At 36.5% G+C, this 71,443-nt stretch overlaps 2 protein-coding genes and 2 long non-coding RNA genes across 5 annotated transcripts; 1 reads left to right on the top strand and 3 right to left on the bottom strand.

Annotated features, from left to right (window-relative positions):
* The first annotated feature begins 29,392 nt into the window (after positions 1-29,392).
* LOC140855856 (uncharacterized) lies at positions 29,393-33,442 on the top strand. The gene is made up of 2 exons (XR_012139247.1): positions 29,393-29,476; positions 31,147-33,442. It is a non-coding gene; the product is annotated as an uncharacterized lncRNA (long non-coding RNA).
* A 1,725-nt stretch (positions 33,443-35,167) lies between these two features.
* LOC105039806 (uncharacterized) lies at positions 35,168-38,901 on the bottom strand. 2 transcript variants are annotated; one of them, XR_003800528.2, is made up of 4 exons: positions 38,660-38,901; positions 37,381-37,489; positions 35,721-35,990; positions 35,168-35,520 (listed from the first exon to the last, which is right to left on the bottom strand). It is a non-coding gene; the product is annotated as an uncharacterized lncRNA (long non-coding RNA). The 2 variants fall into 2 exon arrangements; XR_002164549.3 differs by having other exon boundaries at positions 35,168-35,990; positions 38,660-38,899.
* Positions 38,902-40,923: 2,022 nt separating this feature from the next.
* Positions 40,924-44,568, bottom strand: LOC105039812 (uncharacterized protein At5g41620). The gene is made up of 3 exons (XM_010916095.4): positions 44,077-44,568; positions 42,862-42,993; positions 40,924-42,676 (listed from the first exon to the last, which is right to left on the bottom strand). Exons 1-3 carry the CDS (start codon positions 44,440-44,442, stop codon positions 41,066-41,068), a joined length of 2,109 nt encoding a protein of 702 aa, XP_010914397.1. The 5' UTR covers positions 44,443-44,568; the 3' UTR covers positions 40,924-41,065.
* Positions 44,569-50,709: 6,141 nt separating this feature from the next.
* On the bottom strand, positions 50,710-53,837 carry LOC105039820 (F-box/kelch-repeat protein At3g61590). Its single transcript, XM_029263843.2, has 2 exons — positions 53,182-53,837; positions 50,710-52,254 (listed from the first exon to the last, which is right to left on the bottom strand). Exon 2 carries the CDS (start codon positions 52,212-52,214, stop codon positions 51,006-51,008), a length of 1,209 nt encoding a protein of 402 aa, XP_029119676.1. The 5' UTR covers positions 52,215-52,254; positions 53,182-53,837; the 3' UTR covers positions 50,710-51,005.
* Positions 53,838-71,443: the final 17,606 nt, after the last annotated feature.

The raw sequence follows: 71,443 nt of genomic DNA, 5'->3' as shown, positions 1-71,443 counted from the left end.
TAGTTGACGGGCTCCCTTCACCCCAAGCAGGGAAGAAAGTAATCTATCATCCTCTTCCATTCCCCACATGGGGAGAAGTGAAGCCCGGTAATCCTTTCTTGTACGTAAAATGAGAGAGAGAGGGGAGATATATAGAGAGAGATCTATGCGAGAAAGAGTAGTTGATGGGGCTCCCTTCACTCCAAGCAGCGAAGGAAGCGGCCTGTCCTCCTCTTCCATTCCCCACGTGGAGAGAAGTGAGCCCCAGTAATCCTCTCTCACATAGAATAATGGGATGGAGAGAGTGTGCATGTGTGTTCTATGCGAGGAATTGTAGTTGATGGAGCTTCCTTCACTCCAAGCAGAACAGGAAGAGGGTCATCATGTCCTCTTTAAGGGCATAAACATACGTACTCATCAAGGGGAGAGGATTGGTATGGGAGAGGAGAGGGCAATGGGATTGTCCATATGTAGCCCAAAACGAGTAAATGGAATGAAGGATACCTTTGGTAACAATAATGAATAAAAGATATGCTCGAAGATTTCTTTTTTTATGGGAACTGATCGGTTTTGGAATGTGAGGAGGCCCTGGAATCAAAATATTTCCATTCCGAAAGGCTACCTCGTTGCTCAGTGCCAGCAATTCTGGATTCACCCACTGTTCCTACTTTTCATTGGATATTTCTATCTTTATTAACGAAATCTCATGTAGATCTAATATTCATTACACGAAGATAGTTAAAATTTAGTCCCTCTAAGGTGCTCTTATCTTGTGCTGTCTTCATTTTCTAGAAAGAAAATTTTGAATTTTGATGCAAATGAATAATTTTAATTAATAAATAATTTGGTGGAAATTAAATTTCTCGGCAAATGGTGGGAGCCTTGAGATGATCCATAAAGTAACTTGGGGTTGCCTTGTTCCATTTTGCATGTTATAGGCATATAGAAAATGAGACTCCCGTGATGGCCATGGTAAACATATTACATCAAAGGAATTATGATGTTAGATATAAAAGTTCAATAATGCTGTTATTGGAGCTGTCGGGACTTGGACTTAATGACATCAAAGGAATTATGATGTTAGATATAAAAGTATGATAATGTTGTTATTGAATTTGTTGGGACTTGCGAACTACAACGAACCTACTTGTTTGAATAGTCGAATACTGACGATGTATATTTCTAATGTTTAATCATTGAAAAAATATGTGGAATTCTAATGAAAGAAAAGAGGCATTATTCAGTTATGATCCCAGCAATCCAGAACTTTGGGAGGCACAAACTAAGGATAAATCCAATCTCTGGCCTCTTCTATTATTATTATTTTTTTGTTGGCAAAATGTGGCCAATGCGCATGGAATTCTAATAATGGATGAAAAGAGTTTGACATTACTGCACGAAGTTGTCAGGGTTCGAGAAAAAATATTGTAAACATTTATTGGATACATTCATAATTAGAACATCAAATTAACTTAGCATTTTGATTTAAAGCTTAGTATGACATTGCAAGTTGAATTTTAATAATAGATGAAAATGTTTGATGATGTTCAGATTCTATGATTATATTGTACTTGATGTTGGATATTCAATAATGATGACAAATTCATCAAATTGTAAATTTAAATTAACTTTCAATTAATCTATAATTATAAAGCTGCATGGAATTCTATTTAGAGGTTAAAAAGATTGTGAGAAGTTAGATCTAGCCCTTAGATTGACGAAGATTTTACACTTAGCCCTCATCATAAACATTTTATTTAGGGGAGCTGGCTTTGATAGCCATTTTATTTAACATATATCCATGTTTCATGTGTAAAATACGTAGAACTATATATAGAATTCTATAATATGCCTAACAGGAAATAGTTTTGCATTTTGGTCATGCTTAGCAAAATATCTGCAGTATCTCCTAAAAGTCAATAAAAAACTTATGCTCTTTTTATTATATAGACAAATAATTAATTAGCTTACATAAAAAAATTAGACATATGGCTCAATACTAGCTCAATTGTAATTATTAACACATGAATTAGTTATCCTCCTATTCTCCAAGCTTGGCTGAATGGTAGATTTAACCAACTCTCATCCAATGAACTTTTACCCCCTACAAAAACTGATGAGTTGCTATTGTCTCCATTACATCCTTCTTAATAAGAAAATTTAAATTGTTGGTGGTAATTAAGATTGACTTAACCATAATTTAATTTTTTGGCAAAAGTTAAATTATCAAACATTAGTAGTTTCCAAGAGTCCTCCACATGCATGGCATGTGCACATTACTGATGGATATAATAACTTATATAAATAGATCAAAAAAATATATATAACAAGTTGTAAAATTCCTGTCATCAATTATTGAGGATTAATTGTTAAATAGCTGTCCAGGCCAGCTGTTAAGTTTATCGAAATACATTTGATAATAGCACGTGCACAAACTAATTAATAGAGACTAACATTTACTATGGAAGAAAACACCCAAAAAAAAATAAATATTTTAATTGGAGGTTCATTGGATCCATGCCGAGATAATGGCAAACGCATTGCCTGCCATAAATAGGGTGAATTCGGACGTGAACTCGTCTTCGAACCGGTGTTTTAACGTATCTGGACCGTCTGGAGGTCCAGTTAAAGCATCTCGTCTCGATGGGCGGCAGCAATTTGTAAATGCTAAATTGGGCCGAGATGCAGCCCAAGTCTCGTCCAAATCCGTTGCAGGACGAGACCCTGCGACAACTGGAGACAGCGTGCGTCCGGAGCGCCCGTGGGTACCCACGATCCGACTCCCCCACCAGCCGGCCCGCCCTCCCTCCCTCCCTCGACCGCATTCTCCTCTTTTCCCATTATCGCAGGCCGTCAATTCGATGCCCTCCAATCGCGCCATCAGCTTCTTCTTTTCCTCCGACCGCGTGGTCCTCCACCGCCGACCACCGCACGTTCTCCCCCGCCATCAAGGCGTTTTTTTTTTTTCGGTTTTTTGACCTCCAACAAGACCGACAGATCCATGCCCATGCTCTCAAATATGATTGTTGGTACAACTTTATTGCCTGCAACATGTGCCTGAGAATTATTTGATAAGATGTCCAAGAAGGACCCAGATGCGGTGATTGATTGGTATGCACCGAATGAGTTACCTATGAAGTTCTGGACCTAATCCATAAGCTCTAGCTTGCCGATTCATAACGTACGAGATTCCGATGGCCCACATCCTCCCCCATATTCTCATCCACAACATGCGCGTGGAAAATGTTCGATAAAGTGCCCCAGAAAAATACAATTACTCCTATGGGATGGTCAAACTCCTCTAGTTGATTCAGAACTTGTCTCTTATACTTGCAGCTAAAAAAAAAAAAAAAAGGCCACAACTATTCACTTGTCTGAGACTCCTATTGCAATGTATCCTTTGTTTACATTGGAGACATCTTGGGTCGTTCACTTGTTCTCGGGTGCAGAAGCGATGAAAAATAAGAGATTTGCCTCCGGACTCTGAGAGATATTTTATATTCTGATTTTTTGGATTGTGCTTGAACTGTGCTTGCACTAAAATGGTATGATCGTCTGTTTATACCAATTTTTTTAAAAAAAAAAGAAAAAAAAAAAGGAAAAAAAGGGTGGGGGGTGTCCCGTTTGTTCCATGTTGATCCATTTCTTGAAAGGTTCGGCCTTGATGTATTGATGTATTGGGCTTTTAAGGTAAACCATTTCCCCGGATAGTAGAAAGCCCATCTCGCAAGCCTACCTACAAGTTCAACGTGGGCCTTCTGGGCTCTGCCCCTCTTCGGAAACAGCACAAATAGCACAAATGGGCAGCGGTCTCCGTTAGAAATGGAACATCTAAGCAATATCCAGTTTGAAAGTTATTTTCATTCATGGTAACTTTAATATTCAAAATTGCACTTTTTTCTTTGTGAGAATTCAAATGTAACTAGTAAGAGAAGCAGCAGCAAAACAAATCTGTTATTAGAACTTATTTTCCATGCTTCTATTTGGTTGTTCGTAGGGCGGAAAGTGGTTTGGATTGATTTGCTCCCATTCTGAAATTGATTCAAAACTAATTTCGTCCAATCTGATCCGAAAGTTTGGATTAGGCTCGGATATGAAAGCACGAGAAGTTTTGAATATGAATTGGATTTGAATTCTTAAATTTGCAATTCAAATTTGAACTGTCTCGAATCGGTTCCAAACTAGTTTATTTTGCGTTTCAAAACTTTCTTGAATATAAGAAATTATCCTCACCCCAGTATGTAATTTATCAAAAATTTATGTTGCTGATTATAATTGTGTAGTTTTTAATTAATTCCAATGTAGAATATGTCTTGATAATGTTTATATGTGGCATATTTTTATTTTTTTTGTATAATTATTCATAATATGGTCAGGTAATCGATTTATAAAGTTCTATTATGATTTATATTTGGATTTTATTTTTTTGACTTGATGTGATCTAAAAAAAAATCTGTGGATTGATAAACTAATATAATCACTATAAGAAAAACATAGCTTTAGAGATGGTTCGCTTGAGACGGCTAAAAAATAATCTCAAAAATTCACTTTCAGAGAAATTGGCATTCTCCTATGACGGTCAATTAAGACGACCTAGGGACAGAGATTAATTTTTTTTTTATTTTAATTAAATACTAGAGATGGCGTAAAGATGAATTGAAAACGACGGGACTTCCAGAGACAACATAGCAGCGGGAGATTTTAAAAATATAAATAAACTTTCAGATACAGTACCGTGATGGCTAATTAAAAAATTATATAATATTCTTCTGTGATGATTTTTTCTGTCGCTATTTCTCTTCTACATCATCACACACGATAATAATTAAATTAAAAATTAATTAATATCTTTCAGAGACAAATTAATCATCTTCGATAGAAAATCTGTACAGCCATCCTCAATAGCCATGGCGAATCGAAACCAATAACTAGCAAGTGGTAGTTTTATCCAAAAAAAAAAAAAAGGGCGATAGTCCAACCCCACTATATCTTCCCTGCAAAGCTTTTGGAGGCGTGGTGAGAAGGTAGACGCGGTGGAGCCATGCGATTCTCTTCGGCGGATGCCCGCTGCACGTGAAAGCCCGACGATTGAGGGCCATTGTCGACACCAGCCGGCCAAGGAAGGGTTCGACGCCGGTGATGTCGGGGAGGATAAGATTGATGCTGATCGGGCATTGGCGGCCGTGGCGAGGAGGTGGATGTGGTGGAGCTGTGTGATCCTCTTCGACAGATGCCCGCTCCACTTAAAGGCCTGGCAATCGAGGGCCACCGTCGACACCAGTTGGCCAAGGAAAGATTCAACGCCGGTGATGTTAGGGACGATGAGACCGATGCTGATTGGGCACTAGTGGCCATGGAGAGAAGCAGACATGGTGGAGCCACATGATCCTCTCTAACAGTTGTTCGCTCCGCTTGAAGGCCCGGCAATCGAGGGCTGCCGTCGATCAAGATGGCCAAGGAAGGATTCGATACCGGCGATGTCGGAGAGAATGAGAGCAACACCGACCGTTAGATCTATTCCTCGAAGCTTCTGGAGGCTTGATGTCTCCACCTATCGTCACCGGCCACACCGTCAAGGACACGGGTCGTTCGGGAGGTATCGAATCGGGCATTGGCGACCGCAGCGAGGGGTGGATATGGTGGAGCCGCGCAATCCTCTCCAACGACTACCCGCTCCATCTGAAATTCCGGCAATCGAGGGTCACCGTTGACACTAGTATCTATAGGAGGGCGAGGGTTCTCGACCGACTGGTCTCGCATAGTCGAAAAGCATCTTTCTGATGCTTCTAGAAAACACCCTAATTTCTTTGAAATTAAAAAAATTATATAATTAATTAGTAATTCAAAAATAATTTTTATTTAATAGTAGTTAATAATTAGTTCATCTATACAAAATTAGATTTAGTTATAATTAATATAAGTATAATATGAATGGTATTATTTAAATTAATTAAATAATTTTAAGATTATAAATGAAATAGAGATGAAATAGAGATGGCATCAACAGTGATGGTTTCGAGATGGCAATCATTGGAGATGGCTTGACGACAATGATTGAAAAACTCAAAACATAATCATATTAAAGACGGCTATCTTTAGAGACGACGTGATAGTGGGACAGCTATCTTTAAAAAAATTATCTTGATAGGCCCATCTCCGATTCTTTTAGCGATATGATTTGTAGAGACAGCTATCAAAGATGAAACTTTCCATCTCAGATATTTTTTAGAGATGGATTCTCTCATTTTAGAGATGGATTTTGCTGTCTCTATTAGCTTATTTTTTCCTAATGAATTCCGTTCCAATCAAATCCAATTGGTATTGAATTGGATTTCAATTCAATTTTTTGATCCAATTTAAATAAGGATTGGATTTGGGTACGCTCATCTCTAATCTAGCTTGACCTCTTTGCAGTCCTAGTTCTTGGATTATTTTATCCGAACTGCTTAAATTATTTTGCTCAACAAAAAAATTAGTCCTCGTAACTCAGATAAAACTCGTGGATTCCTTGCCCCTTGAATAGTTAACCCTAATTGAAGTCCGGTGAGCGTCAAAAAGGAAAAAAAAAAAAAATACTTATCAATTTCTATGTAGCCTGAGAAACACTCCTGGTTGTCAGGATTTTGATATTTTGTTTATATATAAAAGAAGTTTTTTTTGACTAATTAAACTTGAAAGAAAGTTAAACATAAGATTTATTTAATTTTGTTTAAGACCTAAATAAGTAAAGAAGTGGTATAGGATGTACGGCATTATAATAGTGAGCTTACATTTATGAACCTCTTGAGTACATAGATAATTTTGAACTCATCTACAGTTTGTTTTCCCCCAAGAAACAAAGGTACCCTTCCTTCACCTTAAAAATTTCAAGGTCGATACCTCAACAATTTCATTGGGTGGTCGTTGAAACAAGATGCCGGTTTTTCTTGGCTAAAATGGAGGATCCGAGGGATGTTAGAACTAATAATATACATAACATTTTTTTTACTTTTATAAAAATGTCCAAGATAACAAATAAACACAGATAACAAAAATTAAGTTGCCCACTGTAAATATCCATCTTTTGAATACTAATAGCAGAGAAGAATGATACAAGTAGAGATAAAAGATTAACAAATATAGTATCTAAATGGAATATTAATTGAATACTTAACATCTCACCAAAAAAAAAAAAAAGAATACTCAACAAATGTAGTATTTAAATGAAATACTAATTGAATATTAAGATAATTGATTTAGCGAAGGTTGTCATTTAGTATACATGAACTATCCAATTTAACGGGTATAATTTGCTTGCTTAGCAGCTAATTTGGAACTAGTAATTGCATGATGGAGACGTACGTAGAACTTACGAACCAAACATAAGCTAACACGGAGTTAAAAGCCAGTGCATGATTCATGGAACTGCATTATCCATGCATCGTGGGAACCAAAAAAGGTGGCAAATTTATCCACCCGGGTACAGAGTTAAGAACGATGGGCTCTTGCTAGAAAAGAGAAGCAAACAAAAGGTGATAGGAAAAGTCTGGTGAGGAACAAGGTTGCACTGGGAGGAGATGGGACCTTTGAGGTGACCATGGAATGCCAACCTCCCAACCCTACTGAAGATACCCAGCCATTAGGGGTGCCATAGGGTTTTGATTGGGAGTGAGACGCCCTGCTCCAGGCACTGGGGATGTCCGAGTGAAACGCAAACCTACCACCAGTGTTCCAGGGCCTAACCTCATACCAAAGGGAGATAAGATAAAAGACGTTGTTAAGGATTATTTATTGTATATAAAAAAACAGTCTTTTATAACGCAAACAATAATTTATCTTTTCTATATATAGTTTTAAAAATGTTCCATAAAATTTGTAGCTGGCAGAAAACATTTTATCAAGTACATAGTGATTTGGCCAACGATTCTATTATTTTTGCACTACATTATTATAACAGTTACTTTTATTTTTGATATTTTAATATATTTTAAATAACCCGAAATCAAAAAGATAACGGTTGTTGTAACTGTTATAATGGCAAAAACTAATGTTGAGAAGGATTCTTTGTAATGGAATAATACTATCATTAAAACTATATTTTTGATTATTACATTTCTTTTGGGTACTCTTCACTAAGTAAAAGTTAAATTAATTAAATTATTTATGGCGAAAAGGGGATATCTGCAAAACTATGACAAACTAGTAGGACATGAGATAATATTATTATATAGATGGTTGCTCGAATGCGTTCCAAGTTAGGAGCTTTGCAACATAATAAGAAAAGTAGTACTTGCAGTGGAATTGATTAGGCTTGCTCTGATCTTTCTCAAAAAATAGATATGAAAGTGCTGCTCGGTGCTCTATTGTTGATTGGCCTTGTGACAAGTAGATTGGTACGATTTAGAAGATAATTATGTTTTATGCAATTGACTTGAGATCCAAAGCATCTATACTCTAATGTGAATCAAGAATCTAGATCTGGCTGCTACTTGATGGGTAGAGAGGTATGATCAAGTGGATAAAAGTCCTTGCTCATGTCACTTTGACAAATAGCCATTCAAATTGAGACATTGCGATCTAAAGTCCAAAATAATGCAACTTAAACTGTTCTCATGCAAAGATATTAATTTGTTAATTTATCTATTATTTAACTTTAATCATGACGTACGTACAGACCACATAGCGAATACAGCTAACAGCAACAAAATTTATTTTAGACCATGTAGGCTCCACAAGTTAGGCCTCTGAATCCCACTCGTGTATCATAAGCAAGTTTATGTAAGATATTTTTGAGAATATTAAAACCAAACAATGGTCCTTTGGATGCAAGGTCTCGCTCTTTCCTACCTAGTCCATTCAAATGAACATATTTCTCATTAGGTGCCGACATCCCCCGCTTATCCCTTCCAACCCCACCAAAGAAAAAAAGGACCAACCTTTGAAAAGGAAAGCAGAAAAGAAAAAAAAGGAAGAAAAAAAGGGGGCTGAAGTCCCAAATGGAAACAATTAATCGAGAGATTGGACTGTCGAGAGAATTGCCCCTCCGTTTTCGGTGCATGTCATGTTGCTCAGATATATGATAAAATTTGTGAGAAGAGTTCGGGCAGCTTTTGACCTTTTTGAAAAAGATAAATAAAAAATTATCATATAAATTTTATGACTATATATATATATATATATTAAATCATTTCAATAAATAATCAATATATGACTAAATATATTCTCACTTAAATTATAATGCCCTTCATCTAAACTTTAGTATCATTACTAAGATAAGAGCTCAGATTCTACCATTAGCAACCAATCAACCTGTACTTAACCCTAAAAAATAGATCGTGTCTCTTAGTTTATATGTACTATGGATTGAAAGATCTTCAACATTATTTGTAATGGTCATAATATCATCTAAAAAAAAAATTAGCTACAAATTATTATTTGAGTTTTTTGGCTCATATCTAAAATCTATTAGTGTATAATTGTTGTGGGACTAACACATATTTGGATAGGGTCTTCATAAGAGCCTAAAATGTCAAGTAGACATGGATAGTAAGTGTTGCTACAGAATTTGAAATCTGAAGTAGGGTAGATCGATTTGGATGAGATTAGACTGAAGCGATCCTTGCGACCTGATGAGAACTCCTCCAATCTGCAAAATTAGTCAAAAAATTGAGTAGAAATCCTCCGATTCTTGACCCTCCGATACTTAAGTCAATTCGAGCATTGAGAGCAGAGGTGGAAAAGAGTGGAATAGTAAGAGAGATTGAGTGAAACTGAAAGACAACTAGGTGAAAGCCAAGAGTCTGGTCTACATTCCTATCGGCAGAGTCTCTCCTAATTTCAGAGAGCAAAACTTACTGATGGAGGATCTCCGATCCTCTATTTATAAAGAAGTTGAGGAGCCATTTCAGAGTTTGTTAGACCATCAGAGGTGTCTGTTAGGCGGTTAGAGAGCCATCTATAAGTGAACTGGCGTACAGCTGTGCATATGAGCTGGACATAAGATCGTGGATAGCTGTAGCTTGGTTGAGGAAACTACCACGAGCGTTTGTAGAATGATTAAGTTCGTTGGTATAATAGTTCACCTCAGTAGATGATCGGGATGAAATAGAGATGTTTTAACATTCCTCCCAAATAAGGAGATATCGGGGTTCAGATTGATAAATATCCTATCTGAATATTTTTCTGTTAGCTGAGACATAATTCGATCGGAACACAAGAGTGTTCTTTATTCAGGTTGGTGAAATACCGAGCTGAATCTGTTTATCGATAAATTAGTTTGCTGAGATCTGACCCCTTCAAATTGACATCTTTTTGATCTCATATGATGATTCCACGTATCTTGAGACTGGTTTAATGTACCAATACTTTATCCCTCACTTTCTATGTCCGAGGTGATAATCCACTGATTGGACTAGGAAGTAAAAGTGTCTTCATAAGGTTGGATTTTTATCAATTTAGGAGGCGTTTGCAATAGAGACCGAATTTTACCGATCAAGATATCTTATTTTTGAATTAAAATTTTTGATCCGATTTTTTATCGATCAGGAGATCCTATCTCCGTACTTAAATTTTTGATCTAATTTTTATTGATTAGGAGATCTTATCTCTACACTTGAATTTTGGTTTGATCGTCCATTGATTAGGAGATTTTATCTCTATGCTTGAATTTTCGATCCGATTTTCACCGATCAAGATATCTTATCTTCACACTTAAATTTTAATTTGATCGCTCACCTCTCGAGAGATCTTATCTCCGTACTTGAATTTTTTATCCGATTTTTATCGATCAAGAGATCTTATCTCCACACTTGATTTTGATTCAATTGTCGACCGATCGAAAGATCTTATCTCCATATTTGAATTTTTGATTCGATTTTCATCGATCAAAAAATCTTATCTCCACACTTGAATTTTGGCTCGATCATTCACTAACTAGAAGATTTTATCTTCATATTTGAATTTTCAATTCAATTTTCATCGATCAGAAGATCTTATCTCCATACTTGAATTTTGGCTCGATCGTTCACCGATTAAGAGATCTTATCTCCATATTTTATCTCAAAATTTTTCAGACTGGTATTGCCATCGTCTAGAATAAATGCACCATGCCTCAAGAGTATAAAAATTAATTATTTGATCAAAAATGAAAAGACTTGATCTTTCAGAAAATGATCCGTCAGATCTTCTACTATCATTATTTGGACGAACGGTTTGAAAATATTAACTAAGAGTGCGTCATTTATCAACATCTGATTAGCTTATCAGTTTGGATACGGATCGATCTGTCATGACTAAATTTGAGGGGAGGTGTGTCTAACCACTGTCTGATCGAGCGTCAAATTAACGTCAGATGTCACAAATTGACAAGAAGATCAGTTAATCTAGATCGTCGATCTGTCTATAAAAAGTTTTTGCCCCTCGATCACTATTCATTTATATTGTTATCGTGTGAAGGTACTATCAAATTATTTTCTGAAGCTTTTCTTCATTAAACAGTCGTCGGAGACAGCGAGAAGCTTTGCCAGAGCGGGAGGAGAAAGAGTTTATTGTCTATCTTTTGAGAAGATTTCATCTGTCTTTTAGGTATCGATCCTCTCTTATTGGTTCTCTTTCAGCCGTAGGATAGCCCATTTTTTTTTTCGATTCTTTTCACTTTTTTCTCATATTTTTTTTCAAAAAATATGTCCAAGAGAGGTAGAGAGGGAAAAGAGACTATAGGTGACTCACAGATTAGGTCGATCCAGCCTTTACTGGCCACTGAGATAGAAAATTCACCTTGAAAGGACCCTGAAACTGGTTCTATAGGTGAGAAGAGTTTGGATCATAGTGTAGAATTTTCTATGCATGGTCTCATGGACTACCTCGGTCTAGAGATAAAAGGATCTATTTTGACCAAGGAGAACCTCCTAACCTTTAAGGAAAATATAATAAATCCGACGAGTATAAAATGGTAGTGCTGGATCTGAAAGGTTGGATATCTGAGCCTTCCGAAGGTTGTATAGCTTTCTATGACGAGTCCTTTCAGTCTAGCCTTCGGTTTTTACTACACCTCTTTTTCAACAATGTCTTTAATTTTTATAGGGTCCATCCCACTCAGATAACTTCGAACGTAATTAGGATGATTATAGTATTCATAATCATATGTAATTTTCTTCACATAGATCTTAGGATCTCTCTATTTAGGTCTTTGATTTTTTTGAAAGGCATCAAAATGAGAAGAGTTGGTGGTACTTCTCACCTTGGAAAAACTATAAATTTAGATCTAATCTTTTTTCTTCAATTCACAACTAGAAAGGTCATTTTTTCTTCATCCGGACTCCTATTCCATAGGGTTTTAGGACTTCCTGGGGATGTCCGGACACCAAACATAACTCCAATGATGAAATTCTTTCTAGAGATGAGGTGGCTCATTCAACCCTGATTACCACCAAAACATATAAGTTATCTTCTCTAGTAAATAATTAGGCATTGTATGATGCCAGTATCAGCTTGTACTCCTCTCGGGATAAGATTGAAGTATTTTACTCTTCAACTTTATCATTCTTTTCTATCTTCATTATTCTGAAATGCTTGTCTGATGCAAAAATGAAGTTCAATCTAACGAAGGTGGAGAAGAGGAAGAGAAAAGATCAACCAAAGTCATCTACTACCGATCCCGCACCAAAGAGAGTCAAAGGTGTGTTACCTCCTCCTATCCAGGCGGCATCTCGATCTTCTTCAGTGATCCCTTCTCCAGCTAACTTGAGGAGAAGTGAAGCCTCTCGAGGATCACAAAATTCTCCCCGGGCTTTATCACTAGAACCCCCACCTCGCCAACCCGCGATGGTGAGGATCAAATAAAACATTGCCCAACCTGCACTGCCTTCCAAAGAGATCGGACGCAAACCAACTACAACTTCTACGGCCCTATCGAGTTCGTCCGAGGGAGATACCATGACTAGGATGTCACTTTCGGAGTGGCCCCGATTGGGCCGCGATCTTCTTGAGTTAGTAATACTGACCGTCGATCTAGATGCACATCGGAAGAATAAGCTAGAGGAGATAGCCAACCACAGATTCGAACAGCTCATGTATGTGAGTTCTTCTTTCTTTCTTTTTTCTTTCTTTTTTTTCACTTCGGTGAATGACCGACCTGAATCTGAACCTTTGTCTTGTAGGTCACTGTCGACTTCAAGATTATGTATAAGAACATGGCCTATTTGTTGAAGAATAAAGAAGCAATGGATGCTAATCTGATCATTCTCCAAGAGGAAAAGAAAAAATAGTCCGAACTCGCTGCGGGACTCAAACATCAATTTGAGGAAAAACTGAAGGCACTGAAGGAGGAGAATCAAAACCTACTGGATCTTCAGCGAAAGGTCAATGAATAGGAGAAAAAGATTTTTGATCTGTATACTATTGTCAACAAAAATAAAAAATTGAATTCAAGGCTTAGAGAGGCAAAAAAGATCAATGAGGCTCATGAGAAGGCCATAGAGGCCTTGAAAAGGTAAATCAAGAAGGAGCAAGACAAGGCAGCTAAGGCGATGGAGCTATACAAAGCCTCCAAGGAGTTCGAGGATGAAGTATCTGAGAGCTTTGAGGACGCATATGATTACGCCTTCAGTCAGTGCTATAATCTGATCAAAACATTGTATCCCAAGATAGATATCTCCAAGGTCACTCCAAAGGTGGCCGTCGAGGTGGGCATAAAGGAGGATTTTGAGTTGCCTCCTAAAACATTAGAGGAGCCAGTGAAGGAATCAGGTTGGTCTCCTATCAGGGTGAACACAAATGAAGCCATCACCGTGGAGACTATATCTGTGGTGCCTCCAGTAGAGATCGAAGTCTTCGAGGCCGGCAAGAAGCCAGAGTCCACCCTACCCGCAGAGCCTGCTACCATCGATACTATTGGGAAGCCGGAGCAAGCCAAAAAAGAACCAACCAAGGAGAGCTCCAATGTGTAGGTGATCATCCAGTAAAAATTTTTCTTTCTTCTCAGAATATACGGACCTGATACATGCCTTCTTCTTTTTTTTTTCTCTTCCATTTTGAAACATGTAAACCTGATGTGGGTTTCCGCTTCTGTACTTTCTTTTCATATCAATGCAAAAAATATATTTCAAACATCATGATTTAATTCATGTGTTCTAATAAATTTTATTGCTTGCCAGAATAAAGTAACCATACATATCTTTATAATTCGACAGAATCAAAATTGATAACTTTAAATTCATCCATCATTAATTAATTGAAAATCAAGGTTCTGACGTACCTTTATTTGTACGATCTTGAATGGATCAAGTTTAAGATTCGATTCGGAGATCGGTATTTTTAAGAGAATCCAAAGACAGTCTCACTCTGGAGATCAATAGAATATCACATCAGTTCAAAACTGACGTAAGATCCTCTCGATCTTGTATTCAGAATAAGACTTGTCGGTTGATGGGCGAATCAAGCCCTTCGAGGATTTATCGGATCAAGATTCGGATTTACATATATACCCTTTGGAGCTTTATCGGATTGAAATCTAAATTAATATGTATACCCTTCGAAGCTTTACCGGACTGAAATTCAGATTAACCTATATGCCTTCGGGGTTTTATCGGACTAAAATCTGGATTAACATGTATGCTCTTCGGAGCTTTACTGGACTGAAATTCGGATTAACATTTATGCCTTTTAGAGCTTTATCAAACCAAAATCCAGATTAATATATATGCCCTTCGGGATTTTATCGGACCGAAATTTAGATTAATATGTATGTCCTTCGAAGCTTTATCAGATTGAAATCTGAATTAACATGTATACCCTTCGGGGCTTCACCAGATTGAAATCTAGATTTCGACAAAAAAAAATGATATATGAGAAAGGGCTCATCAGAGCATTTTTATTGATAATATATTCTAAGATTTTTAAAATTTTAAATACAAAAACTAAAAGATCTGTCTAAATTCTCAATTCTATAAGCCCCTAGATGAACTACATCAGTGATCTGATAGGATCTTTCCCAATTGAGAGCTAGTTTATCTTATTCAGTAGGCTTTGAGACTTTAACTCATCTCAGGATGAGGTCATCCTTCTGAAATGACTTTGATTTTACATGGACATTGTAATATTTGATAATTTTCTGCTTATAGATTGTCATTCTGATATGGACTTGTTCTCTCACTTTATCAAGAAGATCCAGATCGATCCTCAATCGATCAGAATTGATGATCTTATGTAAATTTCTGATTCTATCAGATAATAAGTCAATCTCAATTGGAATCACCGCTTTAGTCCCATAGGTGAGCCTAAAAGGAGTCTCTCCTATCAGAATCCTATACGTGATTTAGTATGCCCACAATACACTTTACAGCTCTTCAGCCTACAATCCTTTTGCATCAGTGAGTCTTATTTTCAAACCTTGAAGGATAGTTCTATTGGTTCCTTCAGCCTCACTATTTAATTGTAGATGTCTAACAGAAATGAATTGATGATCAATATAAAACTTGAAGCAGAATTCATTGAACTTAGAATTATCAAACTATCGATCATTATCAGTGATGATGATTCGAGATAAACCAAATCAACATATTATATATTTTTAAATAAAATCTTGCATCATTTTTCTTTGATCTGAGCTAAAGGTCCTGCCTCTACCTATTTTATAAAATAATCAATGGTTATAATCAAAAAAATTTTTTGGCCTGCCACTATTGAGAAAGGTTCTAATATATCCATCTTCCAAATTACAAAGGGCCAAGGTGTGGTAATGGAAATAAGCTTGGTAGCAGATTGATGTTGGATATTAACGTACCTCTGGTATTGATCGTACTTGTTGATGAGATTAGCTGCATCTTTTTGAATAGTTGGTCAGTAGTAACATTGTCAGATTACTTTATAAGCAAGTGACCTGCTCCCCAGATAGTTTTCACATATTCCCTCATGTATTTCTCAAAGTGCGTAGTCAGTTTCATATGGTGTCAAGCATCGAAGTAGAGGAAGAGAATAAGACTTTTTATATAAATTGCTTTCTTGAAGAATATACTATGGAGCTTGTCTTCTAATACTTCTAGCTTTGGTTGGATCATGGGGCAGAACTCTTTTAGATATGTAATCTACGAGGGGATCAATCTAACTCGGCTCATTACCGACCTGAAATACAGAAAGCACCTCAATACTGGGCCTATCCAACTATTCAATCAGTACTTTCTGATTCAGTTCGAAAAAATCTGAAATAATGAGGTGGGATAGAGCGTGAGCCCGAATATTTTTTGATCTAAGAATCTGGAGTACTTCAAGCTCTTCAAAATTTTTGGATAGCTTTTTAATATTTTGTAAATAACAGGCTATCGTGGAATCTTTGACTTCAAATTGACCTCAAATTTGGTCAACGATAAGTTGTGAATCTGTAAAAATTTTTACTTTTCTGACTTCAAAATCTTTTATCATTCTGAGATCCATCATTAAGGCTTCATATTCAGTACCATTATTGAAAATATTGAAATTGAACCTCAGGGCCTATTCAGTCACGAACTTGTCAGGATTAGCCAAAATCAAATCGGTGCCACTTTTTTGAAAATTTGAAGCTCCATCCACATGTAGAATTCAGAATGAATCATCACTTTTGGGATTTGCCAGGATTGACCCATCATTTGGATAGTACATTCTATAACAAAATCAGCTAGTATCTGACCTTTAACTGCAGTTCGAAGTCGGTAGTAGATATCAAATTTACTGAATTCAATAGGTCATTTAACGATCTGATCTGAAGTATCAACTCTTTGTAATATCGATCTGAGCTGCTGGTCCTTCAATACTGTAATAGTATGAGCTTGAAAGTAAGATTTGAATCTCCGGACTGTCATGATCAAAGCATATATCATTTTTCAGCTTTTTTATATCAGATTTTTGCGTCTCACAACAATTTGCTGGTCTAGTAGATAGATCTTTGAATATCTATTTTTTTTCGAATAAAAATTGAGCAAACTGCATAAGGTAAAATGAAAATATAGATATATAGTTCTTCATCGTCGACTGACTTAGAAAGAAGAGGCAGAGAGCTAAGATATATAGTTATGACATTCTTCTGTCCAGCTGAAATTTTTGATATTTTTTAATATTTTGAAAAAAAAAAGCATCTTTCAGCTGATTTGAAAATGAATCGATCGAGGGCTGCCACTCGTCCAGTAAGCTGCTGGATTTTTTTGATAGATGCTAGGCACTTCATTTCCAATAATACTCTAATCTTTTCAAAATTAGTTTCTGTTCTTCTTTGATTAATAAGAAAGCTAAAAAATTTATCTGAGTCAACTCCGAAGGCACAATTGTTAATATTGAGCTTCATCTAGTGCTTTCTAAGTTCTCCAAATATTTTTTTCAAATTGATAATGTGCCGATCTTTTTTGATGCTCTTTACTATCATGTCATTAACATAGACCTCCATATTTCGACTAATTTATTGCTTGAAAACTTTGTTAACGAGATGTTGGAATGTAGCACCTGCATTTTTAAGATCAAAAGACATCATTTTGTAACAATACAAATCTCTTTCAGTGATAAAGATAATATTTTTTAATCTTCTGGAGCCATTTGGATTTGATTATGGGCTGAGAAAGCATCCATAAAGCTAAAAAACTTGTGACCGGAGGTAGCATCTACGAGCTGATCAATTTTTGATAGAGAAAAATAAATTTTTAGATAAATTTTATTAAGCTTTATAGTCGATGTATATCCTCCATCTGCCATTGGCCTTCTTGACCATAATAATATTAGTTATTTATTTTGGATAATGAGCTTTTCTGATAAATTTTGTTTTTAAAAGCTTATTAATTTTCTCATCGATGGCTTTTTGCCTTTTTGGGATGAAACTTCTTTTCTTCTACTGAATCAGCTTAAAATTTGGATCCATATTTAGTTTACAAATAATCACATTGATAGAAATGTCAGGTATATCAGAAGTTGATCAAGCAAAAATATCAACATTTGCTCGTAAAAACTTGATCATTCTCTCTCTTAAATCAGGCTTAAGGTTTACACCAATCTATGTCATTTTTCTTGGATCATCTCTTAAAAGAATGGCTTCAAGTTTTTCTACCAATTTACTTTGGATTCTTTCGACCTCATCTAATGCGTTCGATATGTCAACTGGTATAATTTTTATCGATTGATTTATTTTAGTAGAAATCATAAAATACTATCGAGCCATCGTCTGATTGTCATGTATTTCACCAACTTCTTTCTTAATCAAAAAATACACCAGCAGATGATAAGTAGAGACAATGACCTTGAGAGCACTGAGATCAGATTGATCGAGGATAGCATTATAAGTAGTTGAAACTCTAACTATCAAAAAAGTTAGCTGCACCGTTAACTATCTTGGTTCCTATCCTACTGTAACTGATAAAGTAATTTCTCCCTCAGCTGCCATCGAATTTTTTGAGAATCTGACAAGGGGAGTACCGATCCACCTGAATTGTTCGGTCTAGTTTATTTTTGAGAAAGCATCATAGAACAATACATCAGCAGAGCTTTCATTATCAATAAGAACTCTTTTTATATTATATTTTGCTATCGTCATGGAAACAACGATAGCATTGTTATAAGGGGTTTGGATCTTTTTTATATTATTTTGAGAAAAAAAAATATTATCAGTTCTCTATCTCTTGAAAGATGGGTCATCAGTGCCAGATAAGATGTCGAATATCACATTAATAAAATCAGCAATTGGTTGGTTGTGATCATCAGAAGTTTCTTTTGTTGGAGATCTGTATTCTTCGATTTTGGCCAGTCTAACATATTTATCGAGATAACCCTGACGCATCAAGATTTCTATCACATCCCACTGCTGCCTGCATTCCTCGATGTAATGGCATGATCTCTGTGGAAGCAACAATACTTTCACTTATCTCTCTTATCTGGAGGGGCTTTCAAGGGATTAGGCCTTTGAAGATATCTCCTTCCTTCAATTTTCATCAGAATCTGAGCTTGGAAAGTAGATAGAGGGGCATAAGAATTAAAGCGCTGAGATCGGCTTCTTGATCTCAAATGTTTTTGGGATCGATTTAAATTTTCAGTCTGCTCATCATTCTCTCTCTATCATTTTTTTTCGTTTTTATCCTTTTTTGCCTGCCTTAAGATAGCCTTCTCTTCCTTGGTTTGGATGTACTTACGCATCCGATCAAGCATCTCCTCATAGATATTTGAGAAATTCTTATTCAAAAAAAAAATCAGATGGTTGCTTCGGAGTCTCTTTTTCAAAGCAGATATGGCAATTGATTCATTAAAATTTTTTATTTTCAGGATGGCCACGTTGAAACAAGTCACGTACTTTTGAAGATTTTCTCCTTCTTGCTGCTAAACAAAGAAAAAATTATCCACATGTCTCAAATGAGGTCTGTTAGTATCAAAATAAGTGACAAACAGTCTCTCAAGCTGCTCAAAAGAAGAGATGGATCCTTGTGAGAGTCCAAAAAATCAAACTCTCACCACCTTCTTGAGGATTGCAGAAAAAGCAATGCACAATAGGACATCAAAAGTCTCTTGTAAAGCCATGAGGGCTCTATAATCCTCGATATGATCCATCAGATTAGTATGACCATCAAAAGATTCGATGGTGGACATCTTGAACTGGTTCAAAACTGGTTCACTCAAAATCTTATGAGAAAATAAAAATCGAAGATTGAAACTATCTTTATTCTGAGATCGACCTCCCACCTGGAGCTCCATCAGATACCTTTTAAGATCCAGGACCTTGTGCTTTAGGTCACCCTCTCTTTGAACTTTCAAAGTACTGAGGGTAAATTCATTGTCAGCCTCATCAATATAGTATTCATCTTGATGGGCTAGTTGAGGGCTTTGCTGGGAGGAAGCATTTGGAGGAGGAGCTTCTTTCGACGGTTCCTCCTCCTTCTTTTGAAGCTGTTGAATAGTTATTATCAGGGCTTGAATTTACTGAACAAAAAGACTAAATTATTGAGAATCAATAGCAATTGATTGCTGTTGTGAGACCTCAGCATGCTCCTTCTTCTGGAGCAGAGGGAGAGAGATGCTGAGCTCGTAGTTTAATTATCTTTTCTACAAAAGAGATCAAAAAATCTTTCTTCTAGTATCAATTTATTGCTAAGGATTCAAATCTGGAGTAGAGTGGATCGATTTGGATGAGATTGAGCTAGAGCGATTCTTGCGATCTGACGAGAACTCTTTCAATTTGCAAAATCAGTCAAAAAATCAAATGGAGATCCTTCGATTCTTAACCCTCCGATGCTTAAGTCAATTTGAGCCTCGAGAATCGGGGTGGAAAAGAGTGAAAAAGCAAGAGAGATTGAGTGGAACTGAAGAAAAATTGAGTGGAAGCTAAGAGTCTGACCTAACTTCCTACCGACATAGTCTCTTTTAGTTTCGAGAGCAAAACCTACCGATAGAAGATCTTTGATCTTTTATTTATAAAGAGATTGAGAAGATCGTTGCATAATTTGTTAGATCGTTAGAGGAGTCTGTTAGGCAGTTAGAGAATTATCTATAAGTGAGCTGACGTACAGCTGTGTATATGAGTTGGACATGAGATTGTAGCCAGCTATGGCTTGGTTGAGAAAACCATCACGAGCGTTCGTAGAATGATTAAGTCCGTCAGTATAATAATTCATCTCGATAGATAACCGGGGTGAAATAAAGATGTCCTAACATTTCTCTCAGATAAAGAGGCATCAGAATTCATGTCGGTAAATATCCGATCTGAATATTTCTCTGTTTGCTGGGACGTCATCCGATCAGAATACAAGAGTATTCTTTATTCAGATTGATAAAATATCGAACTAAATCTGCTAATCGATAAATTGATCTGCTGGGATCTGGCACCTCCAGATTGATATCTTTTTGATCTCGTATGATGATGCACGTATCTTGAGGCTGGTTTAATACACCAATAGTAAGTAAACAAAATCAACATTTATATCAGTTGTTATTGAATCTTATCCACTATCAAAGTATGAGCTTTTTGAGCCATTGGTTAGAGAAATTATTAGTTAGAACAATTCTACCGTATATATTTTGAACCATCCAATAAGAAGTCATCACATCATCCACAAAAGTAAATTTTTTTTGATTGAAAATAGCAAAAATTATCAGCTGATCAATCATAGTTGACAATGAAACTTTTTTCATTCAAAATTTTCAATCAAGTTTGGATAACAATGTATCTTTTTTCAATAATACATGTGATGATTTTTTATTGGATGATTCGAGATATACATGATTAAATGGTTCTAATCAATAATTTTTTCATTGGTTGGATCTCTAAAACTAGTATCTTGCTTTACTATGGGCAAATATTTATGTATCATTTTGAGGCAAAAAATCTTAATAAATAGTCCTAATTTTAGCTACTATCTTACATTTAGCCCTACAATTATTTTGTATGTTTAACTATCATATATGATTAAATTGGTTTTACATAATCAGATTTAATTTATACATAAAGTAGTGTAAATATTGTATAATATTATACACATCTGGAAATTAAACATAAAACAAACGGCCATCAAAATAAAGAACCAGACATAAAAATTTCAATCCATGCAAACTAATATCAAATGGCAATCACTCCTATATATAAATTTTAATTCCCTTCCAAACATCAGAAAAAAAAAATCAATTTAAATTTATCAAACAAAACAGTAAAACATCAATTATTCCCCTAACATCTATTAACGCAGTATGGCCAGCAGCGTTGTTCCCTGAAGAAAACGGCTTCCATGTAGAGTCCGATAGCCATCACCGTGTTCTCCGTTTTTAAATATATTTTGCAGCAAAAGATGGCATGTGAACGTACATGGAGGGAATTCTGGGAAAACTTGACGTGATGTGACAGTAATTGTTATTTAAATGTTCGGAGAGGGAAGGAGACCAGACCAGCTGTAGTTTTGTGACCCGATAATGCTCTTTCTACGGGACGACCAACTTGCCATGCAACTCAGCTGCCCTGGAACTGAACATAGCTTGCATCGGTACTTGTATCTGCCCCCACCTTTGATTCTCCTCCTCCCTCCTCTTTTTTTTTTTTTAACTTTTGCTTGCTATATTTCTAAGTGAAAACTATTTCCAACACCCTCGTATCTTGTATTTTGGATTAAATTATACACCAAAAAAGTAGATAGTATTAATATGTGTATATACATTACTATACATGTATACTATAAAATCCTTACCACAGGTGCCTTCGAAAAGTTGGTTTGGTCGGTGAGGTTCGAGGGTGGGCACATGCATCATGTCACATTCTAAAAATTTCAAATAATATAATTAAATATTATATATAATTATTATAATATTTTATAAAATATATAAAAAATTAGGTGAGTGCAAGATCATATGAAAGCTATTAACATCTGATATCTGATATGGTGGAATTAATTTTATGCAATCGATTGGTTAGCATATTCTAAATGAAATTATAATTTATTTTGATTTTTTTTTTATAGCATGTACTTCTCTTATATGTTATAGTATAAGCTACGTGTCTTTAAGGTGAATATATTATACCTTTTATTTCATCAAAAATGGATATATATAATAACTGGTATTTGCTCAAAAAGTATATTATATCAGTAGGCCGTATTAAATTGGTACCAAGATGAATCCACCGTATGTATCTAAATTTAATACTCACAGTTGGTTCCGTACAGTAGACCAAGTAATACCATTCGTACACCCAGTCCTTCTTGGCACCATTCATCCAAAAACTTGAGAACAGTAGCCGGGAGAATCTAAATAAAGAAGCAATTCTTTTACAAGGAAGCAGGGTTCAAACTGTAACAAAGCCATTATTTACCCCCTCAAAAGCCGGATCGAATGCATCAGTAGAAGAAATTTAAAAAACAAAAAAAACGCCGGACCGAATTTAGTGGCAATTAACACGAGAGTTGAGAGAAGCCATTCATGATCGCACTGCTGCTCCTCTAATGATAGATGCACTCTCCTTGCTCAGAGAGAGGCCTCAGGCAGGGGTGCAACGATCTAAAAAGGGGAGCCTACGTATCAATCCCCTTTTAGACTTGGGACTCGAAAGATAAGGATGCGGTGGCCTTTGAGATTTCAAAAGGCGACGTTGATAAAAAGAGTCGATTTGACGTGGGGGGTGGGCTAACAGAGCCTTTTGCACTTGAAAAGACCGTTTGCAGGAGGGCAGAGGGAATCCAATCTCACATCTCACGTATAAACGACGGGAAGACTTCGGCAATGAAATCTAAACAAAAAAAAAAAAATAAAAAGTCCCCATGGACATCATTATTTGATTTGAAATTGCCTGCCAACCTCTGTCCCTTGTACCTAGAAAGATTATTTAGCATGGGCTAATACCATCATTAGTGGTTCTCTACCAATTTCATTTTTTGGGAAAGTAATTACAGCATTAGCCAAATATAAGTACATCAACCAAAGTTTCTGGGGGTTAGAAACTTAGAAACCAAAAAAAAATATATGGGAAAAAGGATCTGAGTAATTGAGTACTGAATCCATTTCGAGACGAGGGCCCCAGGCTTTTTTTTGAGTTGGAAGCAGCGAGATAGGGACTCAGGTGATGAGAATATTTGGCTGCTACCAAGTAAATCAAAAAGAGAGCCAGGGAGTTGTCAAGTCCGTGTCCTCCGGTGGGAACGCTACAGAGAGGTTTGGGCCGTTCCGGTGGACCCAACAACGCGGACGTACCCGATCTACATGGATGGAACGTGGTTGTATCTTCCTGGCAAAAGATGGATTCACCTTCCCTGGCCCGAATCTACCGTTGGATCATCCATCGCACCAATCGCATGGCGCTAGAATCACGTTATTGACCGCCGGCACAGATCCAAAGCCAGATGGATGATCCAACGATGGATTCGTGCGAAGGAAGGTGAATCCTTGTTTGGCGCGAAAGATACAACCCCGACCCCTTGTATGCTTTCCTTTATTCCCGCGTCCTTCGTGGAAGCGTGGACAATAACCCAACCGGCCAAGTGGAAAGGGTCGCATGATGCGCTGCTCGGAAATTTTGATTTTTGAAGCTGACTTATAATATTCCAATTTGTTGGAGATAATTATCAACTATTTTGTTTAAGAAATATGATTAGGGTGTCATTAACCAAGTCTGAATCCAGGGTAAGAGACCTAGCTTGTAGGTTGTGGTAGACCCTGTGCTATTTTTATGAGGTTGTTAAGCGCCTATATTGCACTGGACTTATATAATTATGGTAGGACTGATAAAATATAATTTAATTTATTAATTTAATTTAAATTTAATTTATTATAAATAAATTTAAATTTAAATTAAATAAAATTAAATTATAAATGAGTCAATCTATTTAATCTATTTAATAATTAAATTAAATTTGAATTTTAGATATTTGATCTATTTAATCCATTTAATATTCGATTGAATTGAGTTAGATAATTCATTTAGTTTGTTTAATCTATTTCTGATTCATTTAATCTGATCTATTTCATCTATTTAATCCATTTAAGATCTATTTAACTTATTTAAATTTTTTTTAATCTGTTTCTGATCTATTTAATTCGATTTATTTAATCCATTTAACCTATTTAATTCGTTTAATCTAATTTGATCTTTTTAATAAATAGATTAAATGGATCGAATTATCTGTTTAATAAATAAATTGGGTTCAGATTTAAATTTTTGACTTGTTTAATAAACAGATCAAATTTAGATTGATGATTTTCTGATCCAATCTATTTATGATCCGATCCGATCTGATTGTCACTCTTAAATTATGAGCATATTCAATACACAAATATTTTTAATTGATGATTCAGACTTCACCGATTTAATATTGGATTGAAGAGGATCTTGATTCAAATAGAGAGATGCCGGCGTAAAGATTGATGAGCGAAATTGTTATCAAAGTATTGATAAGATGAATAAATTTTCATTAGGTTGCTGCTCCGAATGTAATTGTTTAGTGAAGGTAGTTTAAAAAGGATCTCCAGCATAAACGGAGAGGGAGCCTAAAAGGCTAAAAATTCCATCGCAGAATTTGGCACGTGCAATGCTACGTATTTTAGATGATTCCAATCTCTCGAACCAATTTATACTTTATATTTTTTATATAATTCATAAAAAAATATTTTCTTGTTTCTCTACCTCAAAATGGGCTAAAGAATGTATTTGTAAAATAAAATACCACAGCCATAGGGAGTTTAGTGCTTTGACCGGCTAATGGTAGGCTAGATGAGTTGCAGTGGTGTGAATGCTATTTTGATACTTTGATGCTCCATTGCCCCAAGCCATTTGAACAATCTATTGAAAAAGGGAAAAGAAAAGGCAAATCCAAGGACTCATGATCGCTTCCGTTTGCTTAGAAATGAACCTTTTTGGCTTTCCCTTGGTGGTCCCATAAATGGCTCACATCTTTTAAGATTCTCCAAATCATCCATAAAGAAAGGTGCCGCTTACCAGAAAAACAAAAGAAAGTTGCTGAACGAAAGTTTTGGCAAACTATTTATATTGTACTTCTCTTGCCAGGTAAAATAATTGAACTTATTTTCAAGTTAGGTGATCTCAGTTTTGGGATAAATAGCCAATGGCACAGTAACTCCACGAGCATCCACACTATTTTTAGTGCGTTATGTACGGTGATTTCACTGTATTCTTTTTAAACTAGCTTCAGTGAAGGTGGCTCACACGAGGAGTTCCAGTGCAAAAAGGTTTATAATGGTCAAGTGCCGACAATGGTATTGCTCGATGAAAGGGTGTTCGAATGGTTTATTACCAATTTGAACTCAGAAAACGTGTTCACGTTCGAGAAAATGATGTTTGGAGCACTTATTCTCTAACCGGATAGAAAGTAACATGGTAAACTTAAAAATGTATACTGCTATCATGTCCTATTATAGCGATGGTAAAGGTTATCTTGGTTGTTTCTCAAATTAAAAAAAAAAAAGGGAGATAAAAGTCATCTTTCTCAAAACAAAATCGTAGTCATTTTCTTCCCTGAATCATGATTATTTGTTAGCTACAGGATATTTAAATATAGAGCACAGTATTTCTATTTTTTTTATAAAGTTTGGATAAATATTAGGGAAGAAGTTTGGAAATGATCTTTGAAGCACGAAGCTATAAAAAAAGAAAAAGGTAGGCTAGATTTAAGTTACACTTAATGTAATTTTTATGTAGTTACATATATTTTTTTGAGTACTACTTGTTGAGGATGTCTGATCAGGACATCATCTTCATAAGATCTTTTCGATACCACACGCCATAGCAGGAAAAAAAATAAAATAGAAACACAATCAAATACGTGAATCAGTCAAAAAGCTCGTCTCCATGGACATGCAAGCTTTACTATAAAAAAAAAAATTATAAAAGAAGATCATCCTCAACTCTCGTACACCCAATCTCTCTCTCATAAGAAGCTCTCTCTCTAGAAAGATCCTTTGAATCTTTGAAGTGGTATCAGAACAAGACAGTACTAGGATGCAGATGTGGTGCGGTTCGATAGAGGTCCTGAGATGCAGACAGAGCAGAGGCAGTGAGAAAGATCTTATGATTTGAATTATTAGATGTGATCTATTATTTTTAAATTATTTATATATTAAAAATCACATGATCTTAGGGACTTATGGTCTATATATCAAATTTTTAGTATTAATGGATTGGTGGCTTGGATTAGCCAAAAGTAAATATAATATAAATTACTTTATATATATATATATATATATGCTAAACAAAAATTTTTTATCTGTCGAAAGAATATATAGCTCCATATAATAAACAATCAGTCTTTGATATAGAAATATGATAATTTCTTTGCAAGAAAAAAAGCACATCCATTCCACTATAATTATCTAAGTCCCAATTTAGGGATGCATTATCCAAAATTAAAGTTAAAAATAAAATTACCAAACAAAGATATTTGACCATATAGGAATGTAATAAAAAAAATATTTGAAAAGATAGAAGACGTGGATTTAGTCTCCTTAATAGAATAAAACATCAATAGCAACTTTGACCGGGTTCTATATTGTTTCTCCAATGGCATCATGACATGGTTGGGATCTTCATTGTAGATTGTAAGGTATGATAACGATAAATATATTTTGATATAAATGAAATAGAGATAGAAGAGATGCCGACAACAAGTCGGGCATGAATCAGATAAGCCTCCCTAACTTGTCTTGAGTGGAGTATGATGGGATAAGTATAATAAGATAAGATAAGTTAAATGGATTAGATTGAATAAAATTATAAAAATTATTTTATTTTTATATAAAATATATTTTTTAAAATGTTATATATATAAAGAGACACGTTAGAATTAGGTTGATCAAATTTAGACTCAGATCCGATTAGATCAAAACTATATAATAAGATCCTATATTAATAATCTAAGTCATTGAACATGATTTATTACATTAAACTGCTTGTACGTAAAAAATTATATGATTTGATGATCCATAATCTATACATCAAGAAGTCAAAAATTGAACAGTGTAACTAAAATTGAATTAAATATATTTTTTTGATCACTTGATGTATATACTAGAGATTTTCAAATCATATGATTTTTTGTATACCAACAGTTTTGAAGTAGTAGATTGCATCTAATGGTTTGAATTGTCGATATAAGATCTTCATTATCCAGTTTTGACTTGATCGAATCTGAGCCCTAATCTATTCGATTTTATCCAAATCTATCCCTCTCTCTCTCTCTATATATATGTGTATGTATGTATGCATACACATACACATGAGTCAGATGGGTTTTATCATTACCTATGTATATATTTTTTTTTCTTTGATAAGATTATCCACATCTATCCTATTAGAGTCCAATATGACCAGATCCGATACTTGATTGGATAAAATAAATTACTATCCCTAGATTGATGTTATACCAGTATGCTAGTGCTCAAACTATTTTTTTCTTACGCACACAAAACAAAAAGGCGAAATATGGCTACCATTTTCCTGGTCAGTGCTTTCTGTACTTATCCAAGTTTATAATTTTTGTCATTTCCCATTACTTAAAAATAATTTTAAGCCCACATAAACTTATGTGAAATTCAATTATAAATGTCACCATGAACGTGTGAGTTCTCCTCACATTTATGGAGGTTCAATATTTGTTCAAAATATTTTATTTTCGCTGAAAAATATCATTTGTTCAATATTCATGTATATCATCATATTGTCATAAAGGGGGTCAACCTGGATAAGAGTGTGACAGAGACCTGCGTATTCATATTTGTTTAGATCCGAGCATCTGTTTGATGCTTCTTATCATGTGATATATTAATAAATAGTTTTGAGCTACTTGGTTTTGTTATCCACTCTTCACAAAGCGTCACTAGAAGATTTGATTGTCGAAACAATCAACGGCATATTTTACGTAGCTGCGAATAAAGTTAGAAGTATAGCTTCCTTTAACCAACCTAATAAATTACTAAAGCAACGTTCATTTCTTTGGAACTTGTTGCAAACTTGATGACCACTGCATTAGGCATTTAAAAAACAGCCAATAACCTTGTTCTCTAATACGTGATCATTCAAACCACTTCAAACTTAAAATGGATGCTCCAAGGATATTCTTAGTCCTGAAGCCATTGGTTCAATTACTCTCTGTAACCGTTCTACCAAAAAAAAAAAAAAAAAGAGGAAAAAAAACTCCCTGTAACCCCCAAAGTAGAATATGGCCAACTTGCTACAACTTGGACTATGCCTTCCTTCGATCAGATGATAACAGTGTAATTTGTGGAAGCATGGCTTGTGAGATCATTTAGCAAAATTAATGAAGCTTGCTCATTATGTCATTATCCATTAAAAATTATATAAACAGTTGAAAAATTTGAAAATTATCTTTACAAAGACGACATCAATCATAAAGTCTTTAAAACATCAAATCCTTGCACCCTGGGTTTTAATTCTACTTAAGGTTCCCCAAATCTTTTATGGTGTTCCTATTCGACGATGTGATTTGGTGATGTGATGATAACTCTCTTGGTTCACCATGGATGCAAGTAGTCTTATTTCGTACCGTTCATGGTTGAGAACAATACAGTATACTTGCGACATAAATACAAACACGTAGGTTTCGAGCCAAACTAATACTCGCGAGTTCTTCCATACGACCGATGCCCATTTGAACAAAGTAGACGATTGTACTTCAAGTGAAAGCGATGCACAGTCTATCTTCATCTTACTATAGTATTATTAGGGTTTTGGGGCACAGCAAGTGTATGTAAAGTCAAAAAATTTCACAAGGCTAAAGGGTGCTGACAGGAGGATGGAGAGGTACGAAGTGTTGCCTGGAAGAAAGAGAGAAAATGATCAATAGTTGCGTGATTGTTTATTTTTCTAAAGAAAACCCCATTTCCACTTGTTCAATTCTGGTCCAACTATAATATTTTATTATATACTGGGTACTCCATGATGTGATGTCAGCCCCTCTCTTAGTTATTTAAGGGCATTCTGCCAAGCTTAGATCCATGGCTTACTCGGTGGTTTGGAAGTGCTCGATGGAATCACCTCCTTACCTTTCCACTCCCTCTTTCTTAGATCTTATTCCCGGTAAATGCATGGTTGCTTTATCTTGGTTAATGAAAGCGATTCCTTGTTTCTCTTCTTCTTAGTCTCATCACTTATAAGGCGTCAGGCCTTTTCCCTCTTCTCCTCTCTTCTTTCCCTTCCTCTCCTCTTCACCAGCCATGATATGTTGGTTTTTAGATCATATGATCATTGGTCTAAAGCCAATATATACAACAAGATTGCTTAGTTTATTTGTTGATTCTATAATTTTTTAGAAGCTAAAAACACTTCTTCTTTTTTTTGTGTAGATCTTCCTTTGCATGGTTGGTTTCTTTTCTTTTCTTTTTTTAAATATAGATGATTAAGATTTTTATCTTCTTATTTTGAACAATTTTTGCTCAGTTTCTTTGATTCATGATGTGAGATGGGTTAGGCTAAAGAGAGCTTTCTTCAGTCCACTCATGGGTGGCTGTAGGGTTGAATTAGCTGCCGACTCATTCATCCAACTACTAAGAAGGTGTTTGCTTGGTAATTGAGTGAATGATGCGGGAGATAAAATCAGATCCTATGCTGCCTATGCTTGGACTGAAGGGAGCTCCCTTCCCTACAAACCCATGCATGCTATGAACCTTGTCTAGATGCTTTTTTTTTTCCTTTTTTTTTTTTCTTCAGAAAAAGAGTACTTAGTCTATTTTTGATTAGTTTCTCTCGTTTTTATTCTGGCTTCCCAACAGGAATAAACCAGGTTAGTTAAATCTTCTTTTGCATATGCAACATGATGTCTTAATTTAATCGTGCCTATTAGTCTATGTGAATATTTTCCCTATGCACACCATATATACGACATTCCCATTGAAAGCCAAAAAAAAAAAAATGTAAAGTGGTTTTATTGTTGTTGGCTCTTAGCATATGCTTATCGTAACAAAAATGGTGTTAGATAAATGTTTCATTTCCTCTACGAGTCTAATCACACGTTAGTGCTGCATTTGGATTCTTTAAAGGGTCGTATGGGTACCTAATATAAAACCATGACAAGCTTTATGCTAAGACTTGTTTGAGTGCTATTCGGGTAAGCCATTCCATCTTGTTTGTGATATAGTTGTGTTTATGTGTTCGGAAACGGTGTAGTATTAACTCGTAAGCTGTCCTATTGTGATTCTTTTCTTCCTCGTGAATCTTCACCAGTCCAACTGTAGATTTTCGGTTGAAGCCTTTGTTTCAATTTAATGCACCCAAGGTTATACAAACGGATCAAAGAAAAGCTTTATTCTGGAATTCTATTTTATATATCCATGGTATGCTTTGTGACCTATCTGCCTCTTTCGCCCATTACAAGTATACAATACAGACATGCAGAAATTTCTGTTTCTAATTTACTAGTAGCCTGTTTATCTTCTATTATCTCGTCAAAATCTAGTTGGTGAATACTAATAAGCAGGTGGCTTTGTGGATGCCATGCAAATGGGTGCCTGTTCCGTGACCTATTTTACTTTGTAACATCGTATGCTGGCTTTTATAGATGCAGTTTTAAATTTAGATATGTGTAGTAAATACTACTGCTTTTGTTCTTTTGCAGTAAAGCTCTGATGAGGTTTTCCAACCCAATCTTTGCCCCCTTTTTTTTGAGGAAAAAAATTCAATCTTCTTTTTAAAATAGGAGAGATTGGGGAGGAAATGCTTGCCCTCTGAAGTTTTTTTTCTTTGGTTGCCAGATAGTTTTGCACCTTTTGAAACAATGAACAAATGGTTTTATTGCCTGAGACTGGTGCCCGGCTTTGTAATTTCTGAGTCTTGAACAGTATGGTGATTATGGTCTTTGGAGGAGTCTCCAGTGGAGCTGCAAGTTCTAAAGACATGTCAGCTCACAACTACAGGACTGCACTTGATACTTCGGAGGTGGTGAAGTTTATGATACTCATTTTCTCACCAAAAAAAAAGTTCATAATACTCATTTTTTTCACCAAAAAAAGCTTCATAATACTTGTGCCTAAAATATTCTATTTTTATTGCTTCGTGTACTATCATTACTCGTATCATTCTCCAGTCTTATGAGAGGGCTGGCGCCTTGTTAGTACAATTTTCTGCTTTATTGCTACCACTTCCTCGTAGAAAAATTTCTTTAGGAGAAAAGATATGATTACTTCGTAACAATTTCTCTTCTCGTTAATATCAATCTAGTTAAGTGTCCGATTGAAATGCTTGTATGTTATTCTTCTTTGTTATCTATTTATTATCTTGAGAAAACCATCCATTGTGGATGAGGGATCAGCGAGCCCATACTAGTTTCTCCTGTATGTTATTTTTATTATGGCTTTGATGATGTCTACCGTTTGTATCTTTCTATTAATAATTCTGCAGATCTTAAGGCCGACAAAAAGCATTCACAGTTCGTGTTGTTACTTCTATCTGTCTGGTAACCATGTGATGCTATTCTTGTCTGTATTGCTTGATCACGTTATTTCATCATAAACTAGTAGGTATACTATTGAGTAGTTTGGTTTATTTGGTATCAATTCAGTCTCAAATTTTCCGGTTCACCGGTGGAAATGATTTAACTTGCAATAATTTTTAGTGAGAATCTGGAGGATTTGTTAAACTTGATGTTTTGTGGCATCCCATGCAATGCGGACAGTGAAAGAGTTGTGATTACTGGTATTAACTTTGTTAATTCCTTGGCGGGAGATGTGAGCTGGGCTAGCATCCATATTGCTGTCGTATGCTTTCTCTGTTTGGCTGTTTGGTTTGCAGCAGGTTGTGTGTCATATCTCAGCGTTTTCTTGGCCATTTCTGAAGTAAATGGAGTTTTGTCTCGTGGTTTATGCTCATCACATGCTCTTGTAAGATGTTTCTTCTCATTAGACTAAATCTGTATTGAAACCATGGGTAGAAGAATTTGAAGTCCAGCTGCATAAATAAATCAATGAGTCGTTTGCAAGTCATCACATGTTCTTTATTTTCCATTTTGTTTTATTTTATGAAGATATCATCTCATAAATCCCTTGAACAGGATTCAATGCTACACTGCCGATTTGGTGACTCTCCCATAATTTGTTAGTGGCTTTATGCTTATGCGGTGCTGCTGTTACCTCGTTAAAACCTTTGGTTTGGGAAGCCAGGACTAAATCTGACATGGCTAGATTCCAACTTTAAGTTCTTGAGCATTTTGGTCATCTAGCAAAATAGAAGCTTGATTTGAATAGATGTCTTCATTGTTATTTGCTCAGAAAAAAAAAAAATAGTAGTTTGGGAAGCAGCTTCAAGAATGTAAAAGCTGAACCTAATTCTTTTTCTTAACTCGACTGTTTCCTCGTATTTTCTTTTACCATTTCATATTTTTTGTATGTCATTTTCTAAATGAAGCAGGTCTAACTATTTTCTCAGGCAAGGAAAACGAGTGTCAAGAGAATTATTATAACTGGTAGCCATGTTATAAAGCAATAAATTTCATCCGTATGCTAATGCTAAACCTATTCTGCAACTAAACCATCCACTGGCATGCATTTTACCTTAAGCAGCATGACTATCTAAAGATTCCAAACTAATGGTCTCTCTCAAGAGCTGATTAGGGCTTCAAGGATATATGCAAGTATTCAGCCGTTTGATCGAGGCTTTGCCGTTGTTCTGTATTTTTGTTACCATCCTGATGATATTGATCTGTGTTCATTTTCCTGGCTATGCTTATAAAAGTTTTTTCTTGGAATTCCTACTTCCAGATATCAAAACTTTCAGGCTGGAGTCAGGATCTTCTCCAACCTGGTTATAAGAAATTCCTGCAGTCTTGGTTTTGTTTTGGATGCTGGTTGGTAAAATTCCTCCAACCTATCTGATTGTTAAATGGTGGGCGTGCACCAACATATCATTGAAGAAATATGATGACAAAACGAAGGGGGCATCCACCCACGATAGGAGACTCTTGAATGAAAAGTAGATGTAGTGTTATTATTATTATTTTTTTGATATATATTTGAAAGAAAAAGAAGCAAGGCAGAATCAAAATCAGGTTGGCTTGAAAGGAAGTAACAAATTAAACAGTGGGCCATCAACAGTCACTGTTCTCAGCGAAGTCGGTGCAAGTTTATGATACGTCGAACTGCGAACTTAAAGCAAGCTGTGGTAATTTCTGTCGGCGTAGTTTTCAGAGGAATAGGTGTGGTTATTTTCATGAGCCATAGCACTGCAAAGTAATCTGGTTCGTCTGATGTGAATAGAGTCTGAAAGAAAGAACAAAGTTCTACCTATATAGAGTCTGCAAAGTAACTGTTTACTTGGAGCATGTTTCCATATATGAATATTAATTTGAAACATTCTTGATAGCTGGATGGCGTGGTATAGATTCTTCCCAAGTGTACATACGTATCAGAATTATTTACTATATATATTCATACAGGAGTAGATTTCCCATTAAACATACGCTTCGAATCAAACTTGGATGCGCAACTGCCATGCCTTGCGTATTCGTGAAACCCTAACCCTAATGGGCGGACCTGCTGCTTATTTTCTATTCGTGCCAGCTGAAGGGGAGTGGGAAGAATCTCCTTTAACCTCTTGTCTAATTTTGGGTTCCCCTCCACGAGGTTGCCTTTTGTCATTCCTTTTGTTTTATATTTCCCAAGACCGCTTAAACTTTGATTTGGTGTGGTGGGGGAGGGCATGCCCCACATGAGATAGTGTGGGGAGCTCTTCCCCAAGCTCTACCCTCTTTCCACTGGAATTCCCGCTTTCCAAAACCTAGAGGTTCCTCTCCCATGTATTGCACCAATATCTTTTTTTCTTCAACTCAGACTACCTTCCTCAACAACGGGTACTCGGGGCGATTTTTCGGACACGTGTACGTGCCCTATTAGGCCCACGTGTGTCTCAACATGGGATGCCCAAAAGGCTGTGATGCCACTGTTGGCCTCTTTGGATTTTAGTGACCACCTGGGGGTTGATATCCTTTTATTTTACTACGCTTGGAGGGTGTTCCTGCCCTTTGGGAAAGGTGGTGTCGTGTGCGTGCGCTGTAGCGCTGGCCTTTAACGGGGTGAAACGACGACAGTAAACAAAGTTTTTTCTTTTGATTTAATGTGGGAGGTGAGTACCACCCAAATTTTATTAAGGGTGTCACGAAGAAGAGGACGACGGTAAACAAAGTAAAATGGGAAAGGGAAACCATAGCTTTGTTGGTAGCTGCGAAGGAATGGCGAAGCGTACAACGCATACTGCTGCTGCTTCTGTGCAACCAGCATTCTGAGCTCATATGCTGCAGTACACTAGACGGTCAGAGTTCATAAACTGGAGGATACAGTGGTTGTTAATTGCAATGAGGACATCCTTTGATGGTCATGAGGGCCATGGCGTAGGGGGGTGGCAACGTGATTTGTGGGTAAGCTGTAGCAAATGTTGTCTTTGGAGTCTCATTAAAAAAATGATAATAACTACTATGATCAATGAGCAAGAATTACTATTGTTGGGTCAGAATAAAAGGCACCGTCTATTTTCAGCAATGCCCTAAGAACTAAGTTCTGTATTGTTAAAGCTTCTGCAGATGAAAATACCCTGCCCATGTGGCATTGGATCCTACGTTCAACATTGGTTTTGCCCCATAATTCCTATTCAAAAGCAACAGTTAGACCCTTTCAGGGGGCTTGATCTATAACTATGAAGAGCGCTGATTTATCTAAATGAACAGACACTGACCGCACTCGAGACAAAACCAAGAAAAGCCTTCATGACAATCCAAGATTGGAAGACTTTGCTGCAAACAATGACATATATCTCATTGCATCTCAAAAGCATTGTGATAAGCTTATGCGACCTCCATACCAGGGTTTCAGGTATCTGTCCACACTCATACCTTCATACATTTATTAGGCAGGTTCATATAGACATAACATGTGCCCATCAATGCAACGCAAGGCTGCAGCCCTTATAATCAACCAAAGCACTTGCGAATCTCGATCACATTACACAAAATCAAGAAAAAAACTAAGACAAGGATATATACTAGTGGAGCATTACCTTGACATAGATTATGCATGTAATAGGGCCAACCAACTCGGCTCCCAATGCCTTCACTTTTGCAAGTGTTCTGTGCATGTCGGTCACTGTAAAAGACAATGGGAAGCCAAAGCATGTTTTCAGCAGAAGATCAACTATATGGAACAAAACTTTCAGCCAATCCAACATAGAATAGCTAAAGAACGACTTTTTTATTCGTCTATAAGCATTTTCTTTGACAGAAGGAAGACTTGTCTGCAGCGCGACTTGAGCAAGAATCTGAATCTGAAGAACCAGTGTTCCATACCTCTGATAAGTGTCTCCAATCTCAAGAACAGCACATAATCATAAGATGCGGTCGAACATATGAGCAGCATGTGAAAAGCTGTGTGCGCGCCATACATGCTCCTAGTCAAACTGAGCTGGAATGCTTACATGGCCTTCACATGCATCAAGTTGCTTGGCATATCACAGGACATGGGCTCATGTTTCCACTGGTTGCAGCAAATGATGCGTGGATCGTGCATGTGGTGCAGAATTTTGTCACATGCGTGGCATAATGGATACCACAGTCCATCTAGAAATAATCATCTCATCATCACAGGAAGATCAGAGATGACATGAAAGCTATTAAAATCTAAAACAGTTTTGGCTTCTATAATATAAGCTACTTTGGCATGAAAACAACAGCAAAAACCCCTTGAATTAATGAAGTAATTTTGGCTTATGGATTCTCAAGCATGGCTTCTTGCTCATGCATCAAGGTCTACCAGGGAACAATTATTTTGGGCTACCAAGCTATCCAGTCCCAACCGAAGTAAACATGAAAAGGAATGCCCTTTGCCCTTTAAGAGGTTGATTTGGGGCTAGAGCCAATTAAATATGAGTTGATTATCCATTGTGAGCAACACTTATACTCATTTTAGCTCAAGCTAGCAACAAAATGATGTAAGGGCAAGTCTACATATAATAGTAATTGAGATACTATGCAGTACTAGGCTAACTAAAGCAAAGACCTGCAAACTAGTGGAACACCACCCCTTCAATAATTCATCCCAAATTATTATTTTGGAAACTAGCTCCTCCTCTTCTTCCTTACAAAAAGTTGGTCTCTTCCCAAGTACATTTCATTTTGAATGAGCCCTAAAATCCTTATAATATTTCCTTAACTGATTCACACCAAACTAAAAAAATATCTAAAATTTATCAACTTCTATGACTAATAAACGGCCTATTATAAAAGTTCTTTTTACTGCATGATCCAATGGGATTACTGAACTGCAAAATTCTCTATTGAACCACTCAAGACATCTGTTCAACCACAAGAACCCTGATCAACATCATAAGAAGTCACATTCTTCATGAGTAAAATTCAAAGAGGACAGTGTTTGAACCCAGGATCTTGAACTGTTCACACGTGAGACCTTGGTCTTCTTTGCCTCATACTAAATTCAGTCTTATTTATCCTTTTTCCATGAAAAACAATGTTTTTTTCTTCAAGTCACCTTTGATTTATTTGTGCACCAAATCCATCCAGGAAATTTTCTCTTCATTCAATTCCTCTTTTACATGAAACAATAAATCAAACAAAAGCTAATATTATGATCCATTGTGCATCTGACACTGCGCTGTACTAGTAATGGATGCAAAACCTGTTATCTTGCACGATATTTTAATAATTTGCAGAATTGCTATGGCTTGATTATCTAAGCTAACACCAACATATCAATAATTTCTTGAACATAGAACTCCTATTCGACACCTCCAAAGAAAAGCACAGTATGTATCAAAAACCCCGTGGAAACCATCATCATCTAATTCAACACCATTGGTAATACTTTTATGAAGGGGTTAAATGGAAGTAATAGCTAGATATAAATAGTCTTTGGAGGATATACGCGAAAGGGGTAAAAAATAATTAACAGAAAATAAACAGAGGTAAAGGAAGAGATCGAGAGTGCACATACTGACGGTGAAATCTAAGCCTTCCAAGAAGAATCAAGTGGCACTCGGCATGTCCCAATGGAGCTGGAGCACCCATTGGAATCCCACCACCATCCCTTGCAGAGGTGGAGACTGCAGAGAGAGAGAGAGAGTATAAGCTAATTAAGCTAGAGGCATGAAATATAAGCTGAATATCCATTTCGAGCAACACTTAATTCACTTTAGCTAAAGCAATAAAAAGACATAAGGGCAAGTCTACATATAATAGTAATTGAGATACCATGCAGTACTAAGCTCAACAAAAGCAAAGACCTGCAAGCTAGTGGAATACCTTCTCTCCAATAATTCATCCCAAGTTATTATTTTGGAAATTAGCTCCTCCTCTTCTTCCTTACAAAAAGTTGCTCTCTTCCAAATTACATTTCATTTTGAATTAGCCCTAAAATCCTCAGAATATTTCATTAGCTGATTCACACCAAACTAAAAGAATATCTAAAATTACTTAACTTGTATGATCGATAAATGACCTATTATAAAAGTTTTCTTTACTGCGGAACCCAAATCAAATTACCGAACTGCAAAATTCTCAGTTGACACTATATTGGATCACAAGAATCCACTCAAGACATCTGTTCAACCACAATATCCCTAATCAACATTATAAAAACTCACATTCTTCACCAGTAAAATTCAAACAGGACAGTGTGTGACCCCAGGATCTTGAACTGCACACACGTGAGACCTTGTTCTTCTCTGCCTCATGCTAAGTTCAGCCTTATTTATCTTTGTTCATTGAAGGGGGGAAAAAAAGTTTTTTTTTTAAGTGACCTTTCGATATAATTGAGCACCAAATCCATCTTGGAACTTTTTCCTCCATTCAATTCCTCTTTTACGTGAAATAATAAATCAAGCAACAGCTAACATCATGATCTATTGTGCATCTGACACCGCGCTGTGCTAGTAATGGATGCAAATCTTGCACAAGATTTTAATAATTTGCATAATTGCTATGGCACCCTCCAAAGCTTGAGATTATCTAATGTAACACCAACAGATCAATAATTTCTTGAGCATAGAACTCCTGGACCACACATCCAAAGAAAAGCACAGCATGTATCAGAAACCCCATCGAACCCATCATCATCTAATTCAACACCATCAGTAATACTTTTTACCAAGGGGCTAAATGGAAGTAACAGCTCGATATAGATATGCCATGGAGGACATATGCGAAAGGGGTAAAAGGACAAAAAAAAAAAATTAACAGAAGATAAACGGAGGTAAAGGAAGAGAGCAACGGACTTGAAGGCGAGCTTCAAGGGGCCGGATTGGAGCTCGGCCCATCTGACGGTGGGCATCCTGAAGGTGAAATCCAAGCCTTCCGAGTAGAATCGAGCGGTTCTCGGCACGTCCCGGTGGAGGTGGAGCACCCGTCGGAATCCCACCGCCGTCGGATCGACCCCACCGTCCCTTGCAGAGGTGGAGAAAGAGAGAGAGAGAGTACGATAGAGTCCACCTGGGTTCAAGATAACGATCCCGAGATCAGAGCGACCAAGCCGGTCCAACCGCAAAAAATCTAAATCTAAAACACATTCTTGAGCTACTAATGGGCCGCCTGTCCAGAGCGATTGGTTTATGAAACTTAGTCGGACCGAGCCTCTTCTCAGCCCAAAACTATCCCAGTAACAAATAACAAGCAATGATAAACGTCTACGATCTGAATGCAGTAATCTAGCGTGAATCTTGATGCATCATTTACTCATTTTAAGACCTTCACCAGCTGAGAAGCAGACATAAGTAATTGCTGATAATCAAGAAAACAACATAAATACTTCGTCGATTCATTATACCGCTCAAAAGCATCAGATGCAAGGTTTCCAAGCCCTGGGAAATTTCCTGCCAAAACACTAGCTAAAAATAAGGTAGAATTTCCTTAGAAGAAAGAGCAAGAACCAACCAAAAGAAACATGTTGATAAAAAATTCAAGAAATTTAAAAAAAAAAAAATGTTTGAATTGATATATAAGAGCTTGACTGCATCATTACTTGCAATTTTAATTGCAAAGCATAATTGAATTTCTATATACGCATGCAAGAAAATCTCTTGCATAGCAGTGCCCCAAGAACATGCAGCAGGATATACATTAAGAACTTCCAATAAACTTATCTAAGAGACCTGCAAGGACCAAAACCAAATGACTAACTTCCCCTGCAGAGGCTTAGGTGCACTGTGCACAGATTCCCCATTTTTTAAAAGGTGATGTGTACATAGTGTTGTAAAAAGAATACTGTCAAATCATTCAGCAAAAGAAAGTGCTTTATCAGCCTACTTGTTTGGAACTGGATATGCAGAGAAAACAAAGTAGAATAAGATTTCTAGCTGTGGTTTATGAAGCAGACAAGACTCACAAAATGCTAGCTTAAATTCTTTGAGTTTTGCTAAGTGCATGATGATAGATGCTCTATTTTGTACTTCATCAAGTTCTCTCTTCATACCCTGAGAACACTGCTCCACTACTTGCCATCAAGACAAGGAAATTCTGATTATTGCATCAAAAAAGAGAGATGAAATGTTCATACCAATAAATGCTCAACATAAATAAAATACAACGTAATTCTTTCTGTGAAAGTAAAGCTCTCGCCATATTTCTAGGATAACAACATTATCAGAAGTACTGCTTGACCTTTCGAAGCAATTGCTTGCCTTGGTGAAAGACATGTTCTGACCATTCAAAGACTCAGGAAAAGATTCAAATCTGATGCGATAAAGGTGATGATGAAGATGGCCGGATGTTTCAAAAAATAAATAGTGGACCAACATGTGAGCAAATGGTTGTCTGGGGCAAAAGCAGGTTGGCTAGAATTAAGTGAAAAAAAAAAAAAGATGCTAAGATTAAAAACGAATGAAACAGATTTTGCAAATCTAGTAAACAATCTTAGTTCTAAATAGGGGGAAAAAGGGAGACAATCATCGAAATGAAAGGCGTTAGATTCGTAGAATTTGCACTTTCACTAAACTAGTGGTAAAAGGAGTGATGCATCTCAAATCAAGATATGGAAATTTGTTCTTTTATAATATGGTGATGCTAATCTATGCATTGTTGCCCTCCTTGTTGCTTTTACCTCACATGAAAGCATACTGCTTTGCACATCACGTTACACTAGGTACATGTATAACAAATATAAACATGTAATTTCTCTGAAGATAACTGAACACACCAACATGCAAGGGATTACAACATTTTTTTGCAGTCACAGGCTGGTGATATATGAACATGAAAGGCCAAACACTAAAATACTCTAGGAAGAACCAGATAGGTAATCTAATAGAAGGATAAAAAAAAGGTCTAGCTATAGTTGACCGGCATTACAACATCATGGTGGTTATGGTAATTTACTAATTTGGGAGAGATGCAATAAACTTGAATAACATGCTGATCACAGATTATATCTTCTTAAAGATAAAGAAATACAACCAAATCGAAACAATCAAGCTAGTGATTGCAGGCTACAGAATTATGTAATCATTGCAGAAAAATCTTAACTCCTGGTGAACAGGAGAAATTCCAAAGTTACATAGCGAGTCCCACAGAGAGGAAACTGAGATGATGTTTCCTGCTCAGAATGTATCATTCGCAATATTTGAACAACGAGGTATCCAAAGCCAAACTGGCATCTTGATCAATGTAGCTGCAACTACTTATTCCTTTTAGTTATATATTCCATTTGAGGATCCTTTTGAAGATTTGAGGCGAGCGTGCCTTCCCTCCAATCTTGCTTCAAGTAGTTTTGCCTTCAATGTGTTCACTTGAGCCAACTGTGGTAGTTTGGACGAAAACTCTGATATTTTGAGGTCAGCAAATACCGGTTGATAATTCCACTGCTGCACTGGACTAGATATACTGCAGAAATCACCTGAGGAATCATCCCCACCTACTGGAAAAAAATGACGTTGCAATGAAGAGTGATTGCAAGACTTCCTGATATTCCTATGAGGATTAAACTTTGTGCCTCTAGGAAAATCCGCTTGGTTTTTCATTAAGTTACCAGTTAGCTGATCAGATTCATGCTGTTTGTCCAACTTCCCCTTTAAGTTTTGATCACCATCTTGAGCTTGACAGATTTCAGAATTCTGGGTTGTAGCAGGTTTGCCTCGATTCACTTCCGTGCATCTGGATTCAGCATCAGTATGAGCAGGCAAGTGAATCTCATTTGAGCTATCATCAACATGCACTGGGTTTCCATTACATAAACTGGTCCCATCAGTCTGTTCCACAAATTGTACTTGCATACTGGATACATCATGATCAGAATATTTTATCTTCTCATTTGTAGAATTAGATTTCCTTTTTTCTTCTGATTTATCTGTTTCATTTTCACCATGCAATTTAATTGGGCCATGAATTGGGCTGTCGTTTACATTCATGTTCAGCTCAAAGCACAGCAAGTCACTGGCCACAGAATCATCATCTTCAGCATCTTGAGGTGCACTGGTGGCTCCATTTAAGTGGACAGATTCTAGGGAATGGCGCCGCAAACTACCATTTTTCCTGGCATCTGCATGATACGCTATACCATTCTTCGAACTATTGGATCTTCTGATCTGAAGAAAAGATTCTATTTCGCTACTCAGCCTCTCAATTATTGTGTTTTTTGCTGCCAGATCCCCCTGTGCTTCTGCAGTCTTCATCTGCAACCGCTCATCCAGCCATGCTTCGGAAATATGAAGTACCAACCAGTCAAATCTGTTATCATTGTCTCGTGTTGATTTTTGTTTCAATTCTCGTACCTCTTGTTCATAATTTCCTATTCCCTTTGCAAACTCATCGCAGAGGTCCTCAAGCAAACCACATCTTTTTCTTTCTCTTTCGAGATCTTTCAGAGCTTTAGAAAATGCTGGCTTTGCTTCATTTAGTTCTTTACCCAATTTGCGGTGTAGACTCTCCGAGCGTCTTCTTATCTTCTTCTCATTTTCAAGCTCTTCCTTTATGGACTGGACTGCTGCTTTAATCCTTTCTTGTTCCCTGTTCTTTCTAATTAGTTTGTCCTCTGCAACTTGCTTCATCAGATCATCCATTTCATGGCGACAAGCTTGCTGTTCTTGCATCAGTTCCTGAATACGTGATTGTGCATGACCCAGCTCCACCTTCAGTGCTTTGACCAATGATACACTAGATGCGTGCTGTTCTTCCAGGCTCCAGATTCGATTCAATACTTTCACTAATTCTGTCGATGCCTTAAGGTTATATCCTGACTCTCCAATCCTTCCTCTGCAATTTGTGGAACTGCTAGGAGTGATGACCTGGTTCCATGAGAGCACCTGCAAGTGCATGACAAAATCAGGCAAGGAAAAATTTGACGATATTCTTCAGGAGGACCTAGCTAGTAAACTCTTTGTACAAGGTTTCAGGTGATAAATCTTGATTCACTCAAGAGCATAATGATTCAGTACAGCTGCTAGAGACAACACAAGAAGTTTGAAGATCTAAATATAAACTAGGTTACCTCCACTGAGCTACTATAACTTGCACTTGCAGGGGACACAGCTTCTAGATCATGATTATTTGTTTCAATCAGCTTCTGGTGCTGAATCAATGAGGCCACAACATGTCTCCTTAAACTGCCGGCGCTCCGAAGCTGGTGTAAGATGTTTGTTAGTAGTAGAGGAGAACTCATCATTTTCAATTTTTATATGTATAACAGGTGGCAACAAGTTCAGCAAGGAAAAATCTGATGCCTTGAACATGGGAAAGTTCGGGTAAAAACTATAAATGACAAACAGAACAGAAGTGGTGAAGGAATTACAAAAAATGGAAGACTGAAGCTGGAGTTTTGGAGAAACAGGGTTACAAAATTAATTAGGGAGTTATAATTCAGGCAGTCTTTGATTATATCTGACATGACTCTATAAGAAAATAATGAACAAGGGGTGAAAATATCCTGCAGTGAAGCATGGTTCAACGTCATGCTATTATAGAAAGTATTCTTGCTATGCCTCAATATCATCCAAGAAAAAAATATAGTTAAAACAGTAAGTTTCCCACAGTCCCACAACCAAGAATATGTTTCCTCCATGTCATTCTCTTTTTATTTACTAAGTTTCAACCATTTTTTAACCATCAAATATTGTCGCATGCCATCCATGTGAAGTTGTTTTGTTTTTTTAATAAATATTTATCCACTTTAGGTTTGTCACTCGTGAAGTGCACAAAATTATTCATAGCCTGTGGCTAGAATATCTAAAAATAAGTGAAAACAAAAATAGTTAGAAGCTGCAGAAACGAAAGAAATAATTAGCTCGACAATTCCATCAACAAACTAAACAGAGAGAAATTGATGTCATCAAGTGCTCAGTAACTCACATCAAGCATGTCAGAAGAAAATTTCCTTAACAAACAAACCCAAGTCCCACTTGGTAACCTCCACACCATATCATTTATCAGCAGCAAGCTAAACACATATAAACAACCAGCCACCCTAATCAAGAACATGCATTAAAAAGGAACAAATACCCTCAACACTAGAACGAAGCTAGCTAGCAGAGAATTAGCTAGTTTTATACCTCAACAACAACTGCAAAGCAAAGCTAAATAGACTTAGCGATGAGAAGATCTAATTGTTTGTCTCTCACCGAAAAAAATTAAAAAGCTCGAAAACAGGGGTAGATAATAACAGCATTGCAATCCAAAACAAAATCGCAGACAAGACTTGAAACTTTACTCGAATGGGAGAGGGTTGTTCCGAGGAATCAGGGAGGTCGAGGGGCTCGCCGTTGTTTCCAAGGCGGAGCCTTCCACCTCTTCGGCTCATCTTCGAAGGAGGCAGGAGGTCCTGCATCTCCCAGAGACTGGCCCCAAGCTTTCTAGCAGAGACAGCAGCAGTGGAGGAGATTCCCAATGCCGAGGGCAGGGCTTTGTTCTTATTGGGTTCCAGCACCCAAGTGGGGACCGAGGTGGAGAAGCCAACCTTTTTCCCGGCTGATATCCCTCTCCTTAGCTTGGAGCCCAGGAGCTCCTGCTTGCTTCCACCAAGACCGCCATCATCGCCCCCATCGATTGCTGCTGCTGCCACCTTTTCTCCTTCCATCAACCTTCCCCCTTTATTTGGCCTAACCCTCTCTACTCCTGGTGTGGCGCCCTGTTCTCTTTCCCATGTCTCTCTCTAAACTTTTCCTACACTGTTACCTCTCTCTCTCTCTCTCTCTCTCTCTCTCTGAGTGCGTTGGGCTTTGCGTGTCCAAAATGTCAAAAAGTTCGCTAGGGGGGAGCATTTGGCACGGTACCTGCTGTTTTTTTTTGGCACAGTACCTGCTGCTGATGAAAGGATTTTACTACGTGGTTGCAGGGTTTTGCGAAAGGTGGGAGCCTTACAACAACCCACTATTCCTCGCTCGCTCGGCACACCGGTCTTGCACCGAAACACCCTCGTATTCTTTTTTGGTAAAAAAAAACACCCACATATTCTTCGTATATTGCACCGATCGTTAATTGATGCAGATTACTTGTATACTGAGCAAGACATAAAATGGTATCGAACAATATGTTTTAAAAAAATAAAGTAATATAAATTTGTTATAAAAATTGAAAGAATAATGACAAGATAAAGAGCAGCTTAAAGGATCATTATTAGAAATCAAGACAATCTTTAAATCCTTGTTGCAAGTGAAGAGCCGTGTGACCAAGATATGCTCCCTTCAATTGACAAGCTTGCAGATTTTAGAATGACGGGATAACTCCGCGTATAAAGCAAATTTAGAATGACCAAAAATTTTTAGTTGCAGGAGAACTTGCCATCCAGAGATGCTGCTCTTAACCCCTAATTGCCATGGCCCGGCACCATCCTCTGTTTTGTATGCATTTTTATCCGAAAAAAATTATTTCTTGCTATACAGGTATTTTTTTGAGAAATTATTTTATTTTATTTTTATAAGAAATATTTTAATTGTGTTTTATCATATCATTGCTCCTTGAAATAAGTCTCTCTCTCTCTCTCTCTCTCACTATTTTTTTTTTAAAGGCTAGGAGGGGCTAATCCCCACCTCCACTATTCTGCATCTACCCTATATTTGGAGGCCAAATCCAACCAAAATCAAATCCTATCCCTTGCCAAAGTGGAAAGGGTTGATACCATTCGAGACTTAATGATATTTTTCTAACTTCAGAGAGCTCCATATGCCATAACGCGCAGGATCTTGATGACATCTGATATTTATATGCATAGTGTTTATATAGTTCATTGAAAGATTGAGACACATTTGTACCAAAAAAAGAAGATTGAGACATATTAATCATCTTTACTAATATAAAACTATAAGCATCTCAAGTGCAAAATAATATCTTGAAAGTAACATGACACAAATTTACAATTTTGTGTGTTAAAGTGAAGTTTTGTGTGAAAGGCAAACATAATTGAACCCACTTCTAGCGAGAGTTCCACCACTGAACCCTGCATTTGTTCCGGATGACCAACTTCCATTGATGAAGACTAGGTGGCGCAGTTGTCCTGGTTGAGCAACAGTTGGTTACGGTGAACATATCTAGACTTTTTGCTAACCTTCAAACTGGCCTCGCCTTCTCACGTTAGAGTAGGAACTTGGCCATTTCCATCTCTAGCCACAACTAATATGGGGCAAAACTTTCAAGGAGGCATCTCGTGTTCTTGGATGAGTTCACTAATCCTTCGAGAAAGATGGGCTATGCTTGTATCTGTGTACAGGCCAACATCCCTAAATCCCTAGAATTGGGATAATTGATTAGGGGAAACAAAGGTACTTTGGCAAAAATTCATCTAGGAGTGTTACTGTTCTTTCTTTCCGGTGTTGCCATACAGGATATTGTGATGAGTTCTGTTCGAAGGCAATGAGATCAGATGAGCACCAAGTTGATGAGGTTGGATGTGCTCCGAGATGAAGAGATGAATTGGAAAATGGTTGTAGTGGTTGAGCTTGGATAAAGAGGTTGATACTAGTAATGTATTTAACTTGAAAATAAAAAAAAAAAGTCTATTTATTAGAATTTCTTCGATAGAAAATTCTTCGATATTTGAGTCAAGCAAGAATTTTGGAGAAAATAGTAGAGATTAGAGAGTTTCAAAGTGGGAGAGAGCTTGGTAAATCATATTTGGAGGTCTCTCGAGAACTATTTTATATAGGAGGGTTAATGCTTGTCACCGAGTAAGGCAGAGGTGGATCTTAATTGCTTGGTAATGATTCACACCTTACGCACGTCATGGATCTCAACTGCATGGATCATGCAGTAACTATTCAATCATATGAAACAAGATGGTGCAACACCTTCATGAGCTTCAATTGTTTTTAATATGCTTTGAATTGGTGACGCATGTCTCAATGCTGTTGGTCGATCACTTTAAGTTGGCAACTCAACTGCTGTCAAGGTTAGCAACCTGATAGATTGCTGTAGTTGGCGGCTCGATTAACGCCAAAGTCATCACCTAAATGGGTTGGCATGGTCGAATATATATCATATCAAATTGGTTAAGAACCACAAAAATATGTAAATTTTGATTTGTAAATTTTTTTTATAATATAAATCACGTTAAAAGTTTGAGTCTTAAATTCGGATGACCCGTTATTGATTTTTATTGAAATTTCTCCTCTCTATTAATCCGAGCTACATGGCGGCTTCAGAGGCGCAGCGGTGACGTAGCTAATATTTGATGCGAGGGATTCATACCAGCCAATTGGAGATAGCCAAGCGGCCGCGGTCAGGCGTTGGAAGGCATGGTTCTCTCGTGGACATAGGAATTGGTGTTTCTTGGATCCAGGGCTTCTCTTTTGGTTAAGGGGTTACCCACTCCTCAATGTCCTCATCAGTCTCCAGTCCACATCTTTACCAGGGCTGCCAACTGGTCCACGCCAGACCAGCCCATCGATGGTTCATCAGGTTTGCTTTGGGCTCGGGTCCAGTATCGAAATTTATGGTCCCAATTAGTTTTTAAGTAGGCCTGGGAATATTCCCTAGCTAGACCTGGACCTTGTCCGAGGTCTCTCTTCCTGTTTAGCCAATCCTGCTCAAATATGGTCCAATAATTTAATTAGCACATCTACTAATGAGAAATTCTTTATGCACCATAGGCGATATAAAAAATTCGACGTAGAGCACACCACCTTATCTCATTGGTCTACGTATCCATCATTTTTCAATATGTATTTAATGTCTGTAATTTTATTTTTTTGTTTAAAATTTTGAATGACGTACAGGAAGTCATAATTTGATGCGTAGGATGTTATAATTTGCTACATGATGTTATAATTTTTTTTAAAGAGTAGGGATATTTTTATCATTCAAAAATTTTTCAACAAAAAAGCAAAACTGCAAGCATTACATGTGCGTTGGAAACTAGTTGGATAAAAATGTCTCTCCCATATTATGACATCTTAGGCCATATTATGACATCCTATGTATAGGAAGTCATAATTTGATGCAGAATATCATAATATGCTAGGATGTCATAATTTTCTGAACCATATTATGACATCCTGTATGCAAGATATCATAATATGCCGCAGGATGTCATAATTTTTTCTAAAAAGAAGAAGTATTTTTATCATTTAAATTTTTAAATAAAAAAATGAATGCGTTGAAAAGTGATAGCTATGTGGATGAATCAGACAAGATGGTGCACTCTACATTAGATTTTTCACACCACCTGCAGTGCACAAAGAATTTTTCATCTACTAATTATTTTCATATGTAATAAAACCTGCGGCGCAACTGAGGCCAGCCTATTAGAGTATCCATTTTGCTTGCAAACTCTTCCGCCCAGCTCAACATAAATTGAAGTATTTTTTACGCCAATCTTGATCAGTAATCTTGCCATATGTGGATCTAAAAAGTTGCCTTTTGACTCTAAGACCACTGGGTTCTATGGTGTCGGATGTGCATCATAAGCCTACATAATTGCCGTGTCATCATCATCAACCATCCATGTTTTGCCACCCATGAACGTTTTGCAGCAAAGTTGCCCATGGATCGTATTTGGATGGTTGCTTGGTTGTTGTGAGGTTCTAGCTTTTATTGTTTTGGGAGAACAAATTTTATTTAAGATTTCCTAGGAAGTAGGATCAACGTAGCCAAAATGAAGCAGATATGAGATATCAGTTAATTTTACGTAAGATTTCCGAGGATTAGTGCGGCCAAAATGAGGCAGTCATGAAACATGAAGGTATTCAGAAGCAAGGACGAGAATAATGTGAATACCCATTTAGTTTTACATAATATACCCAAATCTTTATTCATCAAATTCAGATTTAATTCACAATTTCACATACCATTTAGGACCGACCACCAACCTAGTATTAAAATTCCATATTTTCCACCCATTTACTGCGTAATTATACAAGAAAACAAACAAAATCTTGCAGATAACCTCCCATGAAAGTTTCACGTTTCATATAAAAATCCTTGCTTTATGATAGTTGTTGTCCACACCTTTTAACAAATCTAGTTGTAGTTAGAAACAAAGACTGCCTTTGATTTTTGATAAAAGAATGATGAATATTTCGTAACAATCCGTTCTGTGGTTGCACAAAGTCGAAATTCACACAAACGCATCAAACGTCAATATGTAAACAGCAAATAACCCAGTGGTTGCTTCCTACATCTTGTAGGCTCGCATAGCAAGTACAGACCCTGGCTTCAGCCAGGCCAAGAAGCCTGTGGTTAACCACAATTCAGGTCCTTCTTCCACAGTAGTAGGTTCCAAAGCAAAGCAGAAAATTACCAAGATAGACAGTAAATCTCCAAAGAAAAATGCGGCTAGAGACGGGGACTCAGTCTCAGCCTATAAAGAGAAGGAGCGATTGCACATGGTGTCGGCATCTCAATAAATCAACAAACAACTAACAAAGATTTTGCCAGCCCCGGGACAAATGCAAAGAGACAAACTAACTTATCAAAAGAAGCCAAGCAGAATTCCAACAAAATATAACCATAACCCGAAGCAGTCCTGAATAGTGTCGACAAGAGGAGATGGTCTCAGCCACCAGCTGACATCTATCGATCACCACCAACCCACAGCTGATTCAGAAGTGCCGAGAAATGGGCTCAGTTGTCACTGTCCTCCCACCAAACCTCTGAGAGAAGGCTGTCAACGAGGGATCACCCTCCTCCATTGGTTTAGCTGAGACCCAAGATCCCCTCTTCCTTTTTCTTTCTGTGGAAAAAAAGGCACACAGATAGATAAGGATATCATTTCCTCCTTACACCACAAACAAAGAACAAGAGAGCTTCATACCTTTACAGGGTTTTGGTGAGGAAGGAATCTCCCCTCACAGAGAGAGGCAAAAACTTCCAAATGTCCTGTGTTTCCGTTCCCGGAACCCATGCTCGTTGGTCATTTAAGGCATATTTTAGGTTGCCCTTTTATCTAGCTTCCACCAGCATCTGAGAACAAATAGATATATCTCAGGTCAAAACAAAGGCAATGTCTTGCAGAACTTGGATGTCTAACTTTCTTCATGCAAGAGTTACTAATGCCCACCTCCTAACATTAAGTGGTAGTGGAGTAATAAGATTTGCATAGCTGAATATAAGCAACGAGATATCAAGAGTAATTAACCCACCTTATTGACTACAGACTTATCCAGCTATTGCACATATCATAGCAAGCTGAAGCTTTATCCATTGTCCGACAGTTATTTACAAAGCAGCATGGAACATTTATCATCCTTCAGAGACAACAATGGGAAAAAAGATTTTGTAACAAAGAAAGGGATCCATTCTCGTAAATACATTGGCAAGGCTTCTTAAACATTAAGATGGGAGAACATGAAGAAAATACAAAGAGGATAGCAGAATCCCGACAATTAAGAGAAGCGTTGGGCATGCCATTTGCAATACAAACCAGAGCCGAACTTCTGTATGTGCAACAGGTAATGAGATATGAAATTACAGTTGGACATGTATCAAAGAGAAAAGGAACATTTAACCTGAAGCTGACTAAACAAATGAGTAAATTAAATATGTGCCCTAAGCACATCAATGTGCCTTTAAAAAACGCATTTTCTTGAAGATATTACAGCCGAAGAACAAGGATTTAGATGACGAAGCCAAACTTGTTTGAAATTTGATGCTCTTTAATTATACAACAAAGGCAATGAACAACTCCAGAAAACTTCTGCCTATTTAAGTGGCGGTCATAACAAGCATCAACATGCTATTCCTTCATCACAAAAATGAAAACCACCACAAGCAAGAAAGAAAATAGCCTTTTTGAAACTAGCAAAAGAAACCAAAGATGGATACAAATGATATTTAAGACATACATATGAGTGGAATATTGATATTGATAAGGGAAATAAAATCATAGAAGATTAAGCAAAACAGCAAAAGAAACACAACTTTTTCCCAAATGATGCAGAAATTATAATCACAGTAAAACGGGAGTCCGCTCCTCTTGACATTCTATACATCAACTGTGCCAGAAGACATCACAGAGTATCCTGTCCACAGAGATATGAAAGTAAAGAACAAGGATCACCAGCAACATTTTCAGAAATGATTTCCTCTATAACAAAAACAATTTCTATAAGCTTCAAGCCCACAAAAACTTTCAAAATGACTCCAAAAACAACAAAACAATTTATAGATCACTGCGATTCCATCAAATCCAACACTGAAGAAAACAATTCAGGAGGCCACTTCAAGCCTTGGTTCAAAGCAGAAACCAGTGAAAAGCTGAAGAGGAAATCTTTTTGTCACAGGGCACTTGACCGACCATTTCCACTGCTTCTGGCTCATGTCAAAAACAAGCAAAGCAGTAGCTCCATAGCTTTGTATATATATGAGATCATCAGTGCCACTGCTTGCAAAAACATCATCAAACTCACCAAATCCTTGGAAAAATCTGTGCGGCATTCGGGCAACCTCTTGCCACACATTCTTATGAAGCTCCCAGATGCCTATTCCCTTGATGATGTCCGGCCTGTCATATTTTGCTATCCCACCGACCATGACCAGCCTCTCTTTGAGGTTCATCAGCCGGCCACAGGTGAGGGAGCAAGGAACTGGTACAAAGGTGCGCATCAGAGAAGTGTGAGAAGATTGGGCAGAAAGATCATACATGATCAGACCATGGCGAAGGTCAGCAGTCCCTAAAACACCAGTAGAGTGAATCAAACAGTACAAAACTCCATCGCAAATCACACTCTCATCACCTCCCCTCCATCCTGTCAAAACTTCTTTGATGGGTGTGATCCATGATCTACTCCCAGACTCATATATGTGGATGCAGAGGTCCCATTGAAGGAAATCACCAGGCACCTGCTTCGATTTTGCCATGACAACAGTATAATCATGAGACTTCCTGTCCACAGATATAGCAAGGGTACTATAATCTGGAAATTTTGCACCAGGAGGTTCCAATAGCATCTTCCAGTCTTTCGTGATTGGGTTGAAAACAAAAATGCGGCTCCTACTGTCATTGTCCATGGAGCAAACTAATCCGCATGACGAAGAGACAAACCAGTTACTTTTCTCGATGCAAGGAAGATCGAAGCCATACCACTTCCGAAGTATTGGGTCATAAGCATAACCAGCCGGAGACTCACTATGGGTAAACATGTAGTACCATGGCTTCTGAGGCAACTTGTTGGCCCATAGAAACCTCTTTGAGTGGATGATATCATACCATCTTTTGCATACAGATGCAGCCCTGATGATGCTTGCAATCGGCAAAAAGGACAGGATTCTTTCTAAGATATCATCTGGAAGAATGCTATCTAAGGAAACTGTTAATTCTTCACCTTCATCACAGCCCTCAGAAACTGGTTCAATGTCAGCAACCTCATTTCCAAAGTGGCTAATAGAAAGAGACTCCCATGATGTCTCACCCTCCATAAGGATAACAATACCATTCAACGAAGAACAAAACAATAACCTGAAAAAATCATAAAAGCAATAGAAGAGTAGAGAGCAGGGAAATATAAAAGATCAGCTTCAAAACTTCATTCAAATTCCCAAACACATGAATCCAATTCCAAGCAAAAACTATTCTAGGCCAGTGAAGAAGGTAAGGGACAAAAACCAAAGGAAAAAAACCTTTAACAAAAGAGCAAGCTAAAATTCCTGTAACATAGAATTTTGTACACCTTCAAGCATTTTATGGCTGACGCAGAGGCTCAAAAGTTGCAGCAGGAAATATAACTAAGACTACATAAAAGAAAAAAGAGAACATAATACAAGTTTTCGCATCACTGAACCAAATCCCATCAAAATCTTTCATCTACTAGAAGGAAAGGGACTTAAAAAATCATATAAAAGAACAGATAACTATGAACGAGCAATGAACAATACTTTTTTTGGGCTAAAAGATCACGTGCACATATCAACTAGCGTGCTATAATTTTCGTCAAAAAAAAAAAAAAAAAAACTATGATCTAATATTTAGACAAAAAGCATGATATGGTAAAACCCAATCTTCTGATTGGACTGAATCGGTTCACATAGGACAATATTGTAAGAAATCATAAAAGAATTGCCATTCCTAAGGCCGTTTCCAAACTGTTTTATGTGAATAACCTCGATAAAAGAGAGAGCATGTAACTATTCCGAAAACCAAACCCTAGACTATGTTCTTCTCAAGCATCTTAGCAAGAAAGATACCACTACATCCCACAAACAAGCCCCACGATCTCATCACATAATGCGCGAGTATTGCCGTCTCTATCCATCATTTAACCTCAAGCACTAGAAAAAGAAGAAAATCGGAAAAAATGAGCTCAAAAAAAGGACATCGATCAAACAAGAACAGGGCCAAACTAAGACCAACAGCAAAAGAAAAAGGAAAATGCTTTCTTTCCCATACCTTAGCAGTAACAGATAATAGAAAGAAAGGCGCACCAAAATCCGATCTTTTTGGTCCTTCTCATTCCAAGATCCCGCCTTTCCCTCAATCCAGAGATCTTTCCACCTATTCCGATCGAAAAGTCGAGATTTCGCGGAAAAATGGTACAGAGGGAGAGCGTGAATGACGGCTACAGAGGCCTCATTTATCCGGTTCTCACCATCTGGCGACCGAGAGAGAATGGTAGACAGGGGAGGGGATACGGGCTTCGGCCGTATCTATCCCAAGGCTGTGGATTTGGCGGAAGGAAACGACGACGAAAGGGCCGAAGGGGAGGGGGCCGCAGAGCGGCCACAAGATGCGGTCTTGCTTCGGGATCGAGATCGAGTGAGGCCGAGAGATTGCGAGGGATATAAGACAGATACAACAGTGGTTTCGGCTCCAGAAAGAAAACAAAACGACAGGCAGGGAATACCAAGTGGGAAGGTGGTTTTTTCCTTGGGACTTTCTTTGTTTTGGAAGAGAAGATGAGATTTTAAGAGAGAGATAGAGAGAGGGAAAACCGAGGGGGACGGTGGTTTTCCTTTGGGTCCTTTTGTTTTTAGAAGAGGGGATGGGTTTTGAGACAGAGGCGGAGGGGAGGGAGGGGGTTGCTGAGAGGGTTGGTCTATGTGGCTATGCAATACAAGCGGGGGTGTATATATATTTATACACACATACGCGCGTGTTTCCTGGCCTCACTCGAAAGAAAAGTAACCAGCTTTGATTACCTTCTGCCGCTTTTTGTGCTCTCTCCTTTTATAGGTAGTACCCTTTGTGTAAGCTCACTGTAATGCCTTTCCTGCCAAGTTTTCTTGTTTTACTATTGACGACCTCCTTCGCATTTTGCGCAGAGAGAAATATCCCAATGAGTAATGTTTTGTTGCACCATTATGTTATCTGATCATCTTCCCATCAGATGTGGTTGGAGCTAGACTGGTAACCTTCCATGAACAACAGTGAAATATCGTCCTGCCAATCTAGTGCCAACGTAGCATTGAAATTTCACACTCAAAAGCTAAAAAATTTAATAGGTAACTTTCTTGTTCTTCCTCTAATTAACAAACTACAAAATGGCTATTCTTGGCATGGCTGTGTTAGTACCATGTTAAATAGTGTAACGAGCATTATATATATATATATATATATATATATATATATATATATATATATATATATATATATATATATATATATATAACTTGTAGAAATTGTTCATCCTTTATTGACAATTGCCATTCTTTTCATGCCACCACAGTGCTAGCAAATGAAATTTCACATTGAAAGTTACATAACCAGCAAGTAACTTTCTTGTCCCCCTCTCACTAACAAGCTGCACAACTGCTATGCGTGAACTTGCTATGCTGGTGCCACTTTAGGGATTGCAGGAAATATTTTTTTTCCCCATAATATCGTAGGGTGTAAATGTCTCTTCAAATGTCCAAATAGTTTACCCTTTATTAACAATAGACAAAATGTATTCATGTTGGACTAGTGCCGGGACACTATTGAAATTTCATATTAAAAAGTTAAAATAATTAACAGGTAACTTTCTTATTATCCCTCTCCCTCACTAACAAGCTGCATAATGGCCATTCGATGAGACAATATTGTTAGTGCAACATTAGATAATATTGTACACATCAAAATATTATTTTATAATATCCAGAATGATTTAGAGATCACATGTAGATGCTGTTAACGCAAAACTATTCTTGAAAATAAAGAGCTCCTCTACAGCTGTTCTAATCAAAGTGTTGTACACCTTCACTGTTTAGGGCAAGACTGTGCACCCCCAAAACTGTGGACAGCAACTAGTCCATTCTGTCCAAACTGTCCTCCATCTTCCTTCCCTCTTCTTCTTAATTGTAATCTTTGTCCTGCCAATCTTCTCATGTAATCCTTAATCCTTTCTACTAATAGATTTCTCACTTCCTCCATTTTTCCATGAAAAAAGTAAAAAGAAAAAAGACAACGGCCAATTGTTTTTCTGACAGTACAGTACTATCCTAGTTTTGATATTGGACATTAGAAGCCAACTAACTAACATGGAACTCATTTTTCCTCCCTCATTTTAACAAGCTGTATCATGGGCATGTGGTGATAATGTTAGTACCACTTTAGGTAATGTAGGGTTGTGATGTGATATTTATCCCATAATATCTGGAGGTCTAAATGTCTCTTGTCTCTTGTAGTGTCAAGCTGTTTACTCTTTGTTAAGAATAGCCAAATGTGTTCATGAAGGACCAATGTTATAGTATACAATTGAAATTTCATATTAAAGGTAGTTACAGCTAACAAGTTCTTGTTATTCTTTTCATTGGAGCTGCACTATGGCCATTCATAAGGTGGCTACATTACATTTTTTTTTTAAATTCATAATATCAGGAAAGGTTGAAATGTCATATGCCAGGACAATGCCAGCATATGGAAATTTCACCTGGCCAAGCTGTATAATTACTAAGCTGTATCATGGGTACCCAAGAGGTGGCTATATATGTTGCAGCCTCATTTGACATATAATAGAGTGGTCCGATATAGCATTTTTTTTAAGAATAAAAATTTCTGAGGAACATCTTTGTAATAACGAAAAGGTTTAGCTATCACTTGCCACATCTAGTTGTTACTTTTTTAACAACCAGGACAATGCTCAAACAAAGCAAAACTAGTAGAGAAGAAATATAATGCAAGCTAACTACCCTTCAATAATAATTTGATTGTGGAGAAAAAAAAATTTCTTTCAACTTACTTAACTAAAATCTCTCAAAAAAAAAAAATGAAGAATTGCAAAAGTAGGGTTTAAATCCCCCTTTTTTTCATTAATTAATTTTCTATACCATAAACTGAGATACATAACTCTTACTTATAATAGTGAGATCTGTCCTTATACAATTTGAGGTTGGATTTCTTTTCTTCTCTTTTAGAAAGATGTCTATTTTTGAATAATTTAGGTTGGGTTTTTTTATCTAGTTTCAATAAGACTAGATCTCTAAAAAAAAATAAAAAATATTTAAATTATAAAAAAGATTAAAGTTTTACAGGAGATAGATCTAGGGATGGTAAAATTAATCCGACCCGATGTGTATACACCCTACCCGAACCAGATCAAATCCGAAAAATAGGGTTTGACTGGATTAGGGTAAAACCCGAAAACTATAGTACAGGTATGGATGGTGTTATTTTCTACCCGAACCCGATCCGAACCTATGGATATGGGTAATACCCGAACTCATATCCGAATATATATAGACACACACACACACACACACACATATATATATATACATATCCGAATATATATATACATATACATATACATATATACATATCCGAATATATATATACATATACATATACATATACATATACATATATATATATATATATATATATATATATATATATATATATATATATATATATATATATATATATATATGTATGTATGTATGTATGTATGTATATGTATGCATGTATGTATGTGTGTGTGTTAGAAGTGTGTATGTGCGTATGTATGTATGTATATATATATATAATTGGTAATTCTATTTTTGATTGATAATATGCATAAAATTATTTTACTTTTTTTTTGGCTATAGAATGGATGGGTATGGGTTGGGTATGGGGCGGGTATGGATTGGGTATGGGAAAATGGGTTACCCACGGGTATCCCGAACCCGTTGGGTATGGGGATGGGTATCTCTTTTCTTATCCGATTGGGTATCGGGTAGGATTTGGATATAGGGTATTAAGTTCGGGTTTGGGGATGGATAGTATACTACCCGATCCAAACCCAACCCATTGCCATCCCTAGATAGATCTTGACTTCTACATCAACTTTGCCTTTATATTATTCTGTCTAATGAGTTTTGCTACAATATTCCATTATGACATTTTATTATAAAGGATATTTAAGATATCATATGTTATTATTTTTATATATTTTATTATTTTTTAAAATAATTTTTTATTTTTTTCTTCTTCCTTCCTCTGCTAGCGGCTTCTTCGCGTCTAGTCCCCCACCCTCCCTTTCACGCCAACCCTAGCCCCCCACTTGCAGCTCCTCTGCCTTTGTCTCCCCCACACCCCCCCGGTGCCCTGACTCCTCCGTCCTCTGTACCCCTTACCCCCAACCACCATCCCAGCACCCATAGCTTTTGCATCGCCCTCTATCGTGTGTGACTGCCCTCGCCTTTTGCACTGCTCTCTGGCACCTTCCATCTCCCCTCTGGGCCCACTGTCGGCTTCTGTGCAGCCCCACAACCCCACCTCTGTCGGCTACGATTTCTTCGTGCCACCGCAAACCGCCCCGCACCGCCCTCCCCTGTGTGCCTGCCCCCGCTTTCTGTGCCGCTCCCCAACATGCCCCAGCTCCCACGTGGCTTCTCCGCACCGCAAATTGCCCCCACACCCTGCATCACCCTCCCCCATGCGTGCCCACCCCCGCCTTCTATGCCACTCCCCAACACCCCCCATCTCCCACCCCCTTCCGAGTCCTCGATTTTCTGTGCTGTCCCACAACCTCACCCCCATCGACCTATGACTTCTCTATGTCACCGCAAACCGCCCTCCCACCTCATGCCACCACGACTTCTCCATGCCCCACTGGCCGGTCGGTGGCTTCTCCGCGCCGTCGCCCACCTCCCCCCTAAAAAAAATGGATAAGGCTTTCTGAAAAGGCAAAAAAATAATAATTTGGTTGTAGTATAAAATAATCTTAAACTTTGAAATATTTACCGCACCAGCCATACACATTTATATTTTAAGTAGTTGAAATTCAAGTGGTCCATCCTTAATCTGATGGTTAGAAATAAATAAATAGTAAAATGACTAAAAAACTCTTTGGAGCATCATAGCAAAACCCTTTGTCTAATTCTTCATGGATTGAAAGATAATTCTCAGATAAATCTTTTCCAAAAAGGAAAGTTTCAGTTTGACCAACCCATTTCAAGGCCTAAACGATAGAATTTTGGTCCAATTTAATTCTTTTAGAAACTGACTTAAAATTATAGATCTCGAAAAGATATCTATTTTTTTAAACAAAATTATCTTAATCAGACATCGTATGGTCAAGTTATCACCTTCTGAAATTTTGCGTGTTATTCGACTTTTTGAAGTGATAGATTTTGCTTCTAAATTCTATTAGCTCTATTTGTATTAAGCCAACATGATCTACATCAAATCCTTGTAACGATAGAAGTGATCTATATTGAGTTTAATGATCCTCTTGAATATCCATAGTGATCAAAGTGGTCCATATCAAGTCCAATGATACATCTACATTAATTAAAGTATGCTCTCTCGAGCCTATCGAATAATTGTAGCTTTTCAGTCCACGATGAGTTAGCCAAATTACAAGACCATTCCCTTGACGATAGATATAAGACATTTTACTCAAAGGAAATTGAGAAATTATCCTTTAAATATAAGGTTTAATTGTTAACCTTTAATTAACAATAACAGTGTTGAAATGTCATGTCAAAAGGTTAATTTAAGATTCTTGTTGTTCCTGTTATTAACAAGCTCCATCATGGTATCTTTTATACTTTAAGAGGGATTTGATCATCCAGCTCTCCAAAATTCAAAGGATACTTGTCGACATCTTTCTTTTTCTTCTTCAGAAAGATTGGACAAACGGGTTCAATTCATTCACCTGATCTCAACTAAACCTCACCCGGCAGTACAATTAGTTCCCCAAACATCACTCGTAACGATGCGATAAAAGCCTCTTTCTTGAGTTCCTCTTCTACTTTCTTCTTTTGCGGGGAATGGAACGGTCCGTGGCTCTCGGTCATTGGCAAGAGTTGGATCGGGGACCTTTAGGTGGTGGTTGGTGGAAGCATTATGCGTCTTCTTTACCTAACCTCGCGCCAACACATGCAATCATGCTAATTTTAAGTTCCTCGAGGTACGATGCTTCGACGCTTCCAAACTTTCGCATCTTCTTCGAACACTTCGCATCGATAGAGGAGATGATTGGGCCCATGTTTACATCTTTCTTCCGGTGCCTATTTTGCTATCAGAGGCAGGCTCCAGAAAAAGACAAACTGAGACAGAGGCCACATACTGTAGGACTCCAAGTGGTTTCCAGCAAGGTGCTGCTTACTCTCCACGTCTTTCTAGGGGGAAATAAAAAATTGGGGTGAGCTAAAGGTATAAACCTTATGTTACAATTTAAAAAAAAAAAAAAAAATTTATAGGGACGCCATCCCAGCTCAAGACTTGTCAATTTTTGAAAGGTTCTAAACAATGATATCATGTGACCCTAGCATAAAATTACATTATGATCAATGAAGTTGTAAATGGATCGGGTGGATCAATAGGTCGGCCTCCGATTTATTTTAAAGGATCCATAAGGTCGAATCGGATTCTAAAATTAGACTCATTTTATTTTTTAAGTTGAGTCTGAATTTATTAAATTTGGATCTGAATTTAGATCTGAATTTTTTAGATTGGACTTGGGTTATATATAGATCAAACCCAATCAAAATGATCTATAAAATCAAAGATTTTGGCCATCAACTTGATCCGATCTGATCCGATCCAATCTTTTAGAATTCAATCAAAGAACTAAGTTGAGTTGGAGTCACTCGTGATCCAATCCATCCTAACCCAATTACAATCCTAATAATCAAAATACTCTGTATCAGTTATTTGTGGGTGACGTCCTGATACATATCTCAAAAAACTCTTAGCATATGACTCATAGGTCTGCATAGATCTCAAAGCATTTTAATTACACTTTCATCCGTCTGTTTGCTTAGATCTCAAATCTCACTTAGTAAATGGCTCATACCTAAGGATTACCCAAAACACATATGTCAAAGCACTACCAACACTATTTATTCATTAAAAAATATCTCAAAATATCCTTAATTTTTGGCACATAGTTAAGGATCATCCACCATATAATGCACTCCCAATCCTTACATTCATTTGCTTGCACTTATTCAAAGCATCCTTAGTGTGTAGTCTATAATAAAGGATCACCCACTGCAAAAATCTCAAAGCACTTCAAATCTCTTCACTTATATGTCTGTATAGATCTCAAAATATTCTTAATATATGACCCTATTTGTATGGTATATGGTTAAAGATTATTTATCATACAAACCTCAAAATACTCCAAATTTTTTGATTTATCTACTTGCATAGATCTCAAAACACATTTGGTATATGATCCATAGTTAAAGAGCATCTATCATACGCAACTTAAAATATTCCAAACCTCTTTGTCCGCCTGCATTTTAAAGAGGATAAACATATGTCGATCATATGTAATTGCAAGCTAATACTATCCATCAGCTAGGTAGCTGAAGGATCGATTAGAAACAGTTTAAAAATATGGAGAATTGTTTTAGAATTTTTTTGAAGTTGGGAGGATGTCTCCTTCGACTATCCGTTAAAAAAAAAAAAAAAAAAAACGATTCTTTGGCATCCTGCCTCGCCAGTAGGTCAAATTACCAGGAGGGGCCTCAGCACCAGCAATAAAACAAATACTACGAGGGAAATTAGAATCCCAGCACGGAAAGGAAGTACACGCTAAAGTCGGCAACAGGTACCGTCACTTGGTTACCTCCACGGAACGAATGGAGAAGCCCTGAGTCGGATGCCAGAATCCTTCTGAGGCAGCGGCGTATCTCGGGTAAATTTGGATGGTTAGAAGAGCCGTGTCTCTCGATCCAACTAATCGTCGTACTTAGAATTTCCATTTTTTTTTGGTACAGTTCGTACTTAGAATTTATTTAATCCACCCAAATATCAGCAGCCCCAAGATCTTGTCAAGTGTTGACTACATCCAAAATGCCAGCCCAAGCACCAGTTCACTCAGTGACAGCCACACAGGGTGGGGTAAGAGGAATAGCGCCAACCGCTGGAATGGTCACGCAAAGGCACAGCCAGCTCCAGCCGAGTAATCATGAAGAGCTCCATCAAAATTCACTTCAATCTCAACAGAGGAAGCCCATGAACCAAAAGGGGTTAAGAAGGTGCAGGGGTACCCTATAGATTAGGTAGATCCAGAAAAAAGGGTAGGACTTTCGGTGGTTTACGAACTTCTCCTCAGAAGGAAACAAGGCCTCTCTAACGACGTTTCATGGTCTAGTAATGGAGTTCTGCAGCACCTCTTAATTTCTGTCCTTCCAAATGTTTTTTTTGCTTTCTTTGAAGCAATTGGAGGAAGGATGTCTTCCCCCTTGTTTATTAATAAAGAATGAAGCATACAGTACATGTGAGGTAGGAACAAGACAAGAAAATCGAAGGGTTACAGGGAATTAGATTTGCCTTCATAGTCTCTGGAGATGCTCCTCATCAAAAAAAGATTATTTGCTTTTGTCTCTCCAAATGTAACATAGCAAATGAGAAATTTTCGCATCCAATGCGTTTGGCTTCAATAGTGTTTGCAGGACCAGCCTGTAAGGCTACAATCGAGTACTGGAGTCCCCCAATGTAGAGTACATTAGACATTCCAAATCGATAAGGCCTTGGAACAATTTAAGAGAGGATGATCACAATCTTAATGCCTGGCAAGTCAAGATCCTTCCATATGCTTGGATGGGGGGGGGCACATCGCTCGTCTCATATATGGCCCATCTATCAGATCCCGTCTTATTTGCCAACCACCGCTTTGTGTTGCATGCCATCCTCGTTTGGCACAATTGAGAGATGGACAACAGTTATATTCACCTTTAGAGATAGGGTCGGAGAAGAAAAGTTTTCTTTCATCTGCTCGGTTGAAATCTCACAGAGAAAAAATAGCAAAAAAAAAAAAAAAAAAAAAAAAAGAAGAGAACATGGGAGAAAAAACTAGAGGTCATGTAGAAGACACCTGGTGTGAGAACGTGGACCTGACCTTACATGAAAAGACTAGAGGTCATATTATTATTATTTTTGGTAACCTAGAGGTCATATTATTCATCAACAAAAGTTTTATCCTGCATATACTCTTCTCTTATTCGAAGGTGGAAGATCGCCATGGGATAAAAAACAATGAAATGGCTTAAGATCCAACAAGGAATAGGGCCACAGCTACCACTAGACTGAGAATACTGTACTAGATACTTCTCTTATGCTGTTGTTGTTGTTTATTTATTTTTTTTTAATTTTTTTAAGAGAGAGAGAATATAAAAGTATAATTAGTCACTTCTCCCTATCTTGAAGCAAATGGTACTGAGGGCTAATGAATATGTGCCCTTCATTGGGTTGTATAAGGTTTGACCGCAAGCACAGCATCAAAGCATTGTACGGCAGATAAATCATGATAGGTACTGCCAACACCACTAAGCTGCCGCCGCCGCCGCCTTTCCAGCCTAGATTATTGAGCTCTTTTTTTTTTAATAATATAAAAAAAATTATTTATAAAAATAATTTAAAATTTAATTTTTTATTAAAATAATATAAAAAAAGAAAATGTCATTTTGAATGATATTTTTCTCCTTCCGCATCATCTCCTTTTTTTACGATGGCATCATTTGAAAAAAAAAAATTATTGAAAATGGTATTTTTAAAAATACCATTTTGAATAGCGTTTTTAAAAACGCCATTCAAAATGACGTTTTCTATTTTTCTCACCAAAAAAAAGAAAAAAATCAAGAAAGAATGAGAAAAAATAATTTTTAAAATTTTAAATTAATAAATAAATAAAAATTTTAATTTTGATTGAAATTTAAAATATAAAAATTTGAATTTGTAATTCAAATAAAAAAATAATTTTAGATGATATTTTTCGAATTAATTTTTTTTAAAAATATCTAATTTTTTTTTAAAAATTAAAAAATTAAAAATATCATAGAGAAAGAAAAAAAGAGAAAGAAATATGAAAGAAATAAAAATTTTTAATTTAATTGAAAAACATCATTTCAAATTTTTGTCAAAAAAATTTAAAAAATAAATTAAAAAAATAAAAAATATCATTAAAACATTAAAATTTTAAATAAATTGAAAAAAATAAGAATTATAATTTGAAATTTAAAAGAAATAAAATTTTTAAAATTAATTGAAATAAAAATATCATTTCAAATTATTTTCTCAAATTAAAATTAATTTATTTAAAAAATATTTGAAAAAAATAAAAAATTAGCCTAAAAAAATTTCATAAAAATAGAAAGAAATATAAAAAATAGAAAATTATATAATTATAAATTTAAATTAATTTTTTTTTAATTTGAATTAAATCTTGATAAAAAAATAAATGCATAAAAAAGTGAAAAAATGAGAAAAAAAATGGAAAAAAAGAAATTTGTAAATTAAACTTTAAAAAAAATTAGAATTTTAAATTTAATTTAAATAAAAAATATCATTTCAAATTACGTTGTCAATTTCAAATTATTTTTTAAAAAAATTATCTCAAAAAAAGAAAAAAAATTATTATAAAAAAATAAAAAATATCTTAAAAAAGAAAAAAGGAAAAAATAGAAATTATAGTTCTAATTGAAAAATAAAATTATTAATTATTAATTTTAAAAATTAAAAATTGTAATTATAATTGAAATAAAAAAAATATTATTTTAAATAACTAAATTAATTTAAATATAATTATTTAAAAAATATTTTAAATAAAAGAAAAGAATACGTAATAGAATGCCAAAAAGATAATAATGGAAGAAAACTAAAATTATAATTTTAAATGATAAAAATTTTAAAATAAATTTAAAAAAATATCATAAAAAAATTAAATAAAAAAAAAATGGTAATAAAATAAAAATTATAATTATAAATTAAAAAAAAATTTAATTTTAATTTAAATTAAAAATTATCATTCAAATTACTATCTTCATTAAAAAATTTAATAAATAAATTTTAATTAAATTTATTTATTAAAGAATCATAAAAAAATAATTAAACAAATTAAGAAAAAAATTTAAAAAAATTAAAAAAAAGAAAAGAGAAAAAAAAGAAAACACCGAAGGGAATGGCGTTTTCTCCTTTCCCCCCTTCTTCTCTTCTTCTCCCTCTTCTCCCTTCTCCCTTCTTCCTTCTCCCTCTTCTCCCTCTTCTCCCTTCTCCGGCGTCTCTCCGACGGCATGGCAGTGAGCTGCCTCCTCTCTCTTTCTCTTTCTCTCTCTCTCCCTTTTTTTCGTTGGCCACCGACGTCAGAAGATCGGTAAAAAATATAAGAAATAATTTTGAATTTTTAAAAAAATCTAATTTTAAATGAAATAAAAAAAATTATTTCAACTTACTTTTCTCATTTATAATTAAAATTTTTAAAAAAAAATATCAAAAAAAATAAATTTAAAAAATAAAAATTATCAGAAAGAAAGCCAAGGAGTCGACTCACAGAGTGTGCCAGCCAAAAATTTTACGTGCCGTTCAGCCCTTTTAGCCATGAGTCGATTCATGGGATCGACTCAAAAATACAAACCTATTTTTCTTACAAAATACACTTCCAAAAATGTTGAAATTGCCTCCAATAGATTATACATCTTTTGTTCTTGCTCTTGAGACTTCCGAATCAGATCTGATGAAATTACGATTTTACCCCTGAAATATAATAAATCTTTTTCCAAACTAAAATCATTAGTAATCTCCTCAAATACTTTGTAACCATCAAAACTAATTCAAAGAGCAACATTCAATATATTATTATTTACGTTATAATTTTTATAGTCCTTTCAACATAAATTTTTCTCTCCTAATGTTCTGAGACACGTTCGAGTATGTGTATCCATATGCACAAAGCATAATATCCGATCACTTAAAATTAAATAATATAAAATAAAATTAATATTTAATATTATTAAATAGAATAAAAATATCAAACGTACAAAAAAATAATACAATAAAAATATAAAAAATATTAAATATAAATATAACAAAGACTAAGTCCCACAAGGACATCGCGGTGCCCGTGGTCGCTTGGACCTTCTCAGGAAGGTCCTCGCCGGCTGCTCCTGCTGTGATGGCTCCTCCCCTATATCAGTGGAGGAGATCTGCTGATCATGCTGCTCAGGAATAACTGATGCTGTCGGATCATCTACGGACTGAGAGACCCGTTCAACTCTCTCATCTGGATACACGGATGGACCTGAAAAGAAAGTATCATACTCATGTGGCCAACTGGTACCCGATGATGTCATCTGGGGGATGTAGGAAGAAGAAGGCGTTGCCATCTGTGGATCAAAAGGCGGTGGCATCTGTGCAGCATCGAATAATGACATCTGTGGAATATGCGGTGATGGCATATGTGAAACATATGGTGACGGCGTATAACTCATATCTGGCGTCGGAACTACTCCATACCAAGGCACACAGGTATTTGGATCAACACCAATCGCCACCAATGTTCCGAAACTTGTTCTCTCTATCTCCCGCAGTATCCGAATCCGCTCGTCCTCATCAGTCGTAGATAAAGTACGACGAGCGTCCAACACGAGATCCGACATAGAATCAGTCTACAAAATAAAAATAAAACAGTCAGTATAGTGTAAAATATAAAATAAAAATATAACATAAATAACATAAAGTAATTTTCGTAATCTTACCAAAAGACGCACAATAGAACTCTTGCCCTCGTATCTAGAAACTGCATACCGAGACTGTCCAATGACTCACACCGTAATGCTAAAAAACCAAGCCATATAGTCATCGGTATATGAACGGCCTCTCAAAATAGGATCACCATGAACAATGTGATCTCAACGTGCATCTCAAATATCGATGTACTCTGCATGTTTGATACGTCAGTTAATACGAGCTCTCCCTCGTCGATCAATATGATGAAGTCCCTAGCTGGTATCAAACTGCTCTGGGATACCCTGAGTCTGACCAAACTGCTGCAGGACATGATCGGAAAGATGCCACTCTACCACATCAAAACAAATAAGTGGCACCCTAGCAGTCCATATGTCGTGTCCAACTGTACACATCTGCGACAGTATAGCCAATATCTCATCTCTATATGGCTCCCACAAAAATTGATATAGTTAAAATAAAAAAAATTAGTAAGCTAAAATTTTAATAGATTATGAATACTGTAAAATGATACTGTAAAAAATTTAAAATTTATCCGTCTAGATGTATCAACTAATATATCCAACTGGCACCTATAAACCGGTGCCACTCTCGTCGATACATGATGAACATTGAATGCAACGTTCCATCTATTTCACATTGTATTAATATTAAATAAATTTAAAATAATAAATTTGAAATAAAAAAAATAATATTTCGATACCTATATCCCAATGGTCCGTCTAGTCTGAATGGAACATCAGGATCCTGCTGCTCTGATGGCATCTCGAGCAACTGTCATCGTAATGGACTGATAGTCGGCATACGCTTCCATACCCAAATCTGCAAATTTCAAAAATTAAATAGATGATATATCCAATGTAAAATATAATTAAATATTAAAAATAAAAATTTTTAATTCACATACCTGTAATAATACAAGATAACCACCAATCTCGCTCTGATCAGCATAAGAACCCCGACACATAGCTCTGTATAGGCAAGCTAGTACTGCACTGCCCCAACTGAGTCGACGAGCGAAGTCTAAATTCTCTAATAATGGCAAAAACATCAACTTCATCTTATTCGATGAAGTATCAGGTAACAAGACACCACCTAACAACCGCAGCACCTGACCCCTAACATACTGCTGCACCATCTCCTCTGATGCATCATCCGCAATATGAAAATGTCGATAACGATCATCCAAACACTCAATCCTGAGTCGTGAATGATCGAAAAAATATGCGTCGGGCTCAAACCCTGACAATCGCAAGCACAAAGCTTGCCACTCCGGAATGGTAAGTGTGGGATCAACTCCGGTAACTGGATCTCCATCAACTGGTAGTCCAGTAAGGATGCGACATCCTGTAAAGTGATGGTCGTCTCACCAAATGGAAGATGAAATGTGTGTGTCTTTGGACGCCATCTCTCAAGCAAAGCAGTAATAAGACCAACGTCCATCTGTATACGACCAATCCGATATACTCCATAAAATTTCAGATATCGTAAATAATCTAACACTCTATGTGGGATGTCCTCTGTCCTCCAAAAATTAGAGAGAGAGGGGAAGAGGGAGAGAGAGAGAGGAAGAGGGAGAGAGAGGAGGAAGCTTACCGCCGCCGAGAGCTCGCCACCGTGCCGCCGGAGAGACGCCGGAGAAGAGGGAGAAGAGGGAGATGGGAGAAGGGAGAAGGAGAAGAGGGAGAAGGGAGAAGGAGAGAAGAAGGGGGGGAAGGGAGAAAACGCCATTCTCTTTGGCATTTTCTCTTTTTTTTTTTGGTTTTTTAAATTTTTTTAATTTCTTTAATTATTTTTTTGTGATTTTTTAATAAATAAATTTAATTAAATAATGAGGATAGTAATTTGAATGATAATTTTTAATTTAAATTAAAATTATTTTTTTTTAAATTTATAATTATAATTTTTATTTTATTACCATTTTTTCTCTTTTATTTAATTTTTTTATGATATTTTTTTTAAATTTATTTTAAAATTTTTATCATTTAAAATTATAATTTTAGTTTTCTTCCATTATTATCTTTTTGGCATTCTATTATGTATTCTTTTCCTTTATTTAAAATATTTTTTAAACAATTATATTTAAATTAATTTAGTTATTTAAAATGATATTTTTTATTTCAATTATAATTATAATTTTTAATTTTTAAAATTAAAAATTAATAATTTTGTTTTTCAATTAGAACTACAATTTCTATTTTTTTCCTTTTTTTCTTTTTAAAGGTATTTTTTATTTTTTACAATAATTTTTTTCCTTTTTTTGAGATAATTTTTTTAAAAAATAATTTGAAATTGACAACGTAATTTGAAATGATATTTTTTATTTGAATTAAAGTTAAAATTCTAATTTTTTTTAAAGTTCAATTTACAAATTTCTTTTTTTCCATATTTTTCCTCATTTTTTCACTTTTTTATGCATTTATTTTTTTATCAAGATTTAATTCAAATTTAAAAAAAATTTAATTCAAATTTATAATTATATAATTTTTCTATTTTTTCTATTTTTTTTCTATTTTTATAAAATTTTTTTAGGCTATTTTTTTTTATTTTTTTTCAAATATTTTTTAAATAAATTAATTTTAATTTAAGAAAATAATTTGAAATGATATTTTTATTTCAATTAATTTTAAAAATTTTATTTCTTTTAAATTTCAAATTATAATTCTTATTTTTTTTGATTTATTTAAAATTTTGATTTTTTAATGATATTTTTTATTTTTTAATTCATTTTTTAAATTTTTTTGACAAGAATTTGAAATGATGTTTTTCAATTAAATTTAAAATTTTTATTTCTTTCGTATTTCTTTCTCTTTTTTTTCTTTCTCTATGATATTTTTAATTTTTTTAATTTTTTTAATTTTTTTTAGATATTTTTTTAAAAAAAATTAATTCGAAAAAAAAATCATCTAAAATTATTTTTTTATTTAAATTATAAATTAAAATTTTTATATTTTAAATAGCGTTTTTAAAAATGCCATTCAAAATGATATTTTTTTTTTTTTTTTTTTTCGGACAATGCCATCGTGGAAAAAAAGGGGTGACGTGGAAGGGGAAAAACGTCATTCAAAATGGCGTTTTCCCCTTTTTGCATTATTTTGGTAAAAAAGTTAGATTTTGAATTATTTTTATAAATAATTTTTTTTTATATTATTTAGGAAAAGAGCTCTAGACTATTCATGCTTCACTTGTAATGGTGTCAACCGGGGAAGGAATTTCACGTGTCCTTCTCAGCTTTTTGTTTCCATCAGACGACGACCAATTTGACAGGGATCATATAAATCAAGCTGCAACACCGTGAACTTCAGGTCCAAGCTGGACTACATCTTTGAAACAATGGCTTCCAACAACTAAAGCCACTAAAAGCATATGAAAAGAAGATGCCAACAGTTACATATAATTCCCGCGGAATGTGTTGGAATAATATGCAAACGTCTCAAGGAAAGCCGGTGGAGATGTTGGAAAAAAAAAAAAAATCAGAGGGAATTTTTTAAGGCATTATATTATGATGCAGAAGTATTCGACGGACTCGAAAGTTACATAGGAGGAGGTCCATTTCATAAGTGGGAGTCATTGCAACGTCCAGACGGTGGGGCAGCCAGAACTCATAAAGAAGCTCACGTTTACAAATTCCATTGGTGGACAAATGGTGGCGGAGGAAAACACATAAAATATAATAATTTCATGGGATGCAATCCACTGTTATTGCCGATCTTTGGATAGCTGACGTGGATTATCTCCATTGATATGCAGAATAGCAATGAATCAAAAAACTCCTCGGAGCTGTGTTTGATCAAATTCTCTGATGCTTAAGTTAGAAAGAGTTCGATGATGCGGAATAAGAGAAAAAAATTAATAATAGAATTGGAGGGATGAAAATAGTTTTGTACCTTTCATGCAGATGTTTTAGATTATTATAGTATTGGATGGATGTCTGACCAGGATACCATCTTTTAAGATCTTTTCGGTACTGCACGATGCAACAGAAAGAAAGAAGAAATAAAATAAAAAACAATCAAAATACATGGATCAACCAAAAAAGAGCTCGCCTTCATAGAACATGCAAACTTCATTATGAGAAAAGAAATATTACAAGAAGAGATCTCACCTTCAACTCTCGTACACCCAATTTCTCCTTCACAGAAGTTCTCTCTCACAAAAGCTCTCTCTCTAAGAAGACCTCTTGAATCCTTGAAGCGACTGCTGTCCGCTGTCTAGGAGCCTTGCTCCTTCTCTTCACAGCTTGCTCGCATCTCTCTCTCTTCTTCATCGGTTCTTCTCTGATTTTCGCATGAAGCCGTCCATGCCCATGAGACCACCAGCCGAACCACGCCTTCTGTTGAGCATCAGGCCCTTTTAAAGGGCTTAAACATCAATTAGAAAGGAATTAGGACTCCTAATCAATCTCAAATCAAGTCCCAAACCGTTGGATCAAGACCACGAGCCTCCCAAAGCCATCCGATCATGATCAGTCCACAGAATAGTATCGTGGACCATGAGAAATACGTGAAAAATGCCCACGTGGTCCACACGCCCGATCGTGGACCACCCGGTCCATCGTGGATCGGAGAATCGGGCTGCTGAGACCGTCGTGCGTGTGCACGTAGGCTTGGGCCGGTCCGCGCTAGCATGCCCGGGCCTGGACCGTGAGCCCGCGCCTAGGCCGCAGGCTGGCCGCCCGCCGCCGCACGCGGTCGTGCTGTCGCCGCTCCGCCGGCTCGCCGCCGGCCGCTGGCAGTCCTCCGTCGCCTCGAATTTCATACCGACTTCAAACGCGCGTATCTCCTCCGTCCGAGCTCCGTTTGGGGTGATCTTGATCTCGTTGGACTCTATTTTTCATCACAAACTTTGTTGTGGGGTCAATGTAGATCGAATATCGAGACGTCAAATATTAACAATCTCTACCTCGACTTGATGTTCAGCCTCTTCCTACTCTGAGAGCTTTTGGATCTCCTCGCCCCCATACCTTGGGGCAATTGCCTGCTGATCATGGATGGGCAAATATGGGAGTCGAGCCAGACCGTTCGATCCCATCTCCATCGTATGCTGTACTCCTTCTGACTTGAGACCTACTCAGGGCATCATCCTGCGGCAATAGGAATCTCACCTTCCGACGTTGCTTCTCGTCCTTCCGAGTTTTCTGTCTTGTACTCGATCCACCTCTATCTGGAGCTCCACCTCGCTTTGGGCTCCACTTGGCTCCTGAAGCTTCACCTCACACTGAGCTCCCTGCCAGGTAAAAATGTCATCTCCTCCCCTTCTTCCTCTCTAGAACAATCCTATCATCACGTAACACCTTTAGGATTTCTCCACCAGCTACCGTCCTGTAGCCTCTCGATTTCAGTCTGCTCAGTGAGATAAGATTCCGTCTGAAATTGGATATGTATTGGACTTCCCCCAATCTCTTTATTACACCATTATGTGTCCTCCAACTGATCATTCCGATGCCTCTGATCGCACAGCTCGATTCATCCGGCAGATAAACAATGCCCTCATTGTTCTTCAGGGAATCAAACTGCTCCTCTCTACAATATTCAAGATGGGTGCATGCAGAATCTAATATCCACTGCTGGGAAGAAGTAGATACCTCATCAGATATCTCTAGAACATCTTCCTCTGAATCACTGTTGGCCGTCGCCACAGCAGCCATCGTCCGATTTTTGAGTTGAGGATAATTTCTGACTAGATGCCTCAACTTCTCACATCGATAATATCTGATTTTGCTCAAGTTCCTCCTGGATTTGGACTATCCTCGTCGCGATCTCCTGTCACTCCG

The sequence above is a fragment of the Elaeis guineensis genome, chromosome 2 (assembly GCF_000442705.2).
Source record: "Elaeis guineensis isolate ETL-2024a chromosome 2, EG11, whole genome shotgun sequence".
NCBI lineage: Eukaryota > Viridiplantae > Streptophyta > Magnoliopsida > Arecales > Arecaceae > Elaeis > Elaeis guineensis.
This window is presented reverse-complemented; position numbering and strand designations above follow the sequence as displayed.

Coding starts and splice junctions, on each gene's coding strand:
- LOC105039820 (XM_029263843.2), bottom strand. CDS start 52,214: ATGGAGGGTGAGACATCATGGGAGTCTCTTTCTATTAGCCACTTTGGA.
- LOC105039812 (XM_010916095.4), bottom strand. CDS start 44,442: ATGGAAGGAGAAAAGGTGGCAGCAGCAGCAATCGATGGGGGCGATGAT. Junction 42,994..44,076: donor AACAACCCTCTCCCATTCGA/GTAAAGTTTCAA, acceptor ATCTTACACCAG/CTTCGGAGCGCCGGCAGTTT. Junction 42,677..42,861: donor GTTATAGTAGCTCAGTGGAG/GTAACCTAGTTT, acceptor ATGCACTTGCAG/GTGCTCTCATGGAACCAGGT.